The sequence below is a fragment of the Oncorhynchus nerka genome, linkage group LG27, assembly GCF_034236695.1.
Source record: "Oncorhynchus nerka isolate Pitt River linkage group LG27, Oner_Uvic_2.0, whole genome shotgun sequence".
Lineage (NCBI taxonomy): Eukaryota > Metazoa > Chordata > Actinopteri > Salmoniformes > Salmonidae > Oncorhynchus > Oncorhynchus nerka.
In genome coordinates this window covers 30,913,411-30,977,802 of record NC_088422.1, presented here as the reverse complement: position 1 = coordinate 30,977,802, position 64,392 = coordinate 30,913,411, and the positions used below count along the sequence as shown (strand labels likewise).

Below are 64,392 nucleotides of genomic sequence, written 5' to 3'. Positions count from 1 at the left end.
GCTCCATGCAAGATCTCCCCTCGTGGGGCATCAATGATCATGTGGAAGGTGAGGGATCAGCCCAGAACTACACGGCAGGACCTGGTCAATGACCTGAAGAGAGCTAGGACCACAGTCTCAAAGAAAATCATTAGTAACACACTACACAGTCATGGATTAAAATCCTGCAGTGCAGGCAAGGTCCCCCTGCTCAAGTCAGCGCATGTCCAGGCCCGTCTGAAGTTTGCCAATGACCATCTGGATGATCTAGAGGAGGAATGGGAGAAGGTCATGTGGTCTGATGAGACAAAAATAGAGCTTTTCAGTCTAAACTCCACTCGCCGTGTTTGGAGGAAGAAGAAGGATGAGTACAACCCCAAGATCACATTCCCAACCGTGAAGCATGGAGGTGGAAACATCATTCTTTGGGGATGTTTTTCTGCAAAGGGGACAGGACGACTGCACCATATTGAGGGGAGGATGGATGGGGCCATGTATTGCGAGATCTTGGCCATCAACCTTCCCTCAGTAAGAGCATTGAAGATGGGTCGTGGCTGGGTCTTCCAGCATGACAATGACCCGAAACACACAGCCAGGGCAACTAAGGAGTGGCTGCTATGGCTGCTATGGGCTTTACAGTATGTACAGCATTGTACACAACATGTAAATCATTCCTCTTTGTGGAAACGGAGAGGAACACCAACAGACCCAGCAACCTTTTGGCCCAATGCTCTTCACCCATCAGAGTCCAAGCTGGGGGGCTTCAACTAAGCTATATGGAATTGCTTTAAAAGGATCATTTAGCTATTTGATTTTGAATTTTAAGACCCCCAAGTATCCCAAAAATATATATAAAAATAATTTTACTGCTATTATCTTACTGCTATTAACCCACATAAGTGCATTGAATAACATATTCACTACATGGAACAAGAGTTCAAAAAAGGATCAAAGTAAATTTATTCTGAAGTGTCTCTCCTATAGATCCTTTTTTAAAACGTTTTTAACGTTTTTTTTGGCAAAAAACAGTCTCCATATATACTTCCATTCCTTTTTTTCAACTGGTACCAGGGGACATTCAGACGAGTCTTGTGAGGCCTGTGGGTGTCCTAGAGCAAAACAACTGACATGTACATACATGTTTCTGAGAGTCTCACCTTTGCACAGAGGGGTTACTGTGTAGCCCAAACGGTTCGGATGCTACAGACAGAAGTTGGCAGTTCGGCAGTACAGACTTCCCAACAAGTCTCCTGACACTTGTGGAGGTAGTAGAGCAAAACAGAGATAATAGTAATAGTAGTTTGCAAGCCAAACCGTTCAGACGCTACAGACGATTTTGTGAGAAGACTGATTTTCGGGATGTCTCATGGTCTGACAAACATCGCTGTAGCTCTGTCACCGTTACGGAAGTACGACATAGGCGGATGCGATGTATGGAGACACATCCAATGCAAAACAAACTGATATCAAGTTTAAAGTGACAGATTTTATGGGGATTTTTTGTATTATGCTAATTAGATTTCAGAGGGGGCGCGGAAATCAACTACAGTTTTTTTTTAAACCTCTAGAGCATTCCATGAATCATACAAGTTGTGTAAGAATGGGTGATGACTGAATAAAGTGGGTCACAGTTCAGTTTAACAGGGTTGTTATTATGACAAACTGGACCATTAGCTACGGAAATAAACACCCTCAATCTTGGCTAAATGAGATGCTGTAATCCTACCAGCCAACTACACCCACTTGATGACACGAGACAGACATCACATTTAATTTGCAGACCTTGGGTCTCATGTTATGATAACTAATGGTTTTGTGAAGTATCCTCAGACATCTAAATATAAATTGCTGACTCTTCCACTGAATGAGGACGATCGCCTACAGAAATTCAAATCCACATCTCTGCGCTCTCACATCCCCAACAGGAAGACCTTTCAGGAATCCTGCATGGGTGGACGTGTAGGCTTTCCTGGGAATGACAGGGTCTGTTGGAGAGGAACCCCACCCTCGCGTTCTCCACCATGCCAAGGCTGGTGAGAGTGGGCAGCTAGCACTGAAACGGCAGCCTGCCGTGGGCACTGCCAGGCTTAATGCTGCCCTGTCGTCATCAGAGGCTTGCAGAAAAGAACACTGAGATTCACCAAAAAAAGAGGAGGGGGATCTTCGAATTTAAATCCTCTCTCAACGCCCCCACATGGTTTAGCAAAGCGTAAAAAATCATTCACACAGAGTGAGACAGAAAGAGAGAGAAAAAGATATTGAGAGAAATAGAGAGGAAACAGCTATTAGCAGCAGTAAGCAAGCTCAAGAGATCATAGTGAGGCAGTTCTAATCGCAGTAATGGTTTAAGCCCTCATACCCTCCACCAGATGAGGAAAAAAACATCTCCACAAAAACCAAAATCCCCATGCCTAAGACTGTGCCCTGTGGCTCTGGGCCCTTCTCAAAAACCAAACTCCACAACTGACTTACATTTTAGAATACCAAGGAAGTGAAGAGTACTCCAGAGGCCAGATTTGCTTAAACAAAGCTGAAAAGATTGATTTACAATCTTGCAGTTACTGTAAGTTGATGCACAACTGATACCTTAATGCAAAGCTCACAAGTTCAAGTAGTGTAGCTGCACAACAGACAACACACAGCCTAAACACTTCTTATTGATGGATGGACGTTGGGTAGGTGGTAGGTTGATGGTAGGTGAGCCAACACATTTTTTCACTTTTTTCACTTGAAATGTGATTTGCCTTGGTAGTGAAAAGTATGCAAAGATTTACCATTAAAGCAGTAGATGGTGAATGCCATCCACATAAATAACACTCAATGCAAAACACTTCTACATATTATTATGTGTGTTCAATGGCCCATGTTGTTATACAGACTATTCATGGCAGCATTCTGTGGAATAGATTCCAGCACACTATTCCCAAGGGGACCCTCTGTGATCCTAATACATTTCCCACGGGTTATCATTAAATGATAAACAACTTCAATCACTCCCAAGGAGTTTGTCCATAGCCCACTCTTGACCCTCATTAACACTTCATGACATCAAAAAAGTTAAATATAAAGGAATGTGTAACAGCACGTAGGTTTTTAAATCTACCGCCAACTGAAACAAACTCCTAGTGCTATCAACAAGCATTTCAACTCATCATGTTATATCATTACTACTTCACATCCACATAATAGATGCTTATGGTGCTTTACGGCTCAATTAGTCATTTCAAAATGCATTGCAACAACATACGTACAGCCTCTCCAAATGGGAAACTAAATTCAAGTCATGTGGTGAATCATTACTTTGTAGTGTGGACAAGGAAATCTGTTGTTTCTGTGGGCCTTTGCTTTTGTTTTTGGTAATAAAAACCTATTTAGAGGCAGCGTTTGCTGGACTTCTGCCCATTCCGCTCCATTACAATTACTCAGCAGGCTAGCATCAGGGTAATGAAGAGGGTGTCACAGTGGGTGGACCGGACAGTGACTGACCACTGCTCTGGAGCTCTGTTCTGTTCCTCAGACACTGGCTCCTGCAGTGGGCCCTAATGGCACTGCTGGCAGCACTACAGTGGCAGCAACAGACACGCTGTAGACCTACCGCAGAACAAACACACGTGTACTGTACAGTAGTACACTACCTGTATGAAACCTCCTGCTCAAGCCTCAGCTAGTACTGCATGTGTTTTTAAAAGTGTCAGGGAAAAAAGGAATTACATTTCAAAGCCCAGTAAATAAAGTTTGTATTGATTTGATCTAACATGTAATCTGTTTTGCTGTCTGCCACCGATTCTGGCAATAAAAGGGAATTATGTAAGACAGTATTATAGATAATACGACCATACATCAATTGGAGTTTGGCTGACATAAGGGCAATAGATCACTGCTTAGCTCTAGAATTTATAAACTACCTCCTAAATTGAGGTGGCTTTCAATTTTAGTTTTCGATTTAAAGACAGAATTTTGTCTGAGTTGATTTGTTTTGTGTTTAGTTTGTCTAAGGGGGGCTCTAGATCTCTCAAACTGAACCACACTTGCCATTGGGCCGATTCTAAAAGGAATACATTGCTCAACAGTACACTTGCAGGGTTTCACACCTGTTCAGACCATTGTTTTATATAAAGTTATGGCAGGAAATCATCTGCCATACAGTTGGCTGTGACATTAGGAGCTACTGATACACTATATTTTGTTCCCTTTCACATCATATCTTCATCTTTGGTCATAATGCTGAATGCACATGAATATGAGTAGAATAATGCATATCAAGGGATGTGCTGGTGGTGTCACCTTTTGCTAACATGATAAATGACAGTATGATTATTTCATAGTTTGCTACTATATCAAATTCAAAATAATTTAATTTCCACATTGTATCTTGAAAATCTGAATTTTTAAACTGAGTCAAATTCATACTGATAATACAGTAATAAAATAATGTATGCTGTTACATACAATGGTTTACAATTTTAAAGCATATTATACCATATCTTAGTGATTGAGTGAAGCAGACTTTATATTCCACTGATTTTATTCCCAATAAGATAAAACATTATTCTATGATGTAATTACTGAATCATCTGCAGCTATCACAAAAAGACGAGTAATACAGTGATCATTTTCTTTGCTTATGGTACTGTAGTGAGTAGAAACAACATAACTGAAAAATGTGTTCAGTATAGTTCTACGATTTAGATTAAAATGTATTTAAAATCCTCCACATGTATTTGTCTGACAGAACATGTCAAATCTATATAAAAATGTAAAAATTAGATTTCAAATCACAATGCAGTTCTGGCTAAGAAACATTTGGCTAAAATATAGGGTGCTTACACCACCCTCTGGTAAACAATGGTTATAACAACACTGACAACGGAGAAGGATGTGAAGGCTCAGAGAAGCACATAAACCCGAGTAAAAAATAGGTTATGGTGACAGAGGCCTAGTGTTGTGCCATTAATTGATTAGAGAGTTTGAATAATACATCTATTGTACACACTGAAGGCACACAATTGCTCATAATCATTGCATTCAATGACTTAGGCTCAAACAATTATTTTAATTGTTTTACTTAGATGTGCTTTAGTACTCTCTAGTGTTTAAATAAAGAAGTTAATTGAATGGTATTTTTTAATCAGATACATGACAGATTCCTGGCCTTTTTAGCGCTGGCTAGACGGGTGTATCTTTGGAGCACCCTGTCCTTCGCTGATTTTCTCTCTGATTTGATGATCCCCAGGGAATATCAGGCACTTGTTGATGTCCAGTTCTGGATCAGTCAACTCTACCCTCCCAATTAAAAAAAGAAGTTGATTACTTACATCTCCCAATCTCATCCCTGATTAAGAGGAGAGTTGTGCAGGATTATATAGAAACAAATGCTTTTGTAAAGGGCAAAGCATTCTGAGATGAGATATTCCCCCAAAATATACAGTATTTACATCAGGGGTGTCAAACTGACTTCGTCCCAGGGCCGCATTCGGTCTTCAAAGAGGTCCAGAGCCACACTGAAAATGTGTCAAAATTGGCCAATTATTCTATCCATTGTTTTTAGAAAGTGTAGAAATGTAGGTCCATTATCATTTCTACATGGTTTTGATTGGATTATAGTCATGTTAAAGTATATTTGGAAGGTTGTGGTGATTTCCACGTGGAATGGAGAAATAACAACAAGTAGGGCACTGACATTATCCACTGGATAATTTGTAATGTTTAACTTTTTTTGTTGGTCTGTATTAAAATAAAATATACACTATACATACAAAAGTATGTGGACACTCCTTCAAATGAGTGGATTCAGCTATATTTCAGCCACACTCATTGCTGACAGGTGTTTAAAATTGAGCACACAGCCATGCAATCTTCAAAGACAAACATTGGCAGTAGAATGGCCCGTACTGAAGAGCTCATTGACTTTCAACCTGGCACCCTCATAGATGTCACTTTTCCAACAAGTCAGTTCATCTCATTTCTGCCCCGCTAGAGCTGCCTCGGTCAACTGTAAGTGCTGTTATTGTGAAGTGGAAATGTCTAGGAGCAACAACGGCTTAGCCGTGAAGTGGTAGAACACACAAGCTCATAGAATGGGACCGGCAAGTTCTGAAGTGGGTACCGCGTAAAAATAGTCTTTCCTTAGTTGCAACACTCACTACCAAGTTCCAAACTTCCTCTGGAAGCAACGTCAGCACAATAACTGTTAGTCGAGAGATTCATGAAATTAGTTTCCATAGCCGAGAAGGAGCACACAAGCCTAAGACCAGCATGCACAATGCCAAGCGTCGGCTGGAGTGGTTTAAAGCTTACAGAAAATGAACTTTAAAAACTTACATTTTTCTATCTGCTGTCATCACAGAGGCCATTAAAATATTTTGCAGCGAGGTGGGGCGCCTCCGAACCAAATCTCGCTTAAGTCCCCCAAAAATGCTAGAACCGGCCCTGCCTAGATGACTGGAGAAGTCAGATCATTAATCAACACCCTGTTTGGCGATTGGACCACTTTCTATAGGATCGGAGTCATACACAAAGACATCTGTGTGCAGGCTGCTACTTTATATTTATTACATAAACACTATTTACACGTTTCAAGAACACATGCTACAGAACTCAAGATCTACAGCTCCTAACAAACAATACAAACATCTGTAACTCTCCAGAACAACAAAAATAAATACCTGTTGACGAGCAAAAATGTCAGACCAGGCTATAAACACTGAGAAAAGATTCAAGTTTTGAATTCAACCATTCAATACAAGTCTTGTTTATAACTATGCAACTGATTGTGCAGCAGATTGGTGTCCTGGTACTGCTACAAGCTCCCTTTGGTTTGTGCTTCTCTGCAGCGGTGATATAGCACCTAAACACATGGAAAAGGGCTTTAAAAGTTCTGAGTTATAACTTTTCTTTTTATCTAGTCATAATATATTTGCAATTAACACCTGAGGTTGCCTACTCATCTAAGAATATGAGCTAAGGCTCTCAGTCTACATAATGCAATGTGCATTTATGGTTTAAACGACACTGGTATGCCTATGTCCTGCATAGTGTACAAAATCAGCCAGTATCTATGCTGAAATATGTACAGCTCGGCCACATTATAACAGTTGTAAAACAATTGGCCATTATCTATGTTTTTGATTTATAATCCAACTTCTAATTCCCACACCAAGTCAATGCCATCCATTGTAATGATAATACTGATATTTCTCCATAGTGAAGTTAATGATCAGAAAACAAATTAGAATTGGTATTCTCTGCATTAATTTGATGGGGATGTGCTGACTTTTGTAATTGATTAATGTGTTCCCTAGAGTGGGCTTGTCATCGTGTTAATCTATTGGTGTGGTGAAAAGTGGTTTACTACTAAACATTCCATTCAGAGCATGAAAATATTCAACCAAAACACTGTCTAAACTAACAAAAGCACAGGCTCATGATGCTTTCAAGTGTACACACATTAATGCCACACTCAGATATGTACACTTACACATAAACAAAGCCTTCAGTACCATGGTACATTGACACATCTTTAGTACACACAAACTAGTGACCACAGTAACAATATCTACATTCAATGTCTCTCACACACTATACATTAAGGCATGAGGTGTCTTCTTGGATGCAGTGCATTAGCAGAAGAGGGCTAATTGAGATATACTCAAATGCATTTCAACCACAGCATGTAAATGCAGATTGTCAGGTGGAATGGACAAAACTGGAAAAAAAGAAAGAAAGGTCTGAATCAAAACATAAATCTTCTAAGGGTAAATTTGATAAAATATATGATTAATACAATATTTCAAAGTGAGACAGTGGTGCATTGATGCATTTACCAATTTGACAAAACACAACAAAACCATTTTACAGACAAACAATTCCAAAACATTGAATAATTTCACTACTTGGTAAAAACAGAACATTGACGACTAAACAAGCCTACATACTTGGATGTCCAGTGCAATACAGAATGATCCAAGTGATTAGGAGTTGGGATGGTATGCCAAGTGATTCATCCTTTTACAAGATACATATGTCAAACCTGCCTTTTTCAATTAGATTATAGCAACAAATCACATATGAACTTGATCTAAAAATGTAAAGCTACTGCCTTGTGCTCCTGCACTGCCATAATCTATACCTTAAATTACAGATTACACATCTATATGAGCCTTGTACATGCAGTCTATTTGTATAATTGAGCATTTAAACAACATTCTGAGATATCATGTTAAGTGGATTCATGGCATTTAAATTACTGTGAAGCTCGTTTTAGTGATGTCATAAAGGATGTAGGCTATATTTTCTAAGTGCATGAAGGAGAACAATATCCTACAAGTAACTTACATTATCTTACAAAAAGCTATGTCTACAATCTATTATTTTATATATATATATTTTTTACAAGTAAATTCTTCACAATAATGTATATTGGCTAGAAGGGTGCTCCATGTCATATTTTCCTTCTCAAGCCATAGAGCCACTTCTTTTGATCTGAAAGCAGTTTGCCTGCATACCATACATGTAACCGGAGGTCAGCACAAGCACTGGAGAAATCTGAAAAAACTATCCATAAAACAAACAAAATCTAGTAGACTATCACACCTTACAATAAGTTGCCCAAATTGCACAAAACAACATGGATTTTCAATTTCATTGATAAGTTAGCAGCATTCATAATTATGTGTGTGAAACAAGTCAAGTTTTGTTATTAATTCTGGTCACCACCGGCATTCCATAGTAATTCCAGGGCACTGCAATGGGGACAACTTCATGTAAAGTGTTGCTAGAAATCGGTGATCCACTTTTGATATACACCTGCTGTAAATACTCACAATAATGAATGAGCACCATGCTTTTAAATCAAAACAATACTGTGGGTTGTCGTTGGTGAAATGACAACAGGGATATAAACATCCTCTTCAGATATCTCTTCAGCGTACACCGAGGATTGTCTTGTAGTGCTGTTATTCTTCTCATCCTATGATCATCTCTCCAAGCTCATTTAGACTGTTTGAAGCTTGTCAGACATGTGTGTCCAGTAGTGTAATGGCCTCGGTGCTCTTCTCATCAGAATGCTGATACATACAGGTGGTGCTCTCACCTCTCTTGAGAAGAGTCCAGTAGCAGGGTGTGAGGAGGAGTATATAGATGAATGATGAGACCCAGACACGAGACAGTCTCCTGTATGTGTACGTCTGAAATGACCAATGACATGCAATCACAGGGATACCCTATAAGCATAATGTCAAACTTCTAAAAGGCAAGGTCACTGCCATTACAGACAGACAAGCCTAAGACACCACCTTCCAAGAGGGGAACTGCTGTACATGTTGATTCTCCAAGTCCAAGAGTTGGCCTATTGGTTTCTGAAATTGCTATAATGTGGAATGGTCCAGTTGATAGTGGCATTCACCATAAAGCTGTGGGGTCCAAGATACGTGGATAATTATATCAGACTGTCCTGATAAGGTACAATTGCCGATTTTAAGGAAAAGGAAACTTGGTAGTGCGAAGCTATTCCATTGTTGCAACACAGTGTGGTGAGCTTTGTTTATGTTTGTTGGCGTTTCAAAAGCAAATGCTGAACAATACTCTGTGATTCAGGTTCTCTTGCATCTTGTCAAAAGACAAACGTGGCTGTGTAAAAGAAAGCCCTTTTCTGACATGTAGCCATACGTCACAACACAGGGGTCGTGTATACACTCACATCAATGTCAGCTGTGCAAGTTGTACAGAAAAATGCAAGATACAATAACTGTACAAAAGAGGACAGGAGTCAAATCTCCGCTGTTGTCATTTAAGTCGTAATTCTGTACAGACTTAGTGGTTTCCAGTAGGCAGATGATCTAAGGGGATGTCCTATATGACTTGAATAGATTCATCTTAATGCAGACCTAATGCATTTTGTTGATATTTCTGGTTGAGTGATTATAATTGTACTGTACACATCCTGGTTTGGTAGATTGTACAAACACTTAAGGGCAAGAAAGTGTTATCACTGAGATTTGATTTCTGTGTTACTTTGCTGGTTATTGGTCTTTGCTATGTCTGTTGCAGCTGATAAGCACTTGGTTGTCAATTCAAGTCAGTCAATGGTTATCATGAGCTTAGGATCACAGTTCTATACCTTGAAGCCAAGCCCCTTCATAACTTGCTCAGTTCTCCCCCTGGTGGTGTATGCAGGAATATCAACAACATATTGAGCAGTCACCAGCACCATCTACCTTGCCTTGTTCATAAGGTTTAAGTCACTGGTCTTTAAGGTTTGAGCTTCATTGTCTTTGCATGGATATGCTAACACAAAAAGAAAGAAACTAATTACGTTCATTATCGGATTTAGCTGACCCTGCAAACCTGGGGGAGTGTAGCTTGGCTGCAGATGCAAAACAGAAATGAGGGAGGGAGAGGTGAGGGCCTGAATGAGTGGGCCTAGCGTCTGGCCAACAGTGCTGATTCTCCACTTTCCCAAGCCATCTCTACAGATCCCCACAGAGGGCCTTGCCTGTAACCTGAGTGCCAATCAGACGACAGCATTGGAACCAGAAGAGGCGGAGTTGGCAGAGGGAGAAGAGGGAAAGCTCCAGAAGAGCCACTTGCGTTTACACTGCCTCCTCTGGTACAAGTAGTCCTCCTTGTCCCGCTCCTTCCTTGCTCTCTGGTAGTGGTCATCCTCCTTCAGGAACCACACTGGTGGCCAGCGGTGCTTCTCAAAGTAGTCCTGGTTGTCTGCAAGAGGCATGGCTCAACAGCTTTAGCACCATCAAATGCAGACAGATGTGCAGACACAAATGCTTCATATAATGATAACTTCTCTATAAATCCTGCATTGATGTAAAGGGGAGATTCAAATGACAGTCGTAGTTTCACGCACATACAGGTCTCTTTAGTTAGTATTTCACTTGCATTACCTGTAGACGTGGCCTTCATGTCTCGAGGAAACTTGCGGCACACACTATTATAGTTGGTGCAGATGTGGTGAAGGCACCAGCCAGTTAGCTGTTGGGCACAATGGAACTGCCAGAGAGACACAAGATATTATAGAAGACCCTATTCCACACGTTCTAACTTTTTACATTTAAAAGTGTAACACTTGTTAAAGAAATTAGCATTAGAAATAGAAACAGTTGTGAGATTGGAGAAAAACAGTATAAAGAATAAATACACTCATGGAATTGCAATAGGAACAAGGCCTCCATCTTACCTGAGCCATCTCCAGGTATAACAGCACATCTCCGTCAATATCAGCCCCCATCATAGCAGCCTCCATCAGGACTGTCACTGTATAGAGTTCTAAAACAGAGGCATGACATGCAGGGTATCCCAAGAACAACAGAATAATAATCATTTGCAGTAATTATGATAATTGTATTGTCAAGTTTTCTGATGATACCACCATTCTTGGTCTGATGTATAAACATGCTGATACTACTGTGTACAGGTCAGAAATTCAAAGATTTGTCAAGTGGTGTGATGAGCACCAGCTCATCCTTAATGTAAAGAAAACAGAGAAGATAGTGTTTGAACCCAAATCTGTTAGTGACCATGTGCCTGTGGTTGTCCACAATGTCAACATAGCACAGCTTAGTTTGTACAGGTACCTGGGTGTATATATGGACAATGTGCTGAGCTGGAAGGTCCAAGTAAAGAGTGTCTGCTCCAGAGTCCAACAACACCTCTACTTCCTATGGCTTTCAGGAGTTGTCCTGAAAAGAATTATCCTGATCTACCATGCGGTCATATAGATATTCAACTGAAATCTCAAATTGCCCACCTCATACAAACTGCCATGAAGGTCATGGGTGTGAGGCAGCATCATTTCTGATCCCTCCCATGTACTTCACTCTGAGTATCAACTCCTCCCTTCAGGCAGACGCTATAGGGTCCCTACTTGTAAGCTGAACAGATATAAGCACTCCTTCCTTCCCATGTCCATCAAATACCTAAACAGCAATACTGTAAGTCAACCTGAGCTATGATAGTACACCACTGACAGAATATAAGGGAATGTGCAACGTATTATGTATTTGGCTATATAAGAAGTGTACAACATGTATAATAAGAGTAACATGTAGTGTATATATTATGTTGAGTGTGTAATGTACAGAGTCTATTTTGTTTACAGCAGTAATGTGTCTAAGACAAGATTTCCTTCTGGGACATTGAAGATCATCCTATCCTATAAAACCCAGTCTGTCACTGTGCACATTGCCAAATCTAACTTGCAACAGAATTATTAAAGTAACAGAAACAACTCTCTCAACACACATATTAGCCTAATAGACACTATGAAGAGAAGGAAAAAGAGGGGGAAGTGTGTGTTAAACTATAAGTGTGCATGTCTAGTGTTGCACAGATGTGGCTTTGTGTATGACGGTGTGCTCAAAAACAAGTAGATACCTGTTAGTGCAACTAGGTGTGGGAGGCAAAGACGGTTGGCAAGAACAATGAGCTCCATGGCATCCAGGTCAGTGCGAGAACAGAAACGCCCAGTGTACAGGTACTCCAGCACAGCCCTCATACAGCTGCGAGTCGTGTTAGGAAACAGCACCTGAGACAAAAGGCACAGATCAACATCATTCTTCCTGTTCCTATTCACTAGTGTATTCTACTGTGATCTTGTGTATTTGGTTATTTAGGTTAGTTATTCAGGCTGGTTATTCAGGCTGGTTATTCAGGTGACTTGCAGGAGGTCTTGTTATTGTGCACAAAAATGTAATATAGTGGCACACTCTCTAACTCCAGTGAGAGGGTGTAAAGAATTGACTTACTTCTTTGGTGCAGCTCTCCACAAAGGGCCCCCCAAACATAGCTGCCATCCAGTCACAGCTGGAGATGAGCAGGGGCTTATGGGCCATGATCGTTCCATCATCCAGCTTGAACACTACATCTGGAACACAAAGAGAAATCATACTGCATCCAAGGAGAAACACAGAGTGTACAAAATCCCTCAGTATTATGATGTGCGCTCACCAGAAAAGGTGCCTTTGGCCAGGCACTCTTTGACTCTGTTGGTGCGCCGTACATGAAAGGCTTTGGTGATTTCCTGGTTCATGAAGGACTCGTTGTTAAGGATATTGGCCACCATCATGCGCAGGTCAAAGACCTCCAGCAGCTCAGCAATGTGTGCGATGTGCATTAGCTCCTTCTCGTGCTCGTCCAGCTGACCAGTGTACAGGTAGCGCAGCACAGCGCGGAAGGGCCCCAGCTGCATGGACTGGTCCATGTGCACCACGGTCATAGGCCTGGGGCTGTAGGTCACTGGGTCATCCACCAGCTCCTCCTGGATGCTGACAAAAGCCCTGCTCCAGGTAGATAGCAGTCTGCCCCTCCGGCCCCCATCAGATTCCCTCAGGGTGCCGTCACTGGTGCAGGCCCGCAGGTTGGCCCTGTCACCTTCGTCAGGGCTCTCACATACATCGAAGCTGGCAGCACGCATCAGCATCTCACGGCCAGACAGAGCGGTGGCGCGAGGGGGCCGCTCGGTCTCCTCAGACCGGGCGTCCAGGACGAAGAGGTCATAGAACTTGGAGGAGGACGTGGCCAAGTAGATCTTGTGGGCGAAGATTCTCTGCTTCTCCTGTAGGACCAGGATGACATCGGAACACAGGGGGTCCTCTAGAAGACGGACAGGATGCTCCTCAGTGGTGGTGGGGGGAGGTGGCACAGTGATGATGGGTGGTGGGGGTTTGGGAGGCAGGAAGGGGGCCTGGAGGAGGGACCGCTGCACGTTGCGCAGGTGTGACTTCCAGAACTGCAGGTGACGTCGTGAGATTAGGGCGGCCCGGATGGCGTTATCAAATACGTCCTTTACTCCAAACTGAGCCACAACGCTGGTCTCATAGTACGGCACTCCCAGCTCTTTGGCCACCTCACGGCCCCTCTCTGGAGGTAGAATCTCATTGTATTTAATGGGTCTGGAAGATATGACCATAAATGAGGCCAAAAAGAGGCCAAAGGTTAAGTGAGTTAACAGACTAAATTAACATGATTCAGAGCAGAATGAGGATGAATAACATTGTATATTGTTTACAAATCTTAGTACAAATTGCTACCTACATTTCTAATGATGACACAGTGAATCTATCAATCACAGGCTATCAACTTTAACTTGAGATGAAAAGCACTGTTTTAGATTGAAAGCACTGGACTTAGGAGTTGTAGGGCACCTTGCTAGTGGCCGTCGTGCCCGGTTGACTGCCTCCAGGTCAGCGTAGCGCAGGTCCAGCTGGCAGCCCACCAGAATGACTGGAGCCCGGGGGCAGAAGTGTTTGATCTCAGGGTACCACATGGTCTTCACATGGTACAAGGAGTTGGGGTTGGCGATGGAGAAACACAGAACCACCACATCCGACCTGCAATGACGAGTGGGGTTATGGAAGGGACAGACAGGAAAGGTGTACTTACTTTACTCTGCACCAGTACCATGACTTGCATGAGTAAACAAGGTCAGCTGATCTCACCTTCCATACGCAAAGCGTCGGTCCTTGTGATGGTCCCCGAACGTGTCCCAGAGCCGCAGCGACACACTGACGTCATCCACCACATCCCTAGATCGCTCCAGAACCTGACCAGAGAGACATCTATCATATGCATGGATATTACCAACAACCACAAAGTGTGAAACTAACACCTGCCCACCAGCCTAATGTGCTAAGCCCAAGATATACATTGTCTTGCAGGTTTGTTAATGTGCAACAACGGTTTACCCAACTGTAGCACTTAAAACAGAGGATTTCAGTATTGTTTTCCTTCACCGTCAAGTTGCTGGTGGACCAAACAGTTCATTTCAAACCCCATGCAGTCCATTACAAAAAACATAGCCACAAATAGAGAAAACTGACAAACAAATAAAGCCTTTCATTAATTAACAGTCAAAACAAGAGAACTCCACCACTCACCTCCTGGCAAACTCTGTACTGGTCTATGGCCCAGACAGTGGGTACATGTGTAGCAAGCAATTGGTACTGAGTGAGTGTGGCATTACAGGCCCGGGCACAGATAAGGCGGGTCTTCCCAACAGCGTTGTCCCCTACCACCACACACTTGATAGTCTCAACATTTGGCCTCTCATAGTCCATGTCAGAATCCATCAACTGGGGCCTGTCAGGGCAGAGGAAAGCAGAGTTTGATAAAATTCCAAAGGGATAATCAACTGGAGATATCAAATATCACAGAGGTACTGAGGAGCTTGTTAAAAACATTTCACTTCATCAAAACCCCTCTGACCCCATCAGGTATCAATACTGCAATCAAATCACATTTTATTTGTCACATACTTTGTAAACAACAGGTGTAGACTAACAGTGAGATGCTTACTTACGGGCCCTTCCCAACAATGCAGAGAGAAAGAAAATAGAGAAATAACAGAACACGTAATAAAACACATAATAATACAGTGCCTTGCGAAAGTATTCGGCCCCCTTGAACTTTGCGACCTTTTGCCACATTTCAGGCTTTAAACATAAAGATATAAAACTGTATTTTTTTGTGAAGAATCAACAACAAGTGGGACACAATCATGAAGTGGAATGACATTTATTGGATATTTCAAACTTTTTTAACAAATCAAAAACTGAAAAATTGGGCGTGCAAAATTATTCAGCCCCCTTAAGTTAATACTTTGTAGCGCCACCTTTTGCTGCGATTACAGCTGTAAGTCGCTTGGGGTATGTCTCTATCAGTTTTGCACATCGAGAGACTGACATTTTTTCCCATTCCTCCTTGCAAAACAGCTCGAGCTCAGTGAGGTTGGATGGAGAGCATTTGTGAACAGCAGTTTTCAGTTCTTTCCACAGATTCTCGATTGGATTCAGGTCTGGACTTTGACTTGGCCATTCTAACACCTGGATATGTTTATTTTTTAACCATTCCATTGTAGATTTTGCTTTATGTTTTGGATCATTGTCTTGTTGGAAGACAAATCTCCGTCCCAGTCTCAGGTCTTTTGCAGACTCCATCAGGTTTTCTTCCAGAATGGTCCTGTATTTGGCTCCATCCATCTTCCCATCAATTTTAACCATCTTCCCTGTCCCTGCTGAAGAAAAGCAGGCCCAAACCATGATGCTGCCACCACCATGTTTGACAGTGGGGATGGTGTGTTCAGGGTGATGAGCTGTGTTGCTTTTACGCCAAACATAACGTTTTGCATTGTTGCCAAAAAGTTCAATTTTGGTTTCATCTGACCAGAGCACCTTCTTCCACATGTTTGATGTATCTCCCAGGTGGCTTGTGGCAAACTTTAAACAACACTTTTTATGGATATCTTTAAGAAATGGCTTTCTTCTTGCCACTCTTCCATAAAGGCCAGATTTGTGCAATATACGACCGATTGTTGTCCTATGGACAGAGTGTCCCACCTCAGCTGTAGATCTCTGCAGTTCATCCAGTGATCATGGGCCTCTTGGCTGCATCTCTGATCAGTCTTCTCCTTGTATGAGCTGAAAGTTTAGAGGGACGGCCAGGTCTTGGTAGATTTGCAGTGGTCTGATACTCCTTCCATTTCAATATTATCGCTTGCACAGTGCTCCTTGGGATGTTTAAAGCTTGGGAAATCTTTTTGTATCCAAATCCGGCTTTAAACTTCTTCACAACAGTATCTCGGACCTGCCTGGTGTGTTCCTTGTTCTTCATGATGTTCTCTGCACTTTTAACGGACCTCTGAGACTATCACAGTGCAGGTGCATTTATACGGAGACTTGATTACACACAGGTGGATTGTATTTATCATCATTAGTCATGTAGGTCAACATTGGATCATTCAGAGATCCTCACTGAACTTCTGGAGAGAGTTTGCTGCACTGAAAGTAAAGGGGCTGAATAATTTTGTACGCCCAATTTTTCAGTTTTTGATTTGTTAAAAAAGTTTGAAATATCCAATAAATGTTATTCCACTTCATGATTGTGTCCCACTTGTTGTTGATTCTTCACAAAAAAATACAGTTTTATATCTTTATGTTTGAAGCCTGAAATGTGGCAAAAGGTCGCAAAGTTCAAGGGGGCCGAATACTTTCGCAAGGCACTGTAGATACACAAGCTAACTTAATTTGTCTAGCATCTGGGTTATACTCAGGCAGTATCTGTGTCTTGTCATTTTGTGTTTCCCTGTGTTTTATGCAGACTTACATACTAAGTTATACTGAAAGGAGAGGACATTCCATTTCCCAGAACAATGTGTTATAGGATCACAATCTCTCTCCAACATAAGCCACTTTCAACATAACAAAATATGACATGATTCACATTATTACCCGATGAGATACATCTTTGATCAAATTAAACAGACCACAGGGAGTCCCATTATGCAAGGATGCAGCTGAAATCACAGTTCTCTATAAAGCACTTGCAACCAAAACACATTTTTCAATAAATTCAGCCATGGTCTTACCAATAGGCCTGGCAATGTCAAACAACAGCGTTCTTTTGGACAAAAATACTCACACCGACATCTGTCTCTTGATGAATTTATACATTCAATCATCTAAGCATTATTTGACCAAGAACCCCTCCTTGGCAATCTTAGCAAGCCCCCCCCCCCAAAAAAAGAAATCTAACCATAGATCAGTCTAGTGGTTGCTGATAGTGTCTAGTGGTTGCTGATCTCGTTATCCAGTTTCCAAGGGAACCAGATTTGCTTCTTGCTTCTGTGTCATACCTTACCCTACTGTAACAGGTGTATGGCAACTGAATGACCTTTACAAAGGAGACTGACAGCCACTCGCAAAAACGTAAACAATGTGGCCAGACATGAGCCAGACTGGACCACGAGGAAAAAATGTAATAGCATATCTGGCCAGCTACTACACCGCCATAGCTTAACTCGTTAATAAAATGTCCATTCCCAATACCCAGACAACCTCCGCATCTATGAGTTGCAACAATGTCACCACCGTCTTTGACAATGAGGGCGCGAAACATGATGACATTGTGTTTCGACGAAATTCGAGTGTCCACTCTGCATGGCTGTACTGTTGGCTGGTTATGCTTGGTCTCTGTGGATTCCAATATAGGGCTATTAGACCTGCAATGTAGTTAGTAGGCTATCTGCAGCACGCCAATTCATAAAAAATAGCTTCAATATTATGTTCGTGAATGGAAGAAGGCTGCGAACTTGGACGGCGGCAGAAGCTGAAGTCTGTGGTGGATTGCTAACCTACTCATCAATGCCATTGTCTCTCGTTGGTAATGTTGACTATTTGGCAACAGTCTGCGCTTAAAACTTCTTAAGGATAGGGGGCAGCATTTTCACTTTTGGATAAATAGCGTGCACAATTTCAACTTCCTGCTACTCATGCCAGGAATATATTATATGCATATGATTAGTAGGTGTGGATAGAAAACACTCTGACGTTTCTAAAATTGGTTCAATCATGTCTGTGACTATAACAGAACTTATGTAGCAGGCAAAACCCTGAGGAAAAACTGTTCAGATTTTTTACATTTTTTTTTGCCTCTGACCGTTCCCTCAGTTGTCTTTGCCAAGGGATATTTGATAGCGACCATTTTACAGTTCCTACGACTTTCACAGGATGTCACCAGTCTTTGGAATTGGGTTGAAGTTAATCATTGGTGCAACAAAGAAGAGGCACATCCTGGAACAACGTTACAAGAGGAAAAAAGGTGCATGGTTTGTTTACTTGCTCTATTGAATACAGATTGCCCCGTCTACAATTTGATCGATTATTAACGTTTAGAAATACCTAAAGTTGTATTACAAAAGTAGTTTGAAATATTTTGGCAAAGTTTATTAGCTTTTGAAATGTTTTGTAGTGACGTTGTGTTTTTTTCCGGATCAAACCTGCTTTATAAATTGACGGAATTAATTGAAAAAAAGGACCAATTGTGATGTTTATGGGACATATTGGAGTGCCAACAAAGAAGCTCGTCAAAGGTAATGCATTACGCTTGTTCTTTTGTTTACTGGTTCAGATGGGTGCATGCTATCAGATAATAGCTTCTCATGCTTTCGCTGAAAAGCATTTTAAAAATCTGACATGTTGGCTGGATTCACAACGAGTGTAGCTTTAATTGAGTATTCTGCATGTGTGATTTAATGAAATTTTGAGTTTTACATTTTATTTGAAATTGGCCTCTGCATTTGGGGCAATTGGCCACTTGAGACGCTAGCGTCTCACTATCCCCAAGAGGTTTTAACAAATAGCCACGTCATCAATCATAATTTAGCAAGAACTCAACCAGGTACATCAGCTGCAGTTCAGACCTCTGTCTAATGCCGAGGTGATGCAACCAAATCCTGTCTGTCATAGAATAGCCTATACAACAAAATGTCTAGCACTATCTTGTGTGCAAAGAAGAATTCCATAGTTATTTCGTTATATTATGGACGTATGGATTCTCATGAGCCTATGGACCCTTTTAGTTAGGCAGCTTTAGATGCAAATTAGACTGACATAACTAGTACGTTTGATATATCATAGCCTAAAAAACTCATTATTTCAGAGGATTCCATTAATTAGATAACTTAGCCATACAGACCATATGATAGCCGCTTTATAATATAACTATACTATAGGCTATATCCGCTCCAAGAACTGACCATACGTGCAGGTCAGCAAATTATAAAGGGTTTAGCTAATAACATTCACCCAGCTTGCTACAAAAGCTATTTCTATCAAGCCGAGTCACTGGTCATTCAGCGCCACCGTTACGTAACACCCAGAGGTTCCTTCCTTGTGCCATTTTGTGTTATTGAGGTGCATGCCAAAATGTTAGATTAGTATAGGCTATTATAGGTTACTAACCCAAAAGCCTATCCCGTTGCGCATTTGGCCAAAATGTCTCCTTACCTCAAGATAAGGAAATGGTGCATCGGATTGACCGATGTTTGAGACTGAGAAGAAGAGGGCTCCATCCGATGCGGTTAGCACTCTACCGTAGTCTGGGCTGAACGTCATTTTCGCTGCAAGGATAACTATAGGGAATTAAATATATTAAATATAGGGGATTAAATAGCGGCCACGCCGCTAAAGTCACCAGAAAAGTATACTTGGTAAAAATAATAAGGTTATCATCACCGTGTTCCTGAGGACACTTGTGGTCTACATGAATCCGTCTTCACCGTCAACCGCAGGCCACGCCGCGTCAAAGAACCAGCTCCAGTCACCTACGTAATTTATTATAGAAGCACGCGCACCAATAAAAAACCCATTCATTATAAAACAGCGTTCCACTGCAAATCTCCCGTAAATCCCATTCAATCCAAACGTAGGCTATTTAGCTGCTGTATCTTCTGGTTCAGATTCTACTGTAAAGACATTTAGTCTCAGCTCGGCTACTGTACAGATCATTATTACGGTTAATGTCTAAACTCCAAATATTATGTCTGAGATAAGCAATAAACTATATATAGCTCTTAAAATCGTAGGCTATTGCAAACATAATGGGATGTGATCTGAGTGGACTTTAAAGTTGCCATGACTGCCATCACTCAATGGGGTTGTTTTTCCCCTCTCAAGTATTCCGTTCACAAAACATAAAACCTTCCAAATATAAATAAAATATTTGCATGACTATAGGTCAATTTAACCATGTGTCATTTGGCAAAATTCTAACCTAACTCAAAGCATAGCCATTATAAACAAGATTTTACACACGTTAAAACATTTTAAACACCCACAGGCATCATAAATACTGTTTGAAAATTATTTTAAGCTCCTTACCTGTTCTCTTGTGGGCTGGCCAAACACTGCCCCTTAGTTTGTTTAAGAAAGAATGGTCACTCATCCTTCCACTTTCAATATTCCACACCCCCCCTTTCCTTTTTTGCCTGCCCCCCCCTCTCTCTCTCTCTCTGTGAGGCATGCTGTCACCCCCTACCTTTCCTTTTTTGCCTGTCCCCCCTCTCTCTCTCTGTGAGGCATGCTGTCACCCCTACCTTTCCTTTTTGCCTGCCCCCCTCCCCCTCTCTCTCTCTGTGAGGCATGCTGTCACCCCTACCTTTCCTTTTTGCCTGCCCCCCTCCCCTCTCTCTCTGTGAGGCATGCTGTCACCCCTACCTTTCCTTTTTGCCTGCCCCCTCCCCCTCTCTCTCTCTGTGAGGCATGCTGTCACCCCTACCTTTCCTTTTTTGCCTGCCCCCCTCCCCCTCTCTCTCTCTGTGAGGCATGCTGTCACCCCTACCTTTCCTTTTTGCCTGCCCCCCTCCCCTCTCTCTCTGTGTGAGGCATGCTGTCACCCCTACCTTTCCTTTTTGCCTGCCCCCCCCCCCTCTCTCTCTCTGTGAGGCATGCTGTCACCCCTACCTTTCCTTTTTGCCTGCCCCCCTCCCCCTCTCTCTCTGTGTGAGGCATGCTGTCACCCCTACCTTTCCTTTTTGCCTTCCCCCCCTCCCCTCTCTCTCTGTGTGAGGCATGCTGTCACCCCTACCTTTCCTTTTTTGCCTGCCCCCCTCCCCTCTCTCTCTCTGTGAGGCATGCTGTCACCCCTACCTTTCCTTTTTTGCCTGCCCCCCTCCCCTCTCTCTCTGTGTGAGGCATGCTGTCACCCCTACCTTTCCTTTTTGCCTGCCCCCCTCCCCCTCTCTCTCTGTGTGAGGCATGCTGTCACCCCTACCTTTCCTTTTTGCCTGCCCCCCTCCCCTCTCTCTCTGTGTGAGGCATGCTGTCACCCCTACCTTTCCTTTTTGCCTGCCCCCCTCCCCTCTCTCTCTGTGTGAGGCATGCTGTCACCCCTACCTTTCCTTTTTTGCCTGCCCCCCTCCCCTCTCTCTCTCTGTGAGGCATGCTGTCACCCCTACCTTTCCTTTTTGCCTGCCCCCCTCCCCCTCTCTCTCTCTCTGTGAGGCATGCTGTCACCCCTACCTTTCCTTTTTTGCCTGCCCCCCTCCCCCTCTCTCTGTGTGAGGCATGCTGTCACCCCTACCTTTCCTTTTTGCCTGCCCCCCCTCCCCTCTCTCTCTGTGTGAGGCATGCTGTCACCCCTACCTTTCCTTTTTGCCTGCCCCCCTCCCCCTCTCTCTCTGTGTGAGGCATGCTGTCACCCCTACCTTTCCTTTTTTGCCTGCCCCCCTCCCCTCTCTCTCTGTGTGAGGCATGCTGTCACCCCTACCTTTCCTTTTTTTGCCTGCCCCCCGCCCCCTCTCTCTCTGTGTGAGGCATGCTGTCACCCCCTACCTTTCCTTTTTTTTGCCTGTCTCTCTCTGTATCTCTCTCTCTCTCTGTATCTCTCTCTCTCTCTCACACACACACACACACACACACACACAAAGTCACATGTTTTGGTATATTTTAACTTTGTTGAGAGAACAGGAAGATTAAATTACATTTTACCATTAGAGTTGAAAGTTTCTATAAACTTACCCAGAGCAGTAATTTTCCACAGTGTTAAATGTCCTTGTGTGGAAAGAAAATCCAGAGTAGGCCTACTGGATACACCAAAATGGTATAATTGTGTAATGACAGTTAGTAATGTATTTTCTATAGATTGAAAAATTGCCCAGACACAATGTTTTTAGATAACAATAATGAGCCAGAGGCTGCATCGCACCCATATCGGTGCACACTCTCTCATCTTACAGTAAACAGCTATTGTTAACAGTAACCCCCTTTGGGAAGGACTAATTAGTTATTGACTTTCATAAACACATGTGTGTTTTTGGCTACAGTAACCCTAATCAAGACATTGCTTGAGACAATGACATTGCATATGTTAATTGACATATGTGAATAAGTAGCGAAATGTGTCCACCATGTTATTCTAACCATTGTAATGTGTTATATATTCCACTAGATGAGGCTGCTGCGTTACTATTTTCTTCACGTAAGCTACTATTTTGACATCACTGGTAATCAGAATGCGATATTGATTGAACATAACATTTCTCGCATAGACATGTTTATTATAGATTTATACCAGTACAGGTCAAACTAGATCACAAGGCCAAAAGCATGTCTCGACCCTAGAACTACTAACACATAATGATGAGACCATTGTGCAATAGTGTGACTACAGGTAAAGAGAAAAGTTGTGTAAGCAGATTGTTGTTGACACAGTTTACAAGTGAACTCTGTGCTGGGGTCCATAGTTTGAGGTCTGGCTGGGGTCCATACAGTTTGAGGTCTGGCTGGGCTCTAACTTTGCATACTTACCAGATCATTCAAACTGCCCTCTTTCAGCCCCCATGGACACTACTATCACAGACTCACAGAAGCCTTTCTCTTTGGACCCCTACCATGTCTCTGAGGAATTTGGCTTCATCCTCCCTGCACCCCTGGTAGGTATTTCAATGGATACCAATTGCATTTGTAATTGGTGTCAGTCAATAGTTGGTATTTGCTGAATCTCATTAGGTCTGCTGCTCCTGCTTATAGTCATTCGTTTTTGTTCGTTGATTGAAAGTAAGTGTAAAGTAAGTAGCATTGATTAATTTTGATATGTGTTTGGCAGGTTATAACTTTCTTAGCCTCACACAGTGACATTCATTTTCCTGAGACCCCAAATCAAGCTGTGTTTTTTTTGTGTAGGTAGTTTGGTATTGGTATTTTTTGTCTCTCCAACCCTGTTCCTGGAGAGCTATCCATCTATAGGTTTTTCACTACAACTCCAGTTGTTACTAATCTGATTCTGCATATCAACCAGCTACTGTAATCATTAGAATCAGCTGGCTAGATTAGGGTTGGAGTGAAAACCTACAGGACTGTAGCTCTCCAGGAACAGGGTTGGAGAGCCCTGCTCTAGACTGCATTGGTGTTTGAATTTGGAGTGCAGATGAGAGCATTCCAATCCAGGACAATACCTTGACACTTTTCAATATGACTCAATACCCTAAAGGCAGAGTTGCCGCCATACTACCAGCCCTGGATGGACATTGCCCAGCATGTTACAGAGCTCATTTACTCTCACCTGCTGCGTTCCCACATTCTCAAGGTAAAGCTGTCTATACTGTAAAACTCAGCTGATCAGTAAGTAACAAGGGGTGAAATAGGGTGAATGGAATTCTACCACCTGGTTTGGAAGACATTAAACAGTGGAAATTAAATAGATTTATAAGTTCAACAGCTTTTGGTGACAGTTCCACACTGTTAATAACAATGTGTGACTTCATGTGTGAAGAGATGATGACAAAAGATACATCTGGTTTGATGATGAAGATCATTCATTTCATCGATTCATTACATAGCCTGAAGCATTCAAATATCTAACAAAGTAAATGGGTAATGTGTAATATTCCAAGCATAGTATATTAATAATGACTAACATTTGTACGCGATAGACTGTGGTGTCAGCTCCATTTTTATACTTACTCCCTCAGATGCCCCTGCTGAACACCCAACTCCTGGAGAGCCACAGAGAGCTGCGTCTGGCCCACTTGGCCCTGAGTGTGATGACCATGGGCTACGTGTGGCAGGAGGGGGAGGATGACACAGTCAAGGTTTTTCACCAACCCTTCTTAGTAGGAATATTCTGGACCTGGAGAGGGAAGAGAGACACATGTAAAATCACAGCAGGTGAAAAAATTGCTGATCATATTTTCTGACTATAAATCAAAGGTCAAAATATCCAGCCACTTTGGCACCTTCAGGTTTGAGATCAAATCATCAAATAAAATAAATGTTTCTCGGTCACATGCACCAAATACAACAGGTGTAGACTTTACAGTGAAATGTTTACTCAAGAGCCCATTCCCAACAGTGCAGAGTTAAAAAGTAAGACAAATATTTGCTAAATAAAAAAGGAAATAGTAACACAATACATAACAATATCGAGACTATATACAAGGAGTGCCAGTACCAAGTCAATGTGCAGGGGAATGAGGTGGTTGATGTAATGCAGTATGTACATGTGGGTAGGGTCATAGTGACTAGGCAATCAGGACATACAGTATATTCGGGAAAGTATTCAGACCCCTTTCCTTCTTACACTTTTTGCTACGTTGCAGCCTTATTCTAAAGTTGATTACATGAAAAAATATATTCTCAATCTACACACAATACCACATAATGACAAAGCGAAAACAGGTTTTTAGAAACTTTTGCAAATGTATTAAAAATAAAAAACAGAAATACCTATTTACATAAATATTCAGACCCTTTGCTATGAGACTTGAAATTGAGCTCAGGTGCATCCTGTTTCCATTGATCATCCTTGAGATGTTCCTACAACTTGATTGTAGTTCACTGGTGGTAAATTCAATTGATTGGACAAGATTTGGAAAGGCACACACCTGTTTACATAAGGTCCCACAGTTGACAGCGCATGTCAGAGAAAACACCAAGCCATGAGGTTGAAGGAATTTTCTTTAGAGCTCCGAGACAGGATTGTGTTGAGGCACAGATCTGGGGAAGGATACCAAAACATTTCTGCAGCATTGAAGGTCCCCAAGAACACAGTGGCCTCCATCAATCTTAAATGGATGTTTGGAACCACCTAGACTCTTCCCAGAGCTGGCCGCCGGGCCAAACTGAGCAATCAGGGGAGAAGGGCCTCGGTCAGGAAGGTGACCAAAAACCCAATGGTCACTCTGACAGAGCTCCAGAGTTCCACTGTGGAGATGGGAGAACCTTCCAGAAGGACAACCATCTCATGCAACAGTCCACCAATCGGGCCTTTATGGTAGATTGGCCAGACGGAAGCCACTCCTCAGTAAAAGGCACCTGACAGCCCACTTGGAGTTGGCCAAAAGGCACCTAAAGGACTCTGGTCTGATCAAACCAAGATTGAACTCTTTGACCTGAATGCCAAGGGGCACATCTGGAGGAAACCTGGCACCATCCCTACAGTGAAGCATGAAGGTGGTAGCATCATGCTGTGGGGATGTTTTTCAGCGGCAGGGACTGTAAGACTAGTCAGGCTCGAAGGAAAGATGAACGGAGCAAAGTACAGAGAGATCCTTGATAAAAACCTGATCCAGAGTGCTCAGCACCTCAGACTGGGGCGAAGGTTTACCTTCCAACAGGACCACGACCCTAAACACACAGCCAAGACAACGAAGGAGTATCTTCGGGACAAGTCTCTGAATGTCCTTGAGTGACCCAGCCAGATCCCGGACTTGAATCCTATCAAACATCTGTGGACAGACCTGGAAATAGCTGTGAAGCGACGCTCCCCATCCAACCTGACAGAGCTTGAGAGCATCTGCAGAGAATAATGGGAGAAACTCCCCAAATACAGATGTGCCAAGCTTGTAGCATCATACCCAAGAAGACTCGAAGCTGTAATCACTGCCAAATGTGGTTCAACAAAGTGATGAGTAAAGGGTCTGAATATTTATGTAAATGTGATATTTCCATTATTTTTTCAAATATACATTTGCAAAAATTTCAAAAAATTGTTTTTGCTTTTTCATTATGGTGTACAATTGAATCAATTTCAGAATAAGGCTGTAAAGTAACAAAATGTGGAAAAAGTAAAGGGGTCTGAATACTTTCTGAATGCACTGTATAATAAACAGTAGCAGCAGCATGTGTGAAATGTGAAAGTGTGTCTACACTTTCTAGTGTGAGTGTGTATGTGTGTGTGTGTGTGGCATCAATATGCATATGTTTGTGTGTGTGTGTATGTGTGTGAGCGTATGTAGTGTGTGTGTGAGTTGGAGTGTCAGTGTAGTATGTGTGAGGGTGTTGGTAGAGTCTAGTTAATGTGTATGTGTGTGTGTGTTGTGTGTGTGGGTAGACTCTAATGAGTGTGTGTGTGTGTGTGTGTGTGTGTGTGTGTGTGTGTGTGTGTGTGTGTGTGTGTGTGTGTGTGTGTGTGTGTGTGTGTGTGTGTGTGTGTGTGTGTGTGGAGTCTAGTGAGAATGTTTTGTGTGTGTGTGAGCGTATGTATTGTGTGTGAGTGTCTCGGTAGAGTCTAGTGAGTGTGTGTGTATAGGGTGTGTGAGTGTGTGGGTAGAGTCTAGTGAGTGTGTGTGTATAGGGTGTGTGAGTGTGTGGGTAGAGTCTAGTGAGTGTGCATAGAGCATGTGCAAGGAAGGCAGTGCAAACGGTAAAGGAATAAATAACAAAGGGAGTCAATGTAAATAGTCTGGGTAGACGCTGGGCATAGAAGCTGTTCAGGTGCCATTTGGTTACAGACTTGGCACTCCGGTACCGCCTGGTACAGAGGTCCTGGATAGCAGGGAGTTTGGCCCCAGTGATGTACTGGGCCGTACGCTCTACCCTCTGTAGCGCCTTGCGGTCAGATGCCAAGCAGTTGCCATGCAAAGGGGTGATGCAGCCAGTCGAGATGCTCTCAATGGTGCAGCTGTAGAACATTTTGAGGATCAATGCCAAATCTTTTCAGTCTCTTGAGGGGGGAAGAGGCGTTGTCATACCCTCTTCACGACTGTGTTGGTGTATTTGGACCATGATTGGTCCTTAGTGATGTGGACACCGAGGAACTTGAATCTCTCGACCCGCTCTACTACAGCCCCGTCGATGTAAATAGGGTCGTGTTTGGCCTTCCGTTGATGATGATGATGATGTTGTCCTGGCACCACACTGCCAGGTCTCTGACCTCCTCCCTATAGGCTGTCTCATCGTCGTCAGTGATCAGGCCTACAAAATCAAATCAAATTGTATTTGTCACAAGTGCTGAATACAACAGGTGTAGACTTTACAGTGAAATGTTTACTTACAAGCCCTTAACCAACAATGCAGTTTTAAGTAAATACCCCCCCAATAAAAAGTAAGAGATAAGAATAACAAATAATTAAAGTGTGGCAGTAAATAACAATAGCAGGGCTAAATACAGGGGGTACCGGTACAGAGTCAATTTGCGGGGGCACCGGTGTTGAGGTAATATGTACATGTAGGTAAAGTTATTTAAGTGACTATGCATAGATAATAACAGAGAGTAGCAGCAGTGTAGAAGGGGGGCAATGCAAATAGTCCGGGTAGCCATTTGATTAGATGTTCAGGAGTCTTATGGCTTGGGGGTAGAAGATGTTTAGAAGCCTCTTGGACCTAGTCTTGGCACTCCGGTACCGCTTGCCGTGCAGTAGCAGAGAGAAGTCTATGACAAGGGTGGCTGGAGACTTTCACAATTTTTAGGGCCTCCCTCTGACACTGCCTGGTATAGAGGTCCTGGATGGCAGGAAGCTTGGCCCCGGTGATGTACTGGGCTGTACGCACTACCCTCTGTAGTGCCTTGCGGTCGGATGTCGAGCAGTTGCCATACCAGGCAGTGATGCAACCCATCAGGATGCTCTCGATTGTGCAGGGGTAAAACCTTTTGAGTATCTGAAGACCCATGCCAAATCTTTTCAGTCTCCGGACGGGCAATAGGTTTTGTCATGCCCTCTTCATGACTGTCTTGGTGTGCTTGGACCATGTTAGTTTGTTGGTGATGTGGACGCCAAGGAACTTGAAGCTTTCAACCTGCTCCACTGCAACCGCATCGATGAGAATGGGTGCGTGCTCGGTCCTCATTTTCCTGTAGTCCACAATCATCTCCTTTGTCTTGATCACGTTGAGGGAGAGGTTGTTGTCCTTGCACCACATGGTCAGGTCTCTGACCTCCTCCCTATAGGCTGTCTCATCGTTGTCGGTGATCAGGCCTACCACTGTTGTGTCATCGGCAAACTTCATGATGGTGTTGGAGTCGTGTGTGGAATCTACAAAGACAGCTTGTTGGAATCAGCTTTTTGGAATCACAACACAACCACCGTTGTGTTGTTGGCAAACATAATGATTATGTTGGAGTTGTGCGTGGCCACGCACACGTGGGTGAACAGGGAGAACAGGAGTGGACTGAGCACGCCCCCAGAGGGGCCCCCGTGTTAATGGTCAGTGTGGCAGATTTGTTGTTGCCTACCCTCACCACCTGGAAGTGGTCTGTGATGAAGTCTAGGATCCCATCCCAGGGTCCTTAGCTTAGTGATGAGCTTGGAGGGCACTATGTTGTTGAATGCTGAGCTGTAGTCAATTAACAGCATTCTCACATAGGTGTTCCTTTTGTACAGGTGGGAAAGGGCAGTGTGGAGTGCAACAGAGATTGCGTCATCTGTGGATCTGTGCGAAATGGAGATGGTACCAGGGATACGAAGAGCAACAAATCATTACTAGATCCATGCACATTAGGGACTTACTGTATGTACATTGGATATCTGTAAATGTAACCCCAGTCATCATGCAATACACTGAGTATCAGCTGTTATATAACAGCAAGTCCCTCTGATATGAACTCTTATCTCCCATAAGATGCTTCCCCGCAACCTGGCCATTCCATACTGTGAGGTGTCTCAGCGCCTAGGACTTCCTCCCATCCTTACCCATGCAGACGCAGTACTGGCTAACTGGAGGAAGAGGGATCCACAGGGGTAAGATTAGAACACTCAACAATCTCCTGTTACACAATTCTATTTTTGTCTGTCAGTGATATTTAAGGAAAATGTGTTTATTTTTCATGTCACCCCCTCATCTTCCATACCAGACTGTTTGACATGGAGTAAGTATCGCCTTGAATAACTGATTCCAACAAGCTGTCTTTGTAGATTCCACACATTCCAATAGTCTTTGCTTGTTAGCTAATACAATTTGTAAATCTCATAAAATGTTTGCTGGAACTTTGACTTCTTACCAGCTGTCATTGTGGCCTTGGTGATAGTTGTTGTTTTCATCGCTTTCCCAGGAACTTGGAACTGCTTGTCACGCTACCTGGTGGGGACAGTATGAGAGGGTTCTTCATGGTCACTCTGCTAGTGGAGCTGGCTGCAGTGCCAGCCATTAAGGTGGAGGCCTCTCCTGAAACACACAAAGAGCTGTATAATCATATGTCCAGTTGGTCACACATGTATTGCACTTTCTGAGAAGGACAGGCATGAAACCGTCAGAGGAAACAGTGGTCTTTTAGTTGTGACTAGTAAAGACAAAATAGACAAGACACACAAATAAAAAATACTACAGTAGCTCACATAACTGAGCAGATAATATCCAGTGTTATGTTGATTTGTGATGCTTTGTTGTGTTTCAGAGTATTCCTTTGGTTATTAATGGGGTCCAGCGCGGTGATGCTGAGACTGTAACCAGAGCACTAGAGGAATTCAGCCAGGCCATACAGGGCATGACAGATGCACTTAAACTGATGCATGGTACAGTTGAAACAGATTAGATTTTTTACTGCATTGACATTCAGTCCAGTTCACCTGCATTCTCAGCATGTAGATGTCTCTTATGTTGTTCCAGTGTATGTCAAACCAGAAGTCTTCTATGGCATTATGAGGATCTATATGTCTGGGTAGGTACTGAATACCCCTAGGCCTAGACGATATAAAATGAGTTTTTATGTCTGACAAAAGTTAATGATGCATATAATATACATGTAATTTATGACTATGTACTGAGAATACCAAACATTAGGAACACCTTCCTAATATTGAGTTTCCCTCAGAACAGCCTCGATTTGTCTGGGCATGGACTCTACAATGTGTCGAAAGCATTCAAGCTGGCGCATGTTGACTCCAATGCTTCCCATAGTAGTGTCAAGTTGGTTGGATGTGCTTTGGGTGGTGGACCATTCTTGATACACACGGGAAACTGTTGAGCGTGAAAAACCCAGCAGCATTTCAGTTCTTGACACAAACCAGTGTGCCTGGCACCTACTACGATACCCTGTTCAAAGGCACTTACATCTTTTGTCTTGCCCATTCATCCTCTGAATGTCACACATACACAATCCATGTCTCATTTGTCTCAAGGCTTAGATATCCTTCTTTAACCTGTCACCTCCCCTTCATCTACACTGATTGAAGTGGATTTAACACGTGACATCAATGAGGGATCAGAGCTTTCACCTGAATTCACCTGGTCAGTCTATGTCATGGAAAGAACAGGTGTTATTAACGTTTTTGTATACTCATTGTATTATATACCTGTATGTATGTTGGTCAGGTGGAAAGACAACTCCTCCATGCCAGATGGGTTGGTGTATGAGGGCGTCCAGGCAGAGCCTATGGAGTATTCTGGTGGGAGTGCTGCCCAGAGCAGTCTGCTGCACTGCTTTGATGAGCTGCTGGGTGTCAAACATGAAGCAATGAGTGGTAAGAAAGCAAAGGTCCAGAAGAGTCAGTGCGTACAAAAGATATTACCGCACAAAAATCCATCAATGTTATGCAGATATACTTTTTAACAGGCCTTTTCTTATGTAATAAGGAAATGTTCACCACAAAGAGTTGTAACACGTTGTTGTAACACGTCCCGTGTTATACAGACATAGACGTCTATTTTATTCTACATAGAGATATCTTTTGTACTTAGGTATCCTAAAGACGTCATTTCCAGTGAGGGTGAATGTGCTATCTACATGTACAGGTGCCTTTCTGACCCGTATGAGGAACTACATGCCCCCTTCCCACAAGCGTCTGATCCAGGACATCTCTCTGCAGCCCTCCCTGCGAGGCTTTGTCCAGCAGCAGGCCTGTGAGCCGCTAACCGCAGCCTTCCAGCTCTGTGTGACCAAGCTGCTTGCCCTCCGTAGCTACCACATCAACGTGGTCAGCCGCTTCATCACTGTGCCCGCTGCCCGTGCCCGACAGCTCCGAAACCAGGGGAACATTTCCCAGGAAGAGACTGTCAGCAGGGCGCCCACGGCACTGGAGGAGAAGGGCACCGGCGGCTCGGGCATCATGAGCTTCCTAAAGACTGTAAGGGACCGCACACGGGACGTCTTTAATCTAAAATAGAATGTAAAATATGTATCGGATGACTAGTCCAGACCGACTGTGCTCATACCACAATCCCCAATTCCTGCATGAGGGTCAGACGCCTTGACTTTTTCTACATTTTGTTATGTTTAAGTATTATTCTAGAATTGATTAAATAGCCTTATGTTTTCATCTTCTGTTTGACGATAATGGGATGGACGAAAGCATCACACCAAATTCCATCAGAGACATGACATGAAGTGTTCAGGAAAAACGGGCTTATTCTTAATGTCTGTAGTCATTGTGTATACAATTTATTTCCAAGTAGGGCACTAACATTTTTAGCACAGTGGATATAAACTGCCATTGTCTGTCCTCTATATAAAGGTGTCTTATCTCCATCAGGGAGTTATTTCAGAACACAATGCAGTGGAGTGAAGCTCCATCAGTTACCAGAGATATTCCTTCACTCCTCTAGACCAGCGCTCCTCCTGCCCACATACACCCCTCACATGCCCCAGCGATCACTTCCTGGAGTGATAAAGCATGGAATACCCAAAGAAATAAAGAGCTGGATTGTGCCATGAATGGCCTGTGTGTTGTGGCATTATCTTCGCCTTTCCTGGCTCGCCTCCATTGGCGTTTCATTACAATAACTGTCATGCACCATCAGATAAAGCTGGTGATGTGTGTCAATCTGCCATGGAAATCCAATTCCACAAACGTGACTGATCTATCTTACCCTCCCTCTTCTCCCACATACTGAATAGGGAGGACATGCAAAAACAAGAGATTGTCATTGAGGGGAAAATGATATCAGGCATCTGTCCCAAAAGCCATGTTTTTATGGGCTGTATACTAGTTATTTTTCACTAAACAAGCAAACAGAGAAGGAAAGAGCTCCTTTACTTACTCACACATACCTCTTTTACAATCGGAGAAACTGAGTAGTAAACATGACAGGAAGGGAGGGACGGTCAGACAGACAGACATACAGGAGAGTAGAGTAGAGAATAAGAAGGGAGGGAGAGAATTGGGTGGCGAAAAATAAAATACTGCACTCACATGTCGCAGTGATCTGATTAGAGCCCTCTTCTGCAGCCAAAGCAAATAATCCCTTCCTTATTACCTCAGCGTGGAGGAGTCCCTGACAACCCTCCAGTAAACACTGGCCATCTCTAAGGATCTGTTCATTGTGTGTCCGGGCCTGTTGGGCCTGTCTGTCACGTGGGAGAGGGTTCAGTGGAGCTTTTTCGGGGGACGTGATGTACAAACACACACAAAAACATACACACACCCTTTATTCTTTCATATGTTGTTAATTCAAGGTGAGTCCATTGTATTGCCTATGTTGTTATAAAACATTTGCGATCACAATGGAAAAACTACATGTTGAAACCCCACCTTAACCTATGGCCATGGAAATCAACCTAGAGCTGGGGGATTTATTGGTCTCTGTCCTCATTCTGTAGTGTTGGTACAAGGTCCTGTAACAGCTGTCAAACCTCCATAAGATAATGTAAATTTAGTAATATTGCTGTCAATGATTGTATTGCACTGTATTAAACAACCTGGAATTTCACAATATGTTATATTACAAACAAGGAGACAAAACTGCTTTTATGAATCACCTTTGGAGTTGATGAAAGATTTTCAAGATATTTTTTCCAGTTGTTATAAAATGAGCCATCGTTGGAAGAGAGAAGAATAAATGTAATTCAAGGCGCCTCCCCTCACAAGGTTAGTAGGAGCCTGAGCACGTCAGAGCCTTTTGTCTTAAAGGTTAACAGAGCCACGATCAGAGTGACGAGCATAGCGGCTCACACTGACACCACTAGTGAGTGACTCACTGGCCAGGTGTGGAACAGAAACAGTGGCAATGATTTGATTTGATTTATTAGGGTCCCTATTAGCCAACGCCAATGGCGACAGTTAGTCTTACTGGGGCCCAACATATAACAAACAATATATTACAGGCAAAATACTTCACAATTTCCATACATTTAAAAAATATTAACATGTAGTTTGTGTGTGGATCTATCAGGTACACATACATGTCAGTACATACACACAACAAGTAGGTCACGTGCCGTGAGGTGTTGCTTTACTTGTTTTTTTTAAACCAGTGGGTCACACACACTCACACGTACACATCCGCACGTGCTCACACATGTGCACAGTCAAAAACACACACACACACAGTCATAACACCCGTGACTACCCGCATGTTCCTGTGTCTGGCCTGTAGCCAGAGATTCCCCTGTGCACCATCACACGTCCCACTGCTGGCTGTCCACCTCCCTCCTGCTCCACTGATTGACTTCCTCTTCCACTAAAGGTTGTCTCTAATGTCACCTTCCCTGATGGCGCCCACACAATCATGTTATCAACAGCTTCTCATCCGTGTTTTTAACAAACTTACAGGAAGCTCTCGGGGGCTCTCCAGCATGGAGAGGGAATGTCCATCTATCCATCAATCTCTCTTTCTCTCGCTCTCACTCTCTCTGACACACACCCCCACCCCACACGCCTACGAGTACTGTACATGCAGATACACTAAAAGATACATAGCTTGATATGGAGAGCATGACTGAGAGTTAAAGTAGAAACTGAATAGATTACACAGCAGGTAATCGAACATAAACACCGATCAACTATGTATGAGGGTGATGAATTTGCAAACACTCAGGAACCATTAGGTTGTGTTCACACATCTGCCTGTTCAAAACCCAGCTAAAAGCAGTCCTGTTGAGCCTGTGCTGCAGTTGAGTGACAGCTGTTTGGATCTGTGGCCCTTTAACACAAGGCTTTAAAAATACACTATATGACCAAAAGTATGTGGACACCTGCTCGTCGAACATCTCATTCCAAAATCATCTCACTCCAAATTAATATGGAGTTGGTCCCCATTTGCTGCTATAACAGCCTCCACTCTTCTGGGAAGGCTTTCCAGTAGATGTTGGAACATTGCTGTGGGGACTTTAGTGAGGTCAGGCACTGATGAGGTCAGGGCTCTGTGCCGGCCAGTCAAGTTCTTCCACACCGATCTCGACAAACCATTTCTGTATGGACCTCGCTTTGTGCACGGGGGCACTGTTTCCTGCTGAAACAGGAAAGAGCCTTCCCCAAACTGTTGCCACAAAGTTGGAAGTACAGAATCATATAGAATGGTATTGTACTGTATGCTATAGTGTTAAGATTTCCCTTAATTCCCTAGACCATTATTCCTCCTCCACCAAACTTTGCAGTTGGCGCTATGCATTGGGGCAGGTAGTGTTCTCCTGACATTTGCCAATTTTAGATTCGTCCGTCGGACTGCCAGATGGTGAAGCGTGATTCATCACTCCAGAGAACGCATTTCCACTGCTCCAGAATCCAATAGTGATGAGCTTTACACCACTCCAGCCGTCGCTTGGCATTGTGCATGGTGATCTTAGGCTTATGTGCGGCTGCTTGACCATGGAAACCCATTTCATGAAGCTCCCGACAAACAGTTATTGTGCTGACATTGCTTCCAAATACCGTTCTGTGAGCTTGTATGGCTTACCACTTCGCGGCTGATCTGTTGTTGCTCCTAGACCTTTCCACGTCACAATAACAGCACTTACAGTTGAACGGGCATCTCTAGCAGGTCAGAAATTTGACGAACTGACTTGTGACAATCTATGACGGTGCCACATTGAAAGTCACTGAGCTCTTCAGAAAAGCCATTCTACTGCCAATGTTTGTTTTTGGAGATTGCATGGCTGTGTACTCGATTTGAGTTAAGTGTTCGTAAATGGAGCGTAATTCCCTTTTTGCGCATTGTTCTCTCTATGCGTATTCTGACCTTGAACTTAATTACGAATGAGAATAGCATGCTATTCATCCGGGATGGAGATCTAAGAAATAAAGGTGTGGCAGAGGTGTGTCAAGGTCAGCCACACTCTAACCTTGACTTAATTCCCTCATAATTCCACCACCTTTATGTGCGAGAAACCTTGAATATGGTCGAGCGAACCTATCGGTTCCATGTGAAAAAATAATCTACTTCATTTTTCCTGATAGAAATAACAGCATTCTACATGCACTGTAGTTTATAAATATATAAGAGCTATTGATAAGAGCTAGGTGAATGAGTAATCCGTTTGGAAGAGGGGATTACACAATTGTTTTTATGAGCCCTGGAGGCGAATGTGAAACCAGTCATATGGAAACAAACTGAAAATCATATCAGCATGACAGGTATTACGGCCCCTTTTCCACAGGGAAGTCGGCTATAATTAGCTGTGCAGTTATTCCAATTTTTTATTGTGTGTCCTCAAAATTATGAGACACAAGTTGTAGGGCTGAACCTGCCGAGTTGATGTATGAGTTGATGTATGTTTTAATTATATGCCCAGGCTTTTCTCTATTTTATTTTTTGCAATTTGTAACATGTTAAACATTAGCTACTATCCAGAGCCACCGTCAGTAATAAGCACATACATTTATAACTCTAACTTCAGTGTTAGTTTTCTTCCAATTGTAGCATACATTTAGGCTCATTCCATTCCATTCTGTTTACTTTTCATTCCTCTGTCACGTCTGTGTGGATGATCCTGAGGGTCGCAAGCTTTAGTCGATTATATTAGGCTAACATTGGGACTTGTAGTCTATTTGAATCATTATGGAACTCAGACCACACATAAACGTTACAGTGCCTTCAGAAAGTGTTGTTGTAGTACATGTTGTTGTAGTACATGTTGTTGTAGTACATGTTGTTGTAGTACAGCCTGAATTTAAAATGGATTAAATGTAGGTTTTGCGTCACTGGAATACACAAAATACCCCATAATGTCAAAGTCGAATGATTTATTTTCAAATTATCACAAATTCATAAAAATGAAAAGCTAAAATGTCTTAAGTCAATAAGTATGCTACCCTTTTGTTATGGCAAGCCTAATAATAGGTTCAGGAGTAAACATTTGCTTAACAAGTCACATAATAAGTTCACTCTGTGGACTCACTCTGTGTGCAATAATAGTGTGTAACAGGATTTTTGAACGACTACCTCAGCTTTGTACCCCACACATACAATTATCTGTAAGGTCCCTCAGTTGAGCAGTGAGTTTCAAAAAAAGATTCAACCACAAGACCAAGAAGGATTTCCAATGCCTCGCAAAGCAGGGCACCTAAATGCAGACATGGAATGTCCCTTTGAGGTTATTAATTACACTTTGGGTGGTGTATTAATACACCCAGTCACCAGAACGATGCATAAGGTAAGTCTACATGACAACCACTGAGAAGTGCATAAGAAGGGCATGTGTAGGAATTGGCCCCATAGAGCATAATGCTTATCGCTCTGATCAGGCATCCTACAGTAACATTGCATTACGCATATCAATTCCTTAAACCTCCAGCAAGTAATATTGTATAGGAAAAACTATACGGATCTACAATCAACGGAAAAAGTAGCTGAGTGTAATATATTACCTTGATGATACATGATAATGGCAAAAAGTGTGATAATAAACCCTATGACAGTAGAGGGATGGAGAGGTTCTAACTCCAGACAGAGAAAAGACACATGGTGGTGCACACACAGTCAAGAACATTGTGTACTGTAGGACACACTGTACAGTTAGCTTTTCTGCGTGGGATAAACCTCATTAATCCATAGTGATGTTTTATTTATGTAAGGGATGGGTTCTTTGGAGTGGAGCTTCCCTGGGAAAACATTCCTCTTCCTCCCAGGGGATTGGGACTAGTCCGCCGTGCCACGGCAGGATCAGGATGAGGGGGGCAGCACACACCAGGACAACCAGGACAGGAGGGTGTTAGAGAAGTGCACTTCGGGTACACTGTACTCCTAGAGACCCAGAGGAGAGGACCACATCTGTTGATGCACTCTTATCCAACTCCATAAGTATCCTCGCATTCAAAGAGCACATTCATGAGTACAGTGTGATAATAGTAGCTTGATACTTGGTACATTGGTTAGACAAGGCCGAGCTTTGTAAACAAACATAGCTCAAGTCGCTCCTCTGTGTGTATTGTGCTACCACCGCTATCTTTGATGTATGTAGTACTAATAGGTCTCTGCTCTTCCTTCAGTGGCTTCCTGGACAATTCCTAAGGTCATGGAAACACATATTTACAGAGAACTCTAAGTTATTACAACATGTTCTGCCAAATCATGTCCGCCACTCAGGCCAAACACAACCAAAATAAAACTCAAAACTCAAATATTATGCCATGCGATATACAAGTCCCTGAATTTGGAAACCAAATATTGTGACTTACTACAGTGATATAAGCATATTACAAAATCGTTAAAAAAAATATTAAGCAAATTATTTGCAGAAGAGAGCATGAGAGATCCAACTGAAATATTGGTTCAAGGCTGAAGTTATTTCTTCAGCTAGCCACCCACGGTGTACTCTTCATGTACAGTATTTAGTATATTTTAAAATCATGTACTGGATACCTAAATGATATTCCCTGAGAAAAAAACGTGGTATATGCTTAAAAGGAGACATAGAAAAGGAGGATCTCTTTTTAACCTGCTGTGCAGTGGGATAAGTCAGGGTCACACAGAGAGATTCTTGGAAGTTTAAAAAAATCTACTTTGAAGCAAAAGAATACACCTCACACACATGGTTATGGGCTTAAAAAAACAAGACACCTGTACCATGTCAGATAAAACATATTACATTTTGAGTTATCATCCCAATATTACACTGTATGTACATCACAGAAGACTGAAATATAACAAAACTGTTTGACATAGAAACACTGATTATTTTACCAGAAAAATAAATAAATATCTTTATTACATATTAATACAATTCTACCCATGAGGCCAAATAGGTCATTGGCTGCAGGAAAGGGCTACAGAATAAATATTCAGTGTTTAACTAAAGGATTGGACCCTTTTTTTAAATTTTTGCCTAAAATGACATACCCAAATCTACTGCCTGTAGCTCAGGAACTGAAGCAAGGATATGCATATTCTTGATACCATTTGAAATGAAACACTTTGAATTTTGTGAAAATGTGAAATTAATGTAGGAGAATATAACACATTAGATCTGGGAAAAGATAATACAATGAAAAAAACATGTGTTTTATTTATTTTTTGTTCCATCATCTTTGTAATGCATGAGAAAGGCCATTATATGACTTAGGACTCTAGGCGCAATTTAGATGTTGGCCACTAGATGACAACAGTGTATATGCACAGTTTGAGACTGATCCAAAGAACCATTACATTACTGTTCAAAATGTTGTATCAAGTCTGCCCAAATGTGCGTAACTGGTTTATTGATACATTTTCTTTTTTTTGTTTTGAATTTTAAGATAGTAGCTACTATCTTGTCTCATCGCTACAACTCCCGTACGGGCTCGGGAGAAACGAAGGTTGAAAGTCATGCGTCCTCCGATACACAACCCAACCGCACTGCTTCTTAACACAGCACCATCCAACCCGGAAGCCAGCCTCACCAATGTGTTGGAGGAAACACCGTGCACCTGGCAACCTTGATTAGCGCGCACTGCGCCCAGCCCGCCACAGTAGTCTCTGGTGCGCAATGAGACAAGGATTTCCCTACCGGCCAAACCCTCCCTAACCCGGACGACGCTAGGCCAATTGTGCGTCGCCCCACAGACCTCCCGGTCACGGCCGGTTACGAGAGAGCCTGGGCGCGAACCCAGAGTCTCTCTCTGGTGGCACAGCTGGCGCTGCAGTACAGCTCCCTTAACCACTGCGCCACCCGGGAGGCCCCTATTGATACATTTTCAAGTACATAAATGTGCACTCTCCTCCAACAATAGTATGGCATTCTTTCACTGTAATAGCTACTGTAAATTGGACAGTGCAGTTAGATTAACAAGAATTTAAGCTTTCTGCCCATATAATGTCCTGGGAAAGTTTCTTGTTACATACAACGTCATGATAATCACATTAGCTCAACTGGGGGGACACTGATCCCCTAGAGCACATATGTCAGAGTCAAGGCCCGCGGGCCACATCCGGCCCGCAAGAAGGTTTTTTTACGGCCCCTGGGATGATCTTGATTTATTATTAGAACCGGCCCGGTGTCCAGCAGTTTTATTCAATTTAATAAATTCGGCAGCCCGCAGATCTTTTACACGCAACCAATCACTATTACATTTCCTTCACAATGCAAAGGTGACGCACCGAGCAGTGGCTGCTTCATTTCAATATTTATTGGCACAGCAGTCGTCAGCATCACAGTAAAATTAACTTTCAGATACCCATCAAAAATGGCAAAACGGAAGGTGGATACTGGGCTTTAGAACCGGGGTTTCAAACAAGGTGGGAGTCGGAGTATATGTTCACGAAGGTAGCTGGAAAACCTGTGTGTCTTCTGTGTGGAGAAAGTGTGGCGGTACTGAAAGAGTATAATCTGAGACGACATTATGAAACGAAACACGTACGGACAAAAACAAGAATATGGACATGGAACAAAGGCTACAAAAGGCAGAGGAATTAAAACGAGGCCTCCTTATGATTAATAGATTTTTGCACTTTATTTTTTTGTATTTCAATCCAATTATATTTTAAAAATATTTCAGTTGAGTGGATGATAGAAAATTGCTATTATTGTTTTTTTAATTTTGAAGTAAATTTAGCCCACTTTTGCTAAAATAGAAAATATAGTCTACTGATGGTGCCTTGAATACCGGTTTCTTTCATTTAATGTTCATGTTATGGGGATATTTATATAAAGGAAATTTGTCTTTTGTGTCTGTTGAAAATTAAAGATTACTGACAGAGCCATAAGAAAATATTGCTTTATTTATCTGAATGCCCTTATTCATATTGTAATATATTTGTTAGGTTTTCAGTAGGTTCAATTAGGTTCACTAGACTATATTTGTGGTCCTGTCATTTAAAAATTTTTCAATGAACATTCGAACAGTCCGGCCCTCGTCTTGTAGCTGATTTTTTTATTTGGCCCTCCGTCCATTTGACTTTGACACCCCTGCCCTAGAGGATGTATTAATCAAATTTGAGAATGTAAGAATATTTGTTATGTGTCCTTACACCTATAGCCTGGCAGTTCTGCCCTGAACATTCTCCTAAATTGTTGTAAATGGAGCAGAGATGAGAGGTTAGCAGAAGAATCACATGCAAGTAAATTTGGGAACACCTGGGTGTTTTTACTCATATAATGATAACCCCAAGCAAAAATACCGCAATTGATTTTTTAAGTGCACATTTGATTATGATTCAGGGAATGATGCCCATCAATGAAGCAGAGTGAGTTCTCACAATGGTGTCCACAAAACAGTTTTATTCAATTTAATAAATTCTAATGTTTATAGTATGTACAGAAACTGAACCCTAATTTACTCACCAAAGGAACTCACTCACTATTAAATATTCCTTCAAGTAAAGCTACCCTAATTTATGGCTTCCAGGATTTTAGTCTGGCCCTCCACAGACTGTATACCACACCACACCACTCTGCCTGCCTGATATTCTGCAGCCCTTTCATGTTTATTGTTCTTATATTAATGAGACAATTTTCCAAAAATAATTCCCTAGAAGGATCCTCCATTGTCCAGTAATATCAAGACAGTGTCCCTAGCCAGACCTAACAGACACATTTAAATGGCCTAATGGTCAAAATAGTAGACAATTCTCTCTCTCTCTCTCTCTCTCTCTCTCTCTCTCTCTCTCTCTCTCTCTCTCTGTCCATTTCCCCAGTTATCTGATGTACATAGCAAGTGGTCTCTCTCTCTCTCTCTCTCTCTCTCTCTCTCTCTCTCTCTCACGCACGCACACAAATACAAACACAAACACACACACACTACAGGGGCCAGGATCTTCACTTTCCAACTCCAGTCTTCAAGCAAAAAAGGTCTATAAAATGTAATTACCCAGAACAAGGTCTTGTAACACGGCAGTGTACTGTGACCTGTATGCAACTTTATAATTTTTGTTACATCATAAATCCAACACTCAACTAGCTCTCCCAAATTCCGTTTATTCACTATGAGGGACAAATCAGTTTCCGACAACTTCTATAATTTAGTCCAATGTAAAAAAAATATTTGTAGGATTAACAAACAACAGGAGTAAAAACAGAGGTAATGACAGAACAATTTGGATCCATTTATAGCACATGGCCTTCACATAACTAGGTAGTTTACCAAGTAGTAGCAGCGTGAAAGGCAGACGAGATGATTATGATAAAGTACATTGTCCTGCTGAGAGGGATGATGGCTCTAATAAGCACCTCAGCTACACTATCATGGATTCTCAAGACAGTGGATCATTGTAAATGAGTATTTGTGGGAGTATTAGGCAGCTATCCTTTCATAGAATAGATTGAAGAGTATATTTTTACGGTAAATGTAAGGTTCCCAGGCACTGGAGTATCAAACATGAATACCATTGCTTGTAGAGAATTGCACTGGTCTGGTAAACATGACTAAGCACATTAAATTCCCTTGTGTTCTAGCTCCCTGACGTTTTAGTGTATACAGCAGTGATTTTCTTGTCATTTTACTACTTTCGAAGGAATCGGGAGAGTTAAGGTCAAACAGCTCAAACCCATTTCTAAATGCCTTAGGTAATAAGTGCTCAGGCCTCATGCTGAATTTCTATGTAGCATGCTGGGTGCCATTCAAAATCACTGGGACACAAATGGATTTGACGGCTATGCTTATTCTCATTGTGAATAAAATAATAAGTCTCTCACTGGATTCTGTGTTGTTAATACATGGTTCAAATAAAGATTCTTGAGAGGAGTTCTGGGGACAAAAGGGATAAAACAGCAATCATTAGCAAAGTGGTTGGGGGTAGAGTTGTTTTTTATGGCACGGGTGAGGGGCAAGGCCTTTTTATCTTAATAGGCAGGATGCTACATACGGCTGTGTGCCAACACTGCCCAGGCTGCTGTTTTCCCACCCCTCACCCGCTGCTCTGGCACCAAGCAGGCCCGGGAGAAATTGCCCGTCATGCAGTAGCTCAGCAGCAGCTTGAAGTAGACAGTCTCACGCTTGTTTCATTAATAGAGAGGGTCGGAGCCCGGCATGTTCCAAGGAAGGCACTCCTGTTGTGTCTTCGGCTTCAAGCTAAAGAGCTGGATGTTAATTAGAGGGTTGAAAATATAATTTAGGTGGAAATTGTCTAACTAGATGCAGCACGAGTGGCCACTGTGGAGCCTCAGAGGATGCTCCCCTCACAGGCTTCTTTGTTTGATCTGCCAATTGGGATTAGCGACAGAATTAAAGTATACAGCTGAAACCCACATGAATTTACATCTCAACCTGGAAATCTAATTAGGCTAATTCCTGCAATTTCTGAGATGTTTTGGAAATGTCACACCTACAATGACAGGAGCCATTTAAAAAATATGTTTTTATTGAACCTTTATTTAACTAGGCAAGTCAGTTAAGAACAAATTCTTATTTACAATGATGGCCTACCCCGGCCAAACTCTAACCTGAAAGACGCTGGGCCAATTGTGCACCACCCTATGGGAATCCCAATCGCGGCCGGTTGTGATACAGCCTGGAATCAAACCAGGGTCTGTAGTGACACCTCTAACACTGAGATGCAGTGCCTTAGACCGCTGCACCAGTTGGGGGCCATCAAAGGTGGAATGGAAAAAAAACATCATGGGTTTTATTTCACAGGCAATTAAACGTACAGGTACCACGTTACACATGGACTTTGTGCATTTATGCCAGACAACTAATGCACATTTGAATGTATATTTGCTAAGTTACATGCTGCAGGAGCCAATGAAAGGCCAAGGTCTCATGTTCATTCTGAGAGTCAGTAAATGTAATGTAGTTGATATCAAGATAAAGAGGTTATTAAACCTCTCAGGGGAAAATAGTGCAGGTAAAGCGTCTGCAGCTCTGTGGGAGCTGATGCCATTTTTCCTGTGGAAAGGAAAATAGAGCAGCCCCTCTGTCCTCCACCGCTGGTGGGAACGTCTGTCAGCGAGGCACAGCCGGGTCACATTAACAACCAGTTTTCCCACAATCTGGCCTTTATTAGTGCTGCTAATAGCAACCCTAGAATCAGGTAGATCTGAACTGCCCCACAGAGAGAACACTGAAAACTACTTCAATTCATTGGAACTAAAAATATCTCTCCCCCGCGCTAGACATGCCAAAAGTAGCTTTTAATTCCTCTGCTACCACAAATGATATTGTTAATTTGGGCTACATAGTGTCTAGTCATATATTTGATGGATGGTATTACTTAGGAAGGCCTTTGCAAGTAAGGCTTGCCAAAAAAAGAGGGAAGAAACTGTTGAGGACATCTGCAGGTCTGTGTTAAATAAGTTTATGTTCTTATTGTAGTTGACCTAGCCTTCACTATCAAAAATCATTCACTATCAGAAATATCATAAGAAGTATTCAGAAATATCTGAAGTGTTGTCACACCCTGACCTTAGTGTTCTTTGTTTTCCTTGTTATTTTGGTTAGGTGATGGTGTGACATGGGTGTTTTGTCTTGTCTAGGGGTTTTGTATGTTCATGGGGCTGGTTCCTTTCTAGGTAGTTTGTATGTCTATGGTTGCCTAGATTGGTTCTCAATTAGAGGCAACTGTCTATCGTTGTCTCTGATTGGGAACCATATTTAGGTAGCCATATTGTGTGGGTACTTGTCTTCTGTCTATGTGTCTATACACCAGATAGGACTGTTTTGGTTTTTCACATTTGTTGTTTTGGTATATTGTAGTGTTCACGTTTATGGTCTTTATTAAACATGTTGAACTCTGACCACGCTGCGCTTTGGTCTGATCCTTCGTCCACAGAAGAAAACCGTTACAAGTGTACTGAAGTTAGCAACGGTCATCAAAATTGTTAAAAGTTTTTTTTAAACAATTCTAATAAACGCAACAGTTGGACAATGGATTAAGAAATTGACTGACTTAAACCACATAAAAAAAAATATCAGCATGGACAAATAATACATGGAGTTCAGGGATTTGGGTGGAAATTCAGGTACTCAATTTATTGTCAAATGTCACTTTTTTCATAGAATGTATTTACAGATGTGAATAAATTAACATAAAGGGGTTGAACAGGGCTGCAACCACCAAACAAAGAGCTATGTCTAGGTCTACCTGCACTCACCTGGCTGTCTAGGTCTACCTGCACTCACCTGGCTGTCTAGACTGCCTCATTAATTACTGTTCTTGTCACGTTCTGTTGCATAATTCAACAAGTGTATCAATATCAAGATATCATGGGATTTTAAAAAAATCAACAAACTTGGCTCTAGATTATACCTACTGTAACTATACATACTTTACATTGTTTGCGAGATCAGACATAATCCGAGTATTCATTTTCTGAAGTTTATTTTATTTCAGCACATCTAATTTGTAAACATTTAAACTGTATTAAATGATTACTTTTTTAAATTCCACAAAAAATGAACACCCATCAAAATAAAGTTATCTTTCATCTCTTTCTTGTGATGTAAGTGTCGATACGGTGCGTTAAATCCCCGGCAAAGCTTCGTCGTTCTTGTAGATGCAACGGAAATACGTTATATTCCATTAAGGCCATTTCAGCCATTACCGGGGTGTGTTTGACAAGTCATTACAAACATTTCTTCATTACAGACAGATCCTCAAATGAGCGGGGTATGCGCATTGCTACTGAAGTTCCATGGCCTTCAAATACAAATAAATAGATTAATAACTTTGTGTGTGCTCAAGCTCCCTGAACAAACAATGGGAAAATCTCAGTCTCCTGTTTGTGTTAATCAAATTTAGTTTAGGCTCACATAATTTACTCAATATATACAGTATAATGAGTAAATTATGTGAAGCTCTGCACAGCGGTAGAGTGGCTGTCAATATCTAAGAATGATTTGTTTGGCAGATGTGAGCTTCTTTGAATAAGAACATGTATCGTTAAACACACCTTGCCAAACATCCTCACTCATGACTCCTAGGAAGTCAACCATCCATGTGGCCTTCCACCACATCCGCCACCATAATACAAAATGAGATATGTTTGTTGAGTCACAAAGGATGAAAGGAACCACAGGGAAGTATGGCATCTTTCCCATTTACAAATTACTCATCATAGTTTTATCAGAAGCAATGTTTGACTAAAATAAAGTACAATAAGCCCCTATCATTTCCTGTTTTAACCCTTGCCTAGAGCCTATAATGTGTTTAATAACAGTGGTCGTCATACAGAACATGTGCTCTCCTATACAGAACGCTTGCCAGATGATACTAGCGAGACAATTCTTTTCTCTGATCCTCTGACACATTGGTTACTCACTCCAAACCTTTTACTGAGACGTGGTGTCAAAGGAACATTTGTAATTACTTTTCGACCAGTTTCATACACTGCCAAACAAACACATCTCATCATTCATTACTGTGAGTATCTTTACGCAAAGAAACTTCAAATGGCCAAGCTTCCGCTACCTGTATACTTGATAAGTCAGCAGTTGCAACATACGGCTCCTATATTGCCACTCCACAATATCACCACAATCACATGTTCACACCACTCCACTGCTCCATGATCTACTTAAGGAAATCCTGAACCCCCAATGCAGTCTATAGATAGACTGGCCATGAGCCACCAGGGATCCTGACTGTTCTAGATACAGTATAATTGTCCTGTTTTCAGCACTAAGTAAACAGGGGCTAAATCTAATGTTATCTTCATGAAGATTGTGTTTCCAGCAAGTGGAGTGCAGATAGCAGCTACATGTCCTGGGGAGAGTGGAGACAGCCTTTGGAATGCTAATAGCCTCTGATGAGTCCAAATATGAGCAGGTGAGGATTGAGCTTCTTCCAAACACATGGGGACCCATTTAGTGAAGTTTGAAGGGGAAAGGAAATTTAAAACAGACAAGGGGGGTTGGCCATTTAAACTGTGCAGTACAATCAATATCCAATCAGGAGGGCAGAGTAGCCTCTTACAAGAGAGAATAAATGTGCGTGTTAACAGAAAGTAAGTATGTGGAGGAGGAAACACAAGCGAAAACAATGCAGCAACAGCAACAGGCAGGGAAATGAAGTCAAGTGAAAAGGAAGTTCAGCAGATTCCTGTGCAAGCTGTAGATGATTAGCGTTGATGACTCTGAGTGCTCCAGAGGGCAGGTGTTCACAGGACTAGTTTCTTGCTATTAGCTCAGCTATCTAAATATTGAGTGTACACAACACAGTTTCTGCTGTGAATGATTCCCAAAAAGATGCAGCAGGGAGGCTTGATAAGCAAGGAGGCCTAGGAGGCTGCACATAGTGTAGTCATGAGTCAGAAAACATAACAGCGTGAGCTCACAGTTCTAATGCATTCAGACACAATAAGCTAATGTTAAGAGTTCAAGGCTAATATTCCAATCTGCTCTATCTTGATATTGCCGCACATTGCACATCGCTTATTACAAGCATGGGTAGGGCACTCAGGTTAATCAGGCAAATGTGACCTTTTTAATCAAAACATATACTGTACGAGTATTACATAATTCAAATATGTTATTCAGTTCAAGTATTTGTTTTTGTGGCAGAAAAAATACTTATTCAACTTGAGTATATAAAACTCAGCGTTCTCAAACCTATGATTTTCCAGAGAACACACACGCACTTTATGAGACACAGGAAATTAAATTACGGCGGTCCGTATATTTACAACCATCACTGAGAGAAGATAATAATGTAGCAATTTTGTACACCAAAAACTTTGCTTTCCAGTAACAACCTTTGGATCAGACCATTCTGATTGGGGAACAGAACATTAATTCCAGGCTTTCGCATCCTTTAAAGGAAACATGTTAAACGGGGGAAATTATATTGTTAACTGAAGAAATAATGTCCTGCTTTTAAATCGAAAGTATTACAGACATTAAATTAAAGATCTAAACAATTGACAACCTTTCTAGCCCGACAGAAATCAATCAATCAATAAATCAAATGTATTTATAAAGCCCTTTTTCAATCAGCCATTGTCACAAAGTGCTCATACTGTACAGAAACCCAGCCTAAAACACAAATCAAATCAAATCACATTATATTGGTCACATAGCAGATGTTAATGCGAGTGTAGCGAAATCACAGTAATATCTAACAAGTAATCTAACAATTCCATAACAACTACCTAATACACACAAATCTAAGTAAAGGCATGGAATAAGAATATACATATACATATATGGATGAGTGATGACTGAGTGGCATAGGCAAGATGCAATAGATGGTATAGAATACAGTATATACATATGAGATGAGTAATGCAAGATATGTAAACATTATTAAAGTGGCTAGTGATCCATGTATTAAAGTGGCCAATGATTTTGAGTCTGTATGTAGGCAGCACCCTCTCTGTGTCAATGACCCCAAAGAGCAATGACCCCAAAGAGCAATGACCCCAAAGAGCAAGCAATGCAGATGTAGAAGCACAGTGGCTAGGAAAAAGAGAGAGATGGTGTGGGGGGGGGTCACTTGTCAGCTCTGAAGTTAGTTTTGAAATACAGTAAAATATTATAGCAGTGAGCAAATAAAATCTATCTCTAAAATGTAACAAAATTTCACCCAAGGCAACTAACCATTTGAATTAAAACACATCACATTGAGCTTAGTGGTCTGCAAATAAAAGCAAAATCCCAGAAAATAGCTAAATGAGAGTTTATGTTGGGAAATGCAACCCACCATATATCAAAGTGTGTGACTCAAACTCGTCGGCACAATGGCAGCGGTACGGGTGCTCACAGGTGGCCCCTTTCAAGTTAGCAAACATCCTCTATAAAAGTGCAGAGTTGACAAGTGACTTTGTATTGAATCATCCTTACCAGACAAGGGCCCCATATGCACCTGAAAACCGACCCTACCGAAATTCTCACCCGCCCACTTCAAACCCCTTTAACAAGCTTAGTAACTGCTTGGGTTGGCTAAATGTCTACAAGCAACCCACCGTGGAATGAGGCCAGGGCAAGTTTTTCAAGAGGAGTAGCAGTACGATAGAATGTGGGTTTAGGGTTTGGGAAAGGGGTAGAGTTGAGGCCATGGCTAGGGATAGTAGGGTTTAACAGGTAGGTGCTTGGGAGCTGTTCTTGAGCAAACACAGTGGGAGAAGAATGTCAGTGAAAAGAAGATTAGTGATATTTCTCTCCAAACAGACTGGTTATCGTCCCAGACACAACAAGCTTCCCAGAACAGAGGTGTTTACAAGCTCATGATTTTCTCAATGGAAAATATTTGCCCCAAATATAGTCCCCGCCAGTGCAGAGGTCTGTTTCTGCAAGCACATTAGCTTTTCCACATAAAAACACTGTCTCAAAATTGTGCCGTTTTCAATTAAAACTTCCTTTAGCTATTGTGTTTCCTCTAAGTCCTTTATCACTGCTAGTGCCAGCAGCAGCAAACCAGTATAATGCAGTACTGAAATAAATGAAGTATGTTATGTAAGTAAGTTATTCCAGGAACAGTTTTTGTTCTGTAAAAATAAAATAAAAACCGAACATTTCATGAAACATGTTTAAAAAAGTACATGAATACAAAATCTAGTAAATTAATTAATTGTTTCGAGTAAAAAAAAAAAGATTGCACCAATTAAGGATAGTTTTCTTTTATTTCTGTTCCAAACTTTACTATTTTCATTGCTTCATTTTATGAAGCTTTTACAGCAGTGTTATTTTTAAAACTAAGCACAGTGACAACAGGGTTTAAGGGTGTTATTCACACTTTCAGTAAGACTGTGGCATTCTTACGGGATCAACAGACTCCAGTCCAAATGGTCTCTCTCCTTTTCTCTATGAAAGCTGCCATCAAAGAGGCCACCACTAAAGTGAAAGCCAAGCTGAAATAGCTCTACCATTCATCTGAATGTCTGGGCTAGTGATGAAAGACATACAGCTATAAACACCCATTCCCTACCGCTGCTCAACAATATACAGTAATCTGCAGTCTGAAAGAATTCACATTTCGCTGAGAAATCTAAAGTAAAACCCCAAATTACAGGAAATTAAGTTCTATGTGAAATTAAATTTCCTAACTAATCAAGTGGCTTTAATCTTTTCTTTTGTAGGCCTATATGCCAGGCTATTTCCTGCTTTTCTCAGATAGAGATCTTATAGGCTTGGCTTTACTTAACACACTAGGAATTGCAAGCTCTTGGATTGTAATAATCATTGAAGCAAAGAATATGATATAGGGTTATTGAACCCTAAAAATAGTGGTACGCCAAACCCTAGCTGCTTGTCCACAACCCGGTTCAACACTAAAACTAGCCTTAAAACCTCTACGGGATCAGTGTCCCCCCCACGGGACAGTTGAGCTAACTTGCGCTAATGTGATTAGCATGCCGTTTTAAGCAACAAGAACATTTCCCAGGACATCGACATATTTGATATCGGCAGAAAGCTTAAATTCTTATTAATCTAATTACACTGTCTAATTTATAGAAGCTATTACAATGAAAGAATACCATGCTATTGTTTGAGGAGAGTGCACATTTATGTACTTGAAAATGTATCAATAAACCAATTACGCACTTTGGGCAGACTTGATACAACATTTTGAACAGTAATGTAATGGTTCTTTGGATCAGTCTAAAACTGTGCATATACACTGCTGTCATCTAGTTGCCAACATCTAAATTGCACCTAGACTCCTAAGTCATATAATGGCCTTTCTCATGCATTTCAAAGATGATGGAGCAAAACATAAATAAAACACATGTTTTTTTGCATTGTATTATCTTTTCGCAGTCCTAATATGTTATATTCTCCTACATTAATTGCACATTTCCACAAACTTCAAAGTGTTTCCTTTCAAAGGTATCAAGAATATGCATATTTCATGCTTCAGGTCCTGAGCTACAGGCAGTAGATTTGGGTATGTCATTTTAGGTGGAAATTGAAAAAAAAGGGTCAGATTCTTAAGAGGTCCTAACACTAATATTAACCCTAATGTCAACATGCTATCTCAACCCTAACCCTAGCCATAATCCTAATCCTAACCCTAATTCTTGACTGGAGATATCATCAGTGAATTAATTCACATGTAGTGGGCTCATGACAGGGGACAGAATACTAGACAATGGCTTACCACAACCCGCAGTCACCGTAAGGCGGAGGTTGCAGAAAGTTATTCCCCCCAAAAAAACTGCCACTGGTAGCTGCATGCATAACTAGAAGTGAGCTAGAGGTGAGAAATCCACCACTGCTGGTGACCGCAAACACCCCTCTGTCAGGGCTCCACAGGGGTCCAATGAGGACACTCTAAAGAGTGGTACATTCCCTTCAGTTTAGAAACCCATACTTCAGTGCTACTATTCATGGAAGCAATACTTGGTCATCTGTCATCCTGAACAGGAATGCAAACAAGCTCGCTAACAAATACCAGGACGGTAACGCCACGTGAATGTCTGCTTCTTCACAAGCTAATATCAGAGAGATTAATTCAGATATGAGGCTACACTATGTAGACCATACTGGGCCATGTTGGAGTAAGCCAAAGTTGTGAGCCAGACACTACAGCAACTCAAACGAGGGAGCGAGTTGGTGTCAATTTTGAACCAGAGGATGTGTGAGGTTGTTGTAGGAGCATAGAAAAAAGGTACCAGATAATACTGCAGGTTGGGGATATGTGGCCATCCAATCTTGATGAACACAGCTAGTGAGAGATGCTCTTATTGATTACAATAGGATAAATCTATTTTACTCTGTGATTCACTCGTGGCAGATGTGCAGTTAGCCAGCAATGTACAAGGGAAGATCATCCATTTCATTGTGAGGTCAACTCATCATGCCACCACACCCAACACCCTTAGGGGACACAATCTGTGGGAGCAAGACTCCCATCCAACAGGGAGAGGGCAACAAGTGTGGGCTCGCTGTGTGTATCTAGATGTCTATTTAAAGATGCGGTCAACACTCAAACGCTCTCAGATCCATGATCAAGGCTGTTGGGAGGGCAGTGATTGAAGTCAGTGCAAAACCACTCACACCTGAATTTTACAGCTGACAATTAATGCATCATAGCCCCAGTACTTTCAAAAGCCTTTCTCACAGGGAGGCCGAAATCTAAAACGTCTTTGGGAATTTGACATGCGGAACTGCCAAGAATTCTCACATGAAGGATTATAACAATCCCTCTTGTTTCCCTTTTTAGCATCAGTCACTGTGAGTGTTCTATGTGGTACATGTTGCATACTTATTCAAACCCACAAGACCAAAGTGCTACAAAGGAGTCGTAAAGACAGAACTCATTTATTTGACTTTGACATACACACACAAACCACACCAAAATATATTTGGACTTACTCCACCTTTCTCATCAACTGAATAAAGATCATTTTAATGTGGATTGGGAGTTTTGGCTGAAAAGCCTCAGGAGCAGATTAGTTTCCATAGCAAGTTCAAAGTTTAAGAGGATCTGCCTTTGAGTCATTAGTTTCACATTCTATATGTGACCAGTCACTGAGACTGGTTCACTAACATGCCTGGTCTCACAGAGCATCAAAGCTAATATCGCTCTACCTTTAGGAACTACTACAAGTCAATGACGTGTCGGAAGTCAATGATGTGTTTGTTCCATCATTGTTGATGACAACAAATAGATCTCATCTCATCTATTGACGGTGAATAGAAATGATGTGTCATTGTCATCCACTGGAAAACAACATCAGTTCCCAACACATATCAAACTCCTCTCGGTGTAATTGTAGAGCTGAGATGAGAGATAAAAGGAAAATAAAATATTTTGGAGCATGTGAGTCCCAAAGCGTTCTCTCACCTTTTGTATCCCCTTTTAATTAATTTGTATAATTGCCCCTGTGTGCACTAAATCACATGTAATATCTGCTCTAAACAGAGTGAGACAAAAGAGCAGAGGGGCCCCAGCCTGCAAAGTTTCCACCTGAGAAGGATTTGTGTCGTTTTGTTCAGGGCATTATGGATCTGTGGAAAATGTACGGCCAATTCTCCCTGATTGTCAGGTCTGGAGCTACAGCAGGCTATAATTGGAAGTTCTAAATGGCTTTTCCGTCACTAGGGTAGACATCACTAAATAGATGCTAAGGAAACCTCCCAATACTGCCTGTAGCTGCACAGACAGCAACCTTTGTCACAGACCAATTCATGAAGGAAAGTTTCCAGTATATTGTACCCTGACTATTAGGGAGCACTATGAGGAACCATGATGCAAATATCCAGTCTGATATAACCACTGGATAGATATACAAAAAATAATTCCTTATAAGAAACCATCCCCTCTTTTTGGGTTGACACAGGCACAAACATCTTAAAGGTCTAATGCAGTTGTTTTTATCTGAATATCAAATCATTTCTGGGTAACAATGGAGTACCTTACTGTGATGTTTTCAATTAAAATGGTCAAAAAGAAACAAAAATAGCTTCTTAGCAAAGAGCAATTACTCAAGAAAGAATTTTGCTATGACTGTCTGCGAGTGGTCTGAGTGGGGAGAGGAAAAGTGAACTAGCTGTTATTGGCAGAGAGGTTTGGAACTGTCTTTCTTATTGGTCTATTAACAAATTTACCAGACAGGCCAAAACTCCCACCAAAACAGGCTGAAATTTCAAACAGTCTTTTCAAACAGCTCTTACACTAAAATGATATTATCATCATTGTAAAGAACAGGAAGTCCCACACACTGTTTATGCAGGTCAAACAGACTGAGTGCTCACATTCCAAAATATACACATTTCACCTCACATGACCATAATGCACAAGACTCACAGTAAGGTGTGTAAACAATTAAATTCACGTTTGTGCATAGTCAATCATAATTAATCACAGAGATACATATGGTCATAAACTATTATATACTTCCAAATTCAAACCTAGGGAACAGTAAAAACAAGATGAAGTTGAAAACTGTTGAAATACCTACCCATATGACCATTACACGCAGGACGCACTGTGGCCGTAGATATAATTCCAATGACCTATTTCAAAAACAACTGGCTTACCTCTAATAATTTGATATTAATGAGATGGGTAGTTACAGAACATATAATATACTGTATACATACACTGAGTGTCCCCCCCCCCCTGCTTTGCCCTCAGAACAGCCTCAATTTGTCGGGGCATGGACTCTACAAGGTGTCGAAAGCGTTCCACAGGGATGCTGGTCCAAGTTGACGCCAAGTTGGCGCCACAGTTGTGTCAAGTTGGCTGGATGTCCTCTGGTTTGTGGACCATTGTTGATACACATACAGGAAACTGCTGAGCATAAAAAACACAGCAGCGTTGCAGTTCTTGACACACTCAAACCGGTGCACCTGGCACCTACTACCATACCCCTTTCAAAGGCACTTAAATCTTTTGTCTTACCATTCACCCTCTGAATGTTTCACTTGTCTCAAGGCTTAAAAATCCTTCTTTAACCTGTCATGGAAAAAGCAGGTGTTCATAATGTTTTGTACACTCAATGTAGGTACAAAATGACCAAGTGGAGACCTGGATGGAAAGACAAATAAATGTAACATATTCATGTAAGAAATGGTATGATATAAAATTCTTGGTTCAGACCTTTAGAAGACATGGTAGACAAATGGTGAATACAATACAATTTTCTTCTCAGTAATAGATTATCAGTATCTCCCTCCTCCTAGGAGCCTTAACATGTTCGATACCAATGTATCTCAGAGAGCTGATGTTGTGACAACTCTCCACAGGATATTGTACTTATGTTCTGCTATCCTTATTTTCAGATATCGTTTTGTTTTTCCTGCATAGCATAGACCACAAATACACTTTATGATGTATACCACATTTTTTTGTAGAACAAAAAACACCCTTAATGGCCTTGCCCGTGATGGGGTGATTGAACATTGTGCATTTGTTTGTAAAGTTACACTTGGTACATTGGCAACATCTGTAATTACCTTCCGGCACATTGTCTAGGAAGGTGCTACTGTACGTGGCACCGGTGGAAGATCAGACCTCACCACCATTTGACTGATGTTGGGGGTGTGTCTGAAGACTACTCGCAGGGGTTCTTAAAAAACATAATTAAGTTGTGGGTCAGTGGTCAAAATGTACCCGTGTTTTTTAATGATATGGTCGAGCTGTTTGCCAAGTGGGGAGTATTGAAGGAAGCATTGGACTCGTTGGTCAGGGGGATAGGGTGTCACCCTGGTTCTTAATTTTGTAATGGTTCCGTGTGTCATGCAGCCATTCCTCTGGGTAACCCCGCTGTCTGAAGCATTCATCCAGACATTGCACTTGTTTGTCATAGTCATTCTGTGTGCTACAGATCCATTACTATAATTTTTTACAATTTCAAAGTATTTTTCCAACCTCATACACAGTACCAGTCAAAAGTTTGGACACACCTACTCATTCCAGGGTTTTTCTGAATTTTTACTATTTTATACATTGTAGAATAATAGTGAAGACATCAAAACTATGAAATAACACATATGGAACCATGTAGTAACCAAACAAGTGTTAAACAAATCAAAATATATTTTATATTTGAGACTCTTCAAAGTAGCCACCCTTCGCCTTCATGACAGCTTTGCACAGTCTTGGCATTCTCTCAACCAGCTTCAGGGGGTAGTCACCTTGAAAGCATTCAGTTAACAGGTGTGCCTTGTTCAAAGTTCATTTGTGGAATTTCTTTCCTTCTTAATGCGTTTGAGCCAATCAGTTGTGTTGTGACAAGGTAGGGGTGGTATACAGTAGACAGCCCTATTTGGTAAAAAACCAAGTCCATATTATGGCAAGAACAGCTCAAATAAGCAAAGAGAAATCACAGTCCATCATTACTTTAATCAATCAATCAAATCAAATTCATTTTACATTTAAGTCATTTAGCAGACGCTCTTATCCAGAGCGACTTACAAATTGGTGCGTTCACCTTAAGACATCCAGTGGAACAGCCACTTTACAATAGTGCATCTAAATATTTTAAGGGGGGTGAGAAGGATTACTTTACCCTATCCTAGGTATTCCTGAAAGAGGTGGGGTTTCAGGTGTCTCCGGAAGGTGGTGATTGACTCCGCTGTCCTGGCGTCGTGAGGGAGTTTGTTCCACCATTGGGGGGCCAGAGCAGCGAACAGTTTTGACTGGGCTGCGCGGGAACTGTACTTCCTCAGTGGTAGGGAGGCGAGCAGGCCAGAGGTGGATGAACGCAGTGCCCTTGTTTGGGTGTAGGGCCTGATCATAGCCTGGAGGTACTGAGGTGCCGTTCCCCTCACAGCTCCGTAGGCAAGCACCATGGTCATTCATAAATTCATAAAGCCCTTTTTACGTCAGCCGATGTCACAAAGTGCTGTACAGAAAACAGGCCTAAAACCCCAAAGAGCATGCAATGCAGAAGCACGGTGGCTACGAAAAACTCCCTAGAAAGGCAGGAACCTAGGAAGAAATCTAGAGAGGAACCAGGCCCTGAGAGGTGGCCAGTCCTCTTCTGGCTGTGCCGTGTTGAGATTACAACAGTACATGGCCAAGATGTTCAAACTTTCATAGATGACAAGCAGGGTCAAATAATAGTAATAATTACAGTGGTTGTAGAGGGTGCTTACAGGTCAGCACCTCAGGAGTAAATGTCAGTTGGCTTTTCATAGCCGAGCATTCAGTTAGAGACAGCAGGTGCGGTAGAGAGAGAGTCGAAAACAGCAGGTCCTGGACAAGGTAGCACGTCCGTTGAACAGGTCAGGGTTCCATAGCCGCAGGCAGAACAGTTGAAACTGGAGCAGCAGCACGACCAGTTGGACTGAGGACAGCAAGGAGTCATCAGGTCAGGTAGTCCTGAGGCATTGTCCCAGGGCTCAGGTTCTCCGGGAGGGGAGGGAGAGGGAGGGAGAGGAAGAGAGAGAGGATTCGAGGGAGCATATTTAAATTCACACAGGACACCGGATAAGATAGGATAAATACTCCAGACATAATAGACTGACCCGAGCCCCCTGACACATAAACTATTACAGCATAAATACTGGAAGCTGAGACCGGAGGGGTCAGGAGACACTGTGGCCCTGTTCGACGATATCCCCGGACAGGGCCAACCAGGCAGGATATAACCCCACCTACTTTGCCAAAGCACAGCCCCAACACGACTAGAGGTATTTTTTTAATGTATATCTGTCTTTGTCTTATCCCGTGTCTTATCCCATGAACTGTAAATAGCCTGTCTATTATATATATGTATATATCTTAATCTCTCTTTCTAACTATGAACTAAATAACCTTTCATGCAACCCACCTCACCCAATGTGGTATGGATCTGCTATTTTTATTCCTTATAACTGGAACTTCCATCGGGAGCTAGCCAGCTAACTAGCTACTAGTCTTTTTTAGCCACGGATAGCGGTCCTCGTGTTTTTCCCCCGGGATCAGCCAGCCTTAGCTCGGACAATCACCTGCCAGTCTGCACAGCGCGATATCAACCCAGAGCTTATCGGACTGCTTCTCTCTACCATATCCTCGGATTCCTGCCGCTCTGGATCATTGTAGCTAGCTGCAAACGAGTGGCTACTGTTAGCTAACGTCCCGAAGCAAGCACCAGCTAACCTTGAGCAAGCCTCGAGCTAGGCCCATATAGCATCTAATTCTAGGGCTACAATACCTCCTTTGCCAATTGGTCTGGACCCTTTACTGGCGACATGGAGCCCCGCCAATCCATCACGACTGGACTGCCGACGTGATCGCCCGATGTGGTCTCTCATGTTATGATATCGCCGAAGAACCATCTACTAGCCCCTGCCCGCTAGCTTTTCTGAACTCTGTGTCCTCTGCACGCCTAGCGTAGTAGGGACTACCGAACAGCACCCTGACTCACCTATTGCTGCTCTTTTGACCCTATGATCACTTGGCTACACACCTGATGCCCCCATATGTTATGATATCGCCGAAGAACCATCTACTAGCCCCTGCCCGCTAGCTTTTCTGAACTCTGTGTCCTCTGCACGCCTAGCGTAGTAGGGACTACCGAACAGCACCCTGACTCACCTATTGCTGCTCTTTTGACCCTATGATCACTTGGCTACACACCTGATGCCCCCTGGACTGTTTCAATAACACAGAACCTAATTTTGTTTACCTGTTGGCCCCAGCCTCGAACTCAGGTCCTGTATGTACCTACCTGACCCACTGAAATCTTCTCATTTTTTCTCTGTTCCAAACGCACTAGACTACCAGTTCTTATAGCCTTTAGCCGTACCTTTATCCTACTCCTCCTCTGTTCCTCTGATGATGTAGAGGTTAACCCAGGCCCTGTAGCCTCCAGTACTACATTTATTCCCCAGGCGCTATCATTTGTTGACTTCTGTAACCGTAAAAGTCTTGGTTTAATGCATGTTAACATCAGTAGCCTCCTCCCTAAGTTTGTTTTTCCCACTGCTTTCGCACACTCCGCCAACCCTGATGTCCTAGCCATGTCTGAATCCTGGCTTAGGAAGGCCACCAAATATTCTGAAAATTCCATCCCCAACTACAACATTTTCCGCCAAGATAGAACTGCCAAGGGGGGTGGAGTTGCAATCCACTGCAGAGACAGCTTGCAGAGTTCTGTCATGCTATCCAGGTTTGTGCCCAAACAGTTCGAGCTTCTACTTTAAAAAATCCACCTTTCCAGAAACAAGTCTCTTACTGTTGTCGCTTGTTAAAGACCCCCTCAGCCCCCAGCTGTGCCCTGGACAACATATGTGAATTAATCGCCCCCCATTTATCTTCAGAGTTCGTACTGTTAGGTGACCTAAACTGGGATATGCTTAACACCCCGGCCGTCCTACAATCTATGCTAGATGCCCTCAATCTCACACAAATTATCATAGAACCTACCAGGTACAACCCTAAATCTGTAAACACGGGAACCCTCATAGATATAATCCTGACCAACCTGTCCTCTAAATACACCTCTGCTGTCTTCAACCAGATCTCAGCGATCACTGCCTCATTGCCTGCGTCCATAATCGGTCCGCAGTCAAACGACCACCCCTCATCATTGTCAAACGCTCCCTAAAACACTTCAGCTAGTTGGCCTTTCTAATCAACCTGGCCCGGGTATCCTGGAAGGATATTGACCTCATTCGATCAGTAGAGGATGCCTGGTAATTCCTGTTGTGACTAGGGGGCAGTATTTTCATTTTTTGAAAAATAACGTACCCAAAGTAAACGGGATATTTTGTTAGGACAAGATGCTAGAATATGCATATAATTGACAGCTTAGGATAGAAAACACTCTAAAGTTTCCACAACTGTAAAAATATTGTCTGTGAGTATAACAGAACTGATATTGCAGGCGAAAGCCTGAGAAAAATCCAATCCGGAAGTGCCTCGTGTTTTGAAAGCGCTGCGTTCCAATGCGTCCCTATTGAGCAGTGAATGGGCTATCAACCAGATTACTTTTTCTACGTATTCCCCAAGGTGTATACAGCATTGTGACGTAGTTTTACGCATTTATGTTGAAGAATACCCGTAAGCGGCTACATTGTGTAAGTGGTCACCTGATGGCTCTCAGAGTGACTCTCGCGTAAAATACAGAGGTAGCCATTTTTTCCAATCGGTCCTACTGAAAAACCAGTTGTCCCGGTGGATATATTATCGAATAGATATTTGAAAAACACCTTGAAGATTGATTATAAACAACGTTTGCCATGTTTCTGTCGATATTATGGAGCTAATTTGGAATATTTTTAGGCGTTTTCGTGACCGTAATTTTCGGTCGATTTCTCAGCCAAACGTGACGAACAAACAGAGCTATTTCGCCTACAAAAAAAATATTTTGGGAAAAAATGAACATTGGCTATCTAACTGGGAGTCTCGTGAGTGAAAACATCCAAAGCTCATTAAAGGTAAACGATTTAATTTGATTGCTTTTCTGATTTCCGTGACCAAGTTACCTGCTGCTAGCTGGACAAAATGCTATGCTAGGCTATCGATAAACTTATACAAATGCTTGTCTAGCTTTGGCTGTAAAGCATATTTTGAAAATCTGAGATGACAGGATGATTAACAAAAGGCTAAGCTGTGTCTCAGTATATTTCACTTGTGATTTTCATGAATAGGAATATTTTCTAGTAATATTAATGTCCGTTGCGTTGTGCTAATTAGTGTCAGTCGATGATTACGCTCCCGGATCTGGGATGGGGAGTATCAAGAGGAAGTGCCTTCCTCACCATCTTAAATAAACGTGCCCCATTCAAAAAATGTAGAACTAAGAACAGATATAGCCGTTGGTTCTCTCCAGACATGACTGCCCCAGCACAAAAACATCCTGTGGTTTACTGCATTAGCATCGAATAGCCCCCTCTATATGCAGCTTTTCAGGGAAGTTAGGAACGAATATACACAGACAGAAATATGCATCCTGTAGTATAAACTCCTAAATGTTCTGGGACACTGTAAAGTCCACGAAGAATAAGAGCACCTCCTCCCAGCTGCCCACTGCACTGAGGCTAGGAAACACTGTCACCACCGATAAATCTACGATAAATGAGAATTTCAATAAGCATTTTTCTACGGCTGGCCATGCTTTCCACCTGGCTACCCCTCACCCCGGTCAACAGCTCTGCAACCCCACAGCAACTTGCCTAAGCCTCCCCATTTCTCCTTCACCAAATTAAAATAGCTGATGTTCGGAAAGAGCTGCAAAAATATAGACCCCTACAGATCAGCTGGACTAGACAATGTGGACCCTCTCTTTCTAAAATTATCCGCCGAAATTGTAGCAACCCTTATTATTAGCCTGTTCAACCTCTCTTTTGTATCGTCAGAGATCCCCAAAGATTGGAAAGCTGCCGCGGTCATCCCCCTCTTCAAAGGGGGAGACACCCTAGACCCAAACTGTTACAGACCTATATCTATCCTACCCTGCCTTTCTAAAGTCTTTGAAAGCCAAGTTAACAAACAGATCACCGACCATTTCGAATCCCACCGTACCTTCTCCGCTATGCAATCTGGTTTCCAAGCTGGTCATGGGTGCACCTCAGCCACGATCAAGGTCCTAAATGATATCATAACTGCCATTGATAAAAGACAATAATGTGCAGCTGTATTCATCGACCTGGCCAAGGCTTTCGATTCTGTCAATCACCACATTCTTATCAGCAGATTCAACAGCCTTGGTTTCTCAAATGACTGCCTCGCCTGGTTCACCAATTGTGTGTCTATTCGGACCTCTGGCAGTCTCCCCAATTGTGTTGTCTGGATCTCTGGCAGTCTCTATGGGGGTGCCACAGGGTTCAATTCTCGGGCCGACTCTTTTCTCTGTACACATCAATGATGTCGCTCTTGCTGCGGGTGATTCTCTGATCTACCTCTAAGCAGACGACACTATTCTGTATACTTTTGGCCCTTCTTTGGACACTGTGTTAACAAACCTCCAGATGAGCTTCAATGCCATACAACTCTCCTTCCGTGGCCTCCAACTGCTCTTAAATGCAAGTAAAACTAAATGCATGCTCATCAACCAATTGCTGCCCGCACCTGCCCAGCAGTCTAGCATCACTACTCTGACTTAGAATATGTGGACAACTACAAATACCTAGGTGTCTGGTTAGACTGTAAACTCTCTTTCCAGACTCACATCAAGCATGTTCAATCCAAAATTAAATCTAGAATCGGCTTCCTATTTCGCAACAAAGCATCCTTCACTCATGCTGCCAAACATACCCTTGTAAAACTGACTATCCAACCGATCATTGACTTCAGCGATGTCATTTACAAAATAGCATCCAACACTCTACTCAGCAAATTGGATGCAGTCAATCACAGTGCCTTCTGTTTTGTCACTAAAGCCCCATATACTACCAACCACTGCGACTTGTACGCTCTCGTTGGCTGGCCTTCGCTTCAAATTCGTTGCCAAACCCATTGGCTCCAGGTAATCTATAAGTCTTTGCTAGGTAAAGCCCCGCCTTATCTCAGCTCACTGGTCACCATAGCAGCACTCACCCGTAGCACGCGCTCCAGCAGGTATATTTCACTGGTCACCCCCAAAGTCAATTCCTCCTTTGGCCGCCTTTCCTTCCAGTTCTCTGCTGCCAATAACTGGAACGAATTGCAAAAATCACTGAAGCTGGAGACCCATATCTCCCTCACTAACTTTAAGCATTAGCTGTCAGAGCAGCTTACAGATCATTGCACCTGTACATAGCCCATTTGTAAATAGCCCACCCCACTACCCATCTCCATATTGTTTTGTTTTTTTGCTCCTTTGCACCCCTGTATCTCTACTTGCACATTCATCTTCTGCTCATCTATCACTCCAGTGTTTCATTGCTGAATTGTAATATTTCGCCACTATGTAATATTTCGCCACTAACCGCCTATTTATTGCTTTACCTCCCTAATCTTACTTAATTTGCACACACTGTATATAGACTTTTCTATTGTGTTATTGACTGTACTTTTGTTTATTCCATGTGTAATTCCATGTGTTATTTGTGTCGCACTGCTTCGCTTTATCTTGGCCAGGTCGCAGTTGTAAATGAGAACTTGTTCTCAACTGGCCTACCTGGTTAAATAAAGTCGAAATAAATAAAATAAAATAAAAACATCTTCAAACCACCAACTTACTACCCTGAGACAAGGCTGAGTACAGCCCACGAAGATCTCCCCCACGGCACGAACCCAAGGGAGGTGGAACCCGGACAGGAAGATCACGTCAGTGACTCAACCCACTCAAGTGACGCACCCCTCCCTTGGACGGGATGGAAGAGCACCAGTTTAAGACATGAAGGTCAGTCAAATGCCGTTGCAAAAACCATCAAGCGCTATGATGAAACTGGCTCTCATGAGGACAGCCACAGGAAATGAAGGCCCAGTGTCACCTCTGCTGCAGAGGATAAGTTCATTAGAGTTACCAGACTCAGAAATTGCAGCCCAAATAAAGGCTTCACAGAGTTCAAGTAACAGACACATCTCAACATCAACTGTTCAGAGGAGACTGCGTGAATCAGGCCAACATGATTGAAATGCTGCCAAGCAACCACTACTAAAGGACACCAATATTAAGAAGAGACTTGCTTGGTCCAAAAAACACGAGCAATGGACATTAGACCGGTGGAAATCTGTCCTTTGGTCTGATTAGTCCAAATATGAGAGTTTTGGTTTCAACCGACGTGCCTTTGTGAGACGCAGAGTAGTCGAGCGGATGATCTCCGCATGTGTAGTGAAGCATGAAGCATGGAGGTGGAGGTGTGATGGTGTGGGGGTGCTTTGCTGCTGACACTGTCTGTAATTTATTTATAATTCAAGGCATACTAAACCAGCATGGCTACCACAGCATTCTGCAGCGATACTCCATCCCATCTGGTTTGGGCTTAGTGGGACTATCATTTGTTTTTCAACAGGACAATGACCTAAAACACACCTCCGGGCTGTGTAAGGGCTATTTGACCAAGGAGAGTGATGGAGTGCTGCATCAGATATCTTGGTCTTCACAATCACCCGACCTCAACCCCATTTAGATGGTTTGGGATGAGTTGGACAGCAGAGTGAAGGAATAGCAGCCAATAAGTGCTCAGCATATGTGGGAACGCCTTCAAGAATTTTAGGACAGCATTCCAGGTGAAGCTGGTTGAGAGAAAGCCAAGTGTGCAAAGCTGTCATCAAGGCAAAGAGTGGCTACTTTGAAGAATCTCAAATCTGAAATATATTTGGATTTGTTTAGCACTTTTTTGTTTGTTAGTTACTACATGATTCCATATGTGTTATTTCATAGTTTTGATGTCTTCACTATTATTCTACAATGTATAAAATAGTCAAATAAAGAAAAATCAATGAACGAGTAGGTGTGTCCAAACTTTTGACTGGTACTGTATATATATAAATATATATATATAAAAAAAACAGGAAATCTTACGTTTTGGACTGCACTGGGCCTTTAAGTCTGGCAAGGCTGTTGGTGAGGCTTTGGCATCGAATATAATCCAACCACATAACTGAGGGCCTTTGTGAAAATGAAGAGGCCTCTGGATGACAAGAACATTCAGAGTCACTAGATCTAAACAGAACATTTCTCAATGTCCTCTTTCATTTAGGTTAAAGGTTCATAAAACTCCACTGGAATGACAATCTGGTGGATTTTGTAATTATACATGGATGAATTAGCATGTTTGCCAATTCTTGGAGACCAAATTTTCATTGCACAATTAGGGCATGCAAATAACTCAACTTCTTAAGCAAAGAACCATGGATATGGTTTCAAGTTTAATCCAAGCCACACAAAGATGTATTTGATCACAGACGTCAGAGTGCTGACAATGGGTGATGGGGGTTGTGGTGCAGACAAGGATAAAGACATCTGTCTATATGTGGGAACAGTGACACAAGAGCAGGTTATGAATGGTTACCATTGTCAATAAGATACTTTAGACGAGGTAACGTCATAATGAATGTTGTCCTTGGTGCATATGGGAATAATGCTTTCCTTTGATAGTATTTTCTTTAAAAGCTCACTATATTTAAAGACGAAAGAAAGTGTCTATGAGGAGAAAACAGAAAACAGGGCACAAGGACGTTCACCCCCAATCAATAGGATTTAAAAGACGTCAGACAGAATAGAATCAAAATACTTAGAATCAAAATACTACAGTGGTAATTGCAGTGTGGGTTTTGAGTGATTTTACATCACAGATCAAATCTGTGAGGTAGACCTTATTGGTAGACTGTACTGTGAAGGTAGACCTAACTGTGAAATGATTACTTACAAGCCCTTAACCAACAAGTCAAATCAAATCAAATCAAATCAAATGTTATTTGTCACATACACATGGTTAGCAGATGTTAATGCGAGGGTAGCGAAATGCTTGTGCTTCTAGTTCCGACAATGCAGTAATAACCAACAAGTAATCTAACTAACAATTCCAAAACTTCTGTCTTATACACAGTGTAAGGGGATAAAGAATATGTAATATACATAAAGATATATGAATGAGTGATGGTACAG

At 42.1% G+C, this 64,392-nt stretch overlaps 2 protein-coding genes across 5 annotated transcripts; one reads left to right on the top strand and one right to left on the bottom strand.

Annotated features, from left to right (window-relative positions):
• Nucleotides 1-6,507: 6,507 nt before the first annotated feature.
• On the bottom strand, nt 6,508-20,726 carry LOC115111578 (rho-related BTB domain-containing protein 2-like). Of its 3 annotated transcripts, XR_003860819.2 has the most exons (13): nt 20,646-20,726; nt 20,001-20,089; nt 19,773-19,897; nt 14,868-15,069; nt 14,430-14,533; nt 14,136-14,321; nt 12,940-13,883; nt 12,738-12,856; nt 12,367-12,517; nt 11,171-11,259; nt 10,878-10,983; nt 8,802-10,695; nt 6,508-7,684 (listed from the first exon to the last, which is right to left on the bottom strand). XR_003860819.2 is itself a non-coding variant. In XM_029637756.2 (12 exons), the coding sequence occupies exons 3-12, from the start codon at nt 19,835-19,837 to the stop codon at nt 10,490-10,492; spliced, it is 2,172 nt and encodes a 723-aa protein (XP_029493616.2). In that variant the 5' UTR covers nt 19,838-19,897; nt 20,001-20,089; nt 20,646-20,726; the 3' UTR covers nt 6,508-10,489. The 3 variants fall into 3 exon arrangements, 2 of the variants coding, with proteins under 2 accessions (XP_029493616.2, XP_029493617.2); XM_029637756.2 differs by having other exon boundaries at nt 6,508-10,695; XM_029637757.2 differs by lacking the exon at nt 20,646-20,726 and having other exon boundaries at nt 6,508-10,695; nt 20,001-20,605.
• A 2,303-nt stretch (nt 20,727-23,029) lies between these two features.
• On the top strand, nt 23,030-31,735 carry LOC115111577 (indoleamine 2,3-dioxygenase 2-like). 2 transcript variants are annotated; one of them, XM_065011549.1, is made up of 10 exons: nt 23,030-23,197; nt 23,755-23,850; nt 24,236-24,355; nt 29,103-29,221; nt 29,335-29,349; nt 29,533-29,632; nt 29,875-29,992; nt 30,066-30,138; nt 30,792-30,940; nt 31,212-31,735. In XM_065011549.1, exons 1-10 carry the CDS (start codon nt 23,105-23,107, stop codon nt 31,580-31,582), a joined length of 1,254 nt encoding a protein of 417 aa, XP_064867621.1. In that variant the 5' UTR covers nt 23,030-23,104; the 3' UTR covers nt 31,583-31,735. The 2 variants fall into 2 exon arrangements, with proteins under 2 accessions (XP_064867621.1, XP_029493615.1); XM_029637755.2 differs by having other exon boundaries at nt 23,031-23,197; nt 30,087-30,138.
• Nucleotides 31,736-64,392: the final 32,657 nt, after the last annotated feature.

Bases quoted from the DNA above. Each gene is read 5' to 3' on its own strand.
- LOC115111578 (XM_029637756.2), bottom strand. From the start codon at position 19,837: ATGGAGCCCTCTTCTTCTCAGTCTCAAACATCGGTCAATCCGATGCAC. The intron at 10,984-11,170 runs GTAAGATGGAGG...TCTCTCTGGCAG, and splicing joins TATACCTGGAGATGGCTCAG to TTCCATTGTGCCCAACAGCT. The intron at 10,696-10,877 runs GTAATGCAAGTG...TGCCTCTTGCAG, and splicing joins CATGAAGGCCACGTCTACAG to ACAACCAGGACTACTTTGAG.
- LOC115111577 (XM_065011549.1), top strand. From the start codon at position 23,105: ATGGACACTACTATCACAGACTCACAGAAGCCTTTCTCTTTGGACCCC. The intron at 23,198-23,754 runs GTAGGTATTTCA...AATACCCTAAAG, and splicing joins TCATCCTCCCTGCACCCCTG to GCAGAGTTGCCGCCATACTA. The intron at 24,356-29,102 runs GTTTTTCACCAA...ATCTCCCATAAG, and splicing joins GGGAGGATGACACAGTCAAG to ATGCTTCCCCGCAACCTGGC.